The 72089-nt window shown below is 43.9% G+C and overlaps 2 protein-coding genes across 2 annotated transcripts; one reads left to right on the forward strand and one right to left on the reverse strand.

The window, feature by feature from the left end:
- Positions 1 to 6508: 6508 nt before the first annotated feature.
- Positions 6509 to 48991, reverse strand: CAB39 (calcium binding protein 39). Its single transcript, XM_054282380.1, has 9 exons — positions 48917 to 48991; positions 27411 to 27567; positions 19821 to 19985; positions 15965 to 16083; positions 13865 to 14033; positions 12617 to 12676; positions 10718 to 10783; positions 9739 to 9882; positions 6509 to 8957 (listed from the first exon to the last, which is right to left on the reverse strand). Exons 2-9 carry the CDS (start codon positions 27522 to 27524, stop codon positions 8769 to 8771), a joined length of 1026 nt encoding a protein of 341 aa, XP_054138355.1. The 5' UTR covers positions 27525 to 27567; positions 48917 to 48991; the 3' UTR covers positions 6509 to 8768.
- Positions 48992 to 64355: 15364 nt separating this feature from the next.
- On the forward strand, positions 64356 to 66631 carry LOC128940740 (transcription cofactor HES-6-like). Its single transcript, XM_054282384.1, has 4 exons — positions 64356 to 64434; positions 64855 to 64950; positions 65103 to 65178; positions 65605 to 66631. Exons 1-4 carry the CDS (start codon positions 64375 to 64377, stop codon positions 66024 to 66026), a joined length of 654 nt encoding a protein of 217 aa, XP_054138359.1. The 5' UTR covers positions 64356 to 64374; the 3' UTR covers positions 66027 to 66631.
- Positions 66632 to 72089: the final 5458 nt, after the last annotated feature.

Genomic DNA, 72089 nt, shown 5'->3' on the forward strand with positions numbered 1-72089 from the left:
TGTGCAGATAAACACCAAGGAAACAGATCCCAAACCTGAAACTGCAGTCACCATGGACAATCAGTGCATGACCCAGATCTGGTTCTGTGACTTTGCTGCTCTAGGGACAAAAAGAGATGGAAAATTGCCCCCTTTGGAGCCTTCTCTGAAGTGTGGAGAACCTCAGATCAGAGCTCCCAGTACTCTGTCTGGGTAGAGACCTTCTCACTTACCTTCTCCACAAGTGAAATGCCACACAGCAAGATGAGGACATTCAGATTAATATCTTCTGTCTGTCACTGGACTTTTGTTCCCTGGTCTATGAACTTCTTTCTTCACTCCCCTTCAAATAAAGCAGAACCTCCCTGCACCATGAATGTGACCCTGCAGAGCACACTTCTGCAGCAGTTCAGCAGCTACAGCAAGGACCTGAAGGAAGCAGAGCTTTTGGGCAGCATTTATTTCCAGCAGCCTTCCGCCAGCTCTGAGCTGTGCCAGAGGGAAAGGCTGAGAGGTGGCACATGCTGGCACAAAACCAGCTCCTAGCAAGCAGCAGGTGACAGTGGCACAGCTGTCACCCCCAGACCTCTCCAGGGAGGTGCAGGTCAGCCCTGGGCACAGCCCTTGTGGAGCCACAGTTTGGGGAACTCTTGGAGCTCCTTTGTCCTCTGCTGCAGCAACTCAAACTCTGCTGGATTTGCCTTGTCTGTCCCTGAGAGTGCTGATCAATCAGGCAGGCAGCACTGCAGGGCCTGGCTGATGCACTGGAGCTGCATGGGAGCTGCAAGGGTCAGTCTGACCAGGGCCATGGGGACAGAGGTCACTGCTGTGACACTGGCACTGCTGGTGGCAGCACGGGGCATCCAACAGCTGCAGCAGAAAGGGTTGGAACTGATGGACTGAAGGAAGAGTATCAGTGATGTGATCTCTGTCACAGGGTGGCACTGCCACTGTGTGACCCTGCCAGCTGGCCTGGCACCAGGGACACTGTCACAGCCACCCCCTACAGCCCAGAAAGGACAGAACAGGCTGCAATGTCACTGACAGAGCCCATCCCTGTCCCAGAAACCCAGGGCTGAGTGTTCATCCAAACAGGGCAGCAAGCAGAGTTCCTAAAGCACTAAAACACTGCTTTATCAATCTGTTATCAGCTGCAGGCACTGAGTGCCCCACACAGCTCTGTGGGGGTGTGGAGAGCACCAGCACTGCCTGGGCACCAGCCACACACCAAACCTCTCAAAGCAAAGGGTCCCTTGGTCAAACAGCTGCTCCCAGCCCTCTCCTCATCCCCAGGGCCAGACAGGGCTGAGCCCCACAGGGGCAGCACCTGGGATCTCCTCTCACTCTATTTTCTGATCACATACAAGCAGAATTTCCTATAGCACATCATGTTACCTGCAGCAATGATAATGGATGATAAACTCCTTACACCCAGAATAAAAATGGTCAGACAAATGACTGCACTTCTTACAGGCAATTACAGAACAGTTCCTCAAAAATACAAAGAGCCCCTTGAAAAATGAGCTGAAATGAGCTGGCAGAAATCAGAAGGGAAGGGCAAGAGTGAAAGATGTGATTTGCCAAGAGGATTGGGATTTTCTAAGTGCAGAATCAGACTCAGTAAGAGAGAGATTAACTATTAGAAAACAGAAGTGCAGAAAATATCCTTTACGGACTTGGAAGTTGAGAAGCAAGGAGTGGGAGCATCAAAAAAGCTAAAGGAGATTTAAACCATCCTACATCCCCAGAGCAGAAACAGCTGATGAGGATGAGCACACAAAGGAGTCAAGGACAGGTAACACAAAGCTGCTGCATCTTTCATCACCCTGTGCTTCAGTGCCCTGTCCTGCTCCAGGCTCTGTGTCCTGCACGTTTGAGCTGATCTGTGGCATGAGGCAGGAGCCATCAGGTCAGACTGCAGCTGGAGCTCAACCTCCTCCTCCTGGGAGCTGGCAGAGCCTCCAGAGCTGGTGGCAATGAGCAAACCCACAGCCAAACACAGCAATGGGGCACCTGGGCTCTCAAAACCAGACTTGAGTCTGCTGCTCATTGTGAAAAAACATCAGGCATTGCACTGATCAATGCAAGCATTATCAACTCCGTGGTTCTGCACACCTTTATTAGTAAAACAAGACTTTGTTTTTGAAACTGGGATGTCTAAAATTGACAATAACTCACTGTAGCCATGAATTTTCCCATATAAACCTTAGACCAGAGCACCCCACAAACATGACACCAAATGTGCACAGTTATGTGTTACTATTTTACTAATTACCAACCTGCCATGCACAGTCAAGGGAAATTTCATTTACACCAGTCAAGGCTGACAGAAAAAGCATTGCTCAGAAGAAATATTCAGCTAAAAGAAATAACTCATAACTTAATGCTCTCTTAAATGCTCTTTTTCTGCAAAAATTTAAATTATCCCAATGTTAGCTTTCAGGTTACTCTTGTATCAAACACATAAATGGAAAAAACCTTTTAAAATTGCAAAGCAAGAGTAAGGAATGACTTGTGTAGTATTTTAACATTTTCATTTTTGTCACCATGTCTCTCCCCTTCCACCTGCAGGTTTCACCCAGACTTGGTGAACACACAAGCCAAAGACTGGCATTAGAAATGTGCAAGCTGGGTTCCTGATTCCCAAGTAACACCAAGAATAAAGAACACTTTCAGCATCTGCCCATCTCAGCTTTTTCACACTTTGGTCCTTGTCAAGTACCTGGGTTTTTAAATTAGATAAACTGAAGCCAAAATTCCAAGCCTGCCTGTACAGTGCGCAGCATATGCCACATATTGCACTCTGATGGCCTTGAAACTAGGATTGCAACAAAAATCACTTTTTAAATTTAAATCTATTAAATAATAGATATTTTTAAGCTATTGACAAGCTCCAGTGAACTCATCTTACACTTTTCCATAGGTCTGTAACTATCCCTGCTATGTTTGCTTTATCTGTGCTTTTTGTCCTTCTAGAACATCCTTCTGGGATGATTTACAGCCAAGACCAGCTCTCACCTGCAGCTCTGCGTGTTGTAAGGGCTCCACAAACCTGCAGCCTGTTCAGCCCAAAGGATTTCCCCCCTGCAGAAACAGGAAAATCCTGCCCTGCCCATACTGGGTTTGTGGGACTGCTCTCCCAATTCAAGACACAATTGCTAGGGAAAAGTATGTTTTAGAAAAGGAGAATTACTGTAAATCCTTAAATGCTGTTTCCACAAAATTTGGGTATTAGCTGGCACAACCCAGCACTCTGTAATTCCAGAGATGGAAGGTGAGGAAATTCAGCAGCTGCAATCTCAAGTTTTACAGCCAGGTGAACCTCTGCACCTTGTACTCTCTCCAGACTGTATTTCTCAATCTGTTGGATGCCCACAAACCTCAATTACAGTCTGATTTCTCAAACTGTCACTTTTTCTTTTAATTCCATGCAATCTGGAGATGCTGTTAAAGACCTGAGGCCAAGAGCTTGGCTGGCTCACATCTCAGTTGTTTAAACTGTTCAACACTGCATGCCTTATTTAAATGCCCTGAATTATAGTTACAAATGCTTATTTATTAATGTTGCAATATACAACATTCTTAAAACAGATCTAAAAACCTATACAGCTTTTATTCTTGGTTTATACTCAAATAAATGCAAACCTAGTCTCTGAATAACACTGAGCATATTAAATTCAGTTCAACCTCTTTGAATTGTAGAACCTTGTTAAGCAACACTTACATTTTTATCACCCTGAGTTTGGGTAGCCTTGGTGGGATGTGAGGCACATTCCCAAAGAGGAAAAAAGAACTCTTAACGGGATCCTCCATGTCAGCTCAGCACAAGGAATTTGCAAGGGAAGAAGTAGAAAACCACCTACTGATGATTTAATTTCAGGCAAGGAGAACAGACAACTGCAATCATTTATTTTCTTTTTTTCTAAACATATGCCACTAAAACATATTTAAATTGTATCCTTCTATTACTGCACACTGTTTTTATGTTCCCTCATTCCAGACATGCCCTCCTGGTAAATTCTGCAGTGCTGGCAGCATTAGGAACACCTGAGGCCAGTGGCACCCAGTGCTGTCACCTCCAGCCATGGGACACCCTCCTTTTCCTGCACTCTGGAATTACACATCCCACCACAGCACAGCTGCAAAACTCTCCTGCAAAGGAAAACCTTTAGCCTTAAGGGTCCCTTTATGGAAAATGAGGGTGTCAGCTCTGGGCAGGGCATTTCTGAGCAAGGAAACAAAATATCCTTCCATGTGTAAATCAGAATCTCCAACAAGAGCCCTCTAAAAAAGAGCTTGCCTTTATTTTTTGTTGTGAATACAATACACTCACCAAAACTCTAAGCTGGCTGTATAACTTGGGCTTTTGTGGTGGCGTTTTTTTAAAGAGAGGTGCATCAACAGGAACAGGGAGCAGAACACAGGCCCGTAGAATGGTCTGGGTTGGAAGAGACTTTAAAATCATCTCCCTCCAGCCCCCCACATGGGCAGGGACTCCTTGCATTAGCCCACGTTGCTCAGGGCTCCATCCAGGCATGGGGCATCCACAACTTCTCTGGGCAATGTGTACCACTGCCTCACCACCCTTACAATAAAAAAAATTCCTCCTATCTAATCCAAACCTGCCCCCTTTTAGTTTAAAGCTATTCCCCTTTGTCCTGTCTCTCCATGCTCCTGCAGGTAGTGTCCCTCTCCATCATTCTCTCCTGAAACAGCCAATTTCCTTCAAAGAATGCAATACATTGATGCACACCACTGCTCTCTCCTTTCAGCTTTTTTCCAGGTTGTGATTTTTGGGACGTTCTGACCTGCCTCTGTGGGATTTGAACTGGACCTGCCCTGGTACACTTGTAAATATAGATGATATATGCCAGAAACAACTTATAAATATACTTATAAATATATACTTATAAATGTAGATGATATATGCCAGAAACAACTCTTCACAAGTTCAGTGTGCTCAGATTAAGTTAGACAATGATTTAAGGAGGTAACATGCAACGTTTTCCTCATTATGATACTAACTATCACCCTCAATTGCAATGGGCTGGAAAGCTAAAATAAACAGCATTTAAAATTGCTTGACAAAAGCCAAAACCTTTGGGGAAAGGAATAAGATGAATCAGAGAAATAACCACAAAGGTGACAAAAAATAAAGGCACTGCACCCAAAGAGATGGTGCCAGTGAACAGCCATGGGGAGAAAAGCAGCACAGACAGGGAAATAATTCAACAGTAGCCAGCAAAGGGGGAAAAGGGGAAGAAGCAGAAGGAAAGCTGATCAAGTTGCCTGCAGGGAATGTGATTCAGAATAACAGAGGGAGACTCACTGACAGCAGCTTTGTCCCAGGGTGATCCCACAGCTCCTGCTCAGGGTCCGGGAGGTGCCAGCTCAGAGGGCAGGTCCTGCTCATCACCTCTGTGGGGAAAGCAAATTTGAACCAGTCAGGGAAACTCCTCCTTGCATTTCACATGCTTCCTCCCACCAGGGCTGTTTCAAACACCTCATCAAGTGCCTGACTTGTCCACTCAATTCAAATTTGCCATTTGTCTGATTACCTGTGCTAATTACCCCATCCCCCTGCAATCTGGGATCTTCCTGTCTGTGAGGAGAGAAATGCCAACATTTTCTACAGAGGCTCAAACAGGTGTGGTCTCTAGACAATCAATGAATTACTCTCAACCCTCCAACTATGATTTATCAACCTAGTTACAAACCAACTAATAATGCCCCTAAACAAAAAAGGACACAAATGAGCCCCAATTTTAACATCCCTCATAATTTGGTCTTTGGGGGCTACCAAAGACCAACTATTTCTGTCTGCAAAGTTAATTATGTTCCTGAAGGGCAATTTCTTGTTCAGGAATGTTGCTGAACAAAACCACCTGCAGAGGCTGCACCAAAAGCTCCTGAATGCTGTTTAAAACACAACACTCTCCTGATGTTTGCTACACTGCATTAGCTGGGGCAAACACATTACCTGTGACAGCAGCTCCAGAGGAGACCCCAGTGACCAATTACAGACTCAGCTCCTGAAAATCAGAGAGAAGGACCAAAAATTTATCAACCAACCTTATCAGGACCTGTCTCCAGCCAGGACACAGGAAACAGCCTCTCCTCTTTGCCCTTGCCAAAAAGAAATAGAATCAGCAATAATAACACAACGAGGCAAGGGAGGCTACCAACAATAAATCAAAATTGATTGCATCTTTAATATAGCACTTTGTCTTAATTCTTTAAAAATGTTTGTGCAAGCCAGAGTTTCTCATGACTTAAAATGATTTTGTATTTGAAAGGAAGAAAGCTGAGCCACTCTCAGGCAATAAGGGCAACCTGATACACATCCACAAGAAACTGATCCTCTTCAGTAATACAGTAAAGAAGACACATTTTTCTTCAAAATTTTATTTTAATTTAAATTATGGGGCCAGCCAGATTTTTTGGGTACGAAACATTTTCCTCAGGAGAAATGAAATGCTACCACTGAAATAGAATTACAATTGTATACATCTCTTATTATTATAAAAAAAAAAAAAAAGAAACCAAAACAAAACCAAAAAAAAGCTTGCATTTAAATATGTTTTAGTAATACCCTTAAGCCTTCAAGCAGATAAGAAACCACTTCCAGAACAAGTTTTTTAATATGAACAGCACATCAAAGGAGCTTTAATTTAAATACAACTTATTTTCGAAAGCCAACATTCAAATGTTTCCACATATTAAAAAAGTCACCATAGCCATTGATTCCAAGGCCCAATATAGAGAAACCTCTATCCCAGTCCAAATGTTTTCACTTCTTTACACATAGAAATCCTTAGCACATCTACATCTTTCTAAAGAGGAAGCCTTACATGTTATGGTGAGTAACTTGGCAAATAATGTTTCCTCCACTCAGCTATGATAAACCAAAATATAACAGACAGTTAGTACTGAGCTACAACACCACCTCCTGCCAGCTCTGCCTGGCATCTCTGGGAAGAGTCAGCTATTTTCTTTCCTGTAAGCAAAATGATTCTGTTTGCAAAGGACACGTTAAGAACCTTTAAAAGACCAATTTTAATGTTAAGAGCAGTTTTAACCAACCAAGTGAAAACACTCAATTTTCTGGAGCTCTGGGATTTTCCTTGTGAAGGCTTTCAAATCAGCTCAAACGTCACTGATTGTGAAATATTTCAAATGGGAAGAGGGCAGGAAGCAAGAAACATTTGCTGTAGCATTCACAATCATTCAGTCATGCAGAATTGGAACTTCCAGCCCCCAATCCACGAGTTTTTGCTTGGCTGTGATCTCAGCGTTACTATATGATGGATAGATACAATTTTAATAACATCATTTAGCTATATTTAGTAGATTCCTTTTGTATGGTCACAGTAACAAAAACATGGTGCAAAATCAGTTGGGTTTTTTTGTTTTTATAAATACTGATAGTTTGCAGCAACAAAGAACGAAATCAACAAAAAAGAGATCATTTTGTTATCCTAGGACACCTATGGAATTGCTTCTTGAGGTTGGAGGGAATGAAATCACTCACACAACTATTGTACTGAGTTATTTACTGTCAGAAATGACGCACTGCAGGCTCCCCAGAAGTCAGAGGAATCAATATTAATTTAGCATAATCCTTGCCATTTGCAGAGCTGGTGAGCACAATGCAAGTGTAATTAAATAAGGCCAATATTATCTGGTAAGAACAGAGCAGAAAGGGTTCCAGTTCTCTGGTTCAGCCTACCCTAATTGATGGCACCCCATTAGACATGTGAATACAAAGAATTTGTTTGGGTTTGGGTGTTTGTTTCCTTTTAAATGCTGCAGTACTTAAGATTGTTAAATCAGCATTTCCATGTGATCTGAAGTATTCAATTACATATGAGCATTCATTTTGCAAAACTCAATATTAGGTAATAGTTACAGACTAATACAATAACATTCCTCTGCTGTACAAATTAAATCATATTTTAAAGAAATGAGCAGCCTAGGAGTTATATACAAAAGAAACCAGCAAGCATTGTTGAAATGAAATGCAAAATGTCACTGCTAGGTCTACTGTCTGAAATACCTTTAAAGTAAAATTAACAAAACCCCTTAGAACATATTTCCAAGTTTACAAGTCAAGTCTCAGAAAAATCAAATCATGTCCAAAAAAAAATTCTATAAAGCAGTGAAAGGCATATATACATTTTCCTTATGAACCTTGAGATTTCACTCTTTTAAAAGTTGCTAAGTTTCAATATCAGTTTATTTGCAAGACAACTGTTTATCCCAATAAGGTCACATCTTAGATACATTTCCCCTTTGATTACAAATAAAGCACTGCACATTTTTTTTTCGTTTTAAATCAAGGCATATAATCTTATACTATGGTGCCAGGTATGCACAGGTCACGTTGTGCTCATTATCTCAAACAAGGTAAGTGCAAACATACAGATTTATTCAGATTTGCAAGCATGCAACCTGTTACTTAACTACATGAATACCTTCTCTCCTAGACCAAACTAGTATCTATATGTTTGCTTTCACGAACCTAGAATCTTTCTTTTCAGGACTCCTAAAACAAGCAGTGTCTTTGAATTCTGAAATGACACAAATATCAAGAAAGTCCACATTGTGCAAGAAAGCAGCAGCTATGTTTCTCAACTTGGACTAAAAATGAAAAGAGAAAAAACAAAAACCGTTCACTGAACAGCAGATTAGCAGTAATGTTCCTCATGAATCGATAAGAGTGCCTGATGCTGAATATCTAACAGCAAATGCTGAATTTGGGTTTAATATTTTAAAGGTTTATTGGAGTTTTAAGCTTCTTGCTGTGCTGGTCTCTTCAAATCCCTGATCTGTTTAACTAAATAGGTCTTCTCATCATTAAATTGTTCGTCCTCGGTCCTGTCATTCTGAAACTTGCTGAGGAACTCAATAAGTTTGGTCTGGTTCTTTAGAAGGATGTCTAATATAGGCTGTGTCTTGTTAGGATTGGCTACAAACACCTGCAAGAAAATAAAAAGGCATTGAGCACAACAGCGAGAAACAAAAGGTTAAGTTAAAAAAGAAATTATCTACCAAAATACTGATGATGATAAATTAAAATTATGTTTTAATTATTTCAGTATCCTACCAAAATACTTCAAGTTTCTTAATAAAATTAATTTTTTTTTGGCAGGGGATAAGGTGAACATCAGTACCAAAGTAAATCTAGTCTGTGGGAGGTGACCAGCTTCAACAGCCTCTGCAGAAACCACTGCAGACACTTTACGGTTAAATGCTATGGCAAATGCATGGTTTCATATCATGTGCAGCATCTGATGGGAATCTCACACTTCACTGCAAAGTTTTAGACCTCTAGTTATAACTCTTAGCAAAGTCAGAAGCCATCTGGCATAATGTTCAAATTACAATCCAGGTGACCTGACTGAAATACTGCTCTCTTTCAGACATCATGCAGTGTGATAAAACCACTTTGGAACTCCATGATTTTGTATGGAATCATGCATTCCTCCTTATCTCAATGCATTCAATTCCAGAAGTTTCTGAGAAATGTTACTCTGACAACCACATGGAAGTCCCTAAGTGGTTTCTAAATGGTTTTCAGAAGATATCCAAGATATCAATTTGTAAAGATGGATCATAATCAAGCAAACATCAGCATTTTTATTTAATCACTCAGCAGACATTAAGGTCAGCTCCATTTAAGCTCAGCTAAGCAGTTTACTCAATTAAACACCTTCTGGTCAGATTGCTTCTGTTTCCTGGTGGGCTTTTGTAACATACCTTGAACACATGGAAGGCCTCAAACTGAATGTTACGACTCTTGTCTCGTAGAAGGTTCATCATTAGTTTGAGATTTTCAGGTTTACTGATGTACTTTGTCATAATTGTGAAGTTGTGTCTGTCCAGTAACAATTCACCGAGAAGCTGAAGGCAGAAAAGAATGAAAAATGAAAAAATTACTAACAGAAGAATTAATTTGGATATATAAATGCTTTCAGAGCCCCTCAAGTGGTGTGGGGCTCTGGGAATGCAGCACCAGTGGTCAGGAGATAAAGCAGTAACACAACCAAGTGCCCTAAATTTCCATGTGCAGGTGCACAATTTCCCCTTATTTCAACCACACAGTTTCTCCTTTTCCTCAGAAAGTGAAAAATCACAGTTCCCCCTTGTTATGAACTGCAAAGAGACATCTTTCTTTTTTTTCCTCCATGACTTCATTATTTTTTTCCACTTTTACAGAAACTATTCAGCATAGAAAGAATGCCTTTTAAAAAAAACCCCAAACCCAATAAAACAGGTTAGTATATCAAATGAAATATTGACTGTTCTTTTGCTACCTAAAGGGTTTAAAAGGACTTTGCCCACAAGGATCACCTTTGCTGCAAGTTCTGCATTACATTTATATTCACTATTTCTCACCTACTTGAATGTAAGATCAGTATTGGTTTAGGCACATCATGTGAGTCTTTGTTAAATTATTTAAATGCAACCAGACTTGCTGAAGGAAAAAAATCGACAAAAATAAAGAAATTTGAGGAGCTATTTTTTCATAGGGAGAGAAATTACTTTGGTCTGTGCTGGACACTGAGATATTAACAACCGGACTAAAAAAATTAGCCGATCTCAAGAATTAAAATGTCTGAAGAGTTAAAATAAATACTGTTCAAGGCTGTTACAGAAGCCATTTCAAATAAAGCTAACTCACCTTGAAAATAAAGGGAATCTCTTTACATTTCAGAAGAAAATAAAACTGCCTTACCTTAAGTGACTGTCTCTTTGTCACGTAATTTTCTGAATGAAGTAACTTCTCATATTCACTGAAGAACTAAACACAGAACAAAGAGAAGGGTTAGCACTTCTTCAAGTGTCACAGGCATCTTCTTCCAAATTATTGCAACAAAGTGGAGAAGATGCAAATCCCTAACAAAACCAAACAGAATCTGAAATCTCAGTGGGTTCCTGGAAGTCACTACGCTGCTACTACTTAGACTTTTAAAACATATACAAAATTAAACATTGAATATGGTTTAAAGTTAAAATAGATAATATGTAGTTATTATATATCATATTAAAATATAATAATAATATAATTATTAATATACTATAATTATTAATATACTATAATATACTATAATATACTATACTATAATATAATAATCTGCAATATAATATAATATAATATAATATAATATAATATAATATAATATAATATAATATATTAATCTGCTGCTGTGGAATGTGGCAGGTGCATCTTTGATTGGTCTCATGTGGATTGTTTTTACTTGATGACCACTCATGGTCCAGCTGTGTCAAGGCTCTGAACAGTCACAAGTTTTTATGATTCATTCTTTTTTAGCCTTCTGATGTCTCCTTTCTTCTCTTTCTTTAGTGTAGGAATAGAATAGAATAGAATAGAATAGAATAGAATAGAATAGAATAGAATAGAATAGAATAGAATAATATGAAACATGGACTCAAGATTCTCACCTCTTCCCTCATCCTGGGGACCCTCAAACACCACCACACATGGCAGATTCAGTTTAGATGTAATGTAACACAGTGTAATGGAATACAGAACAATATAGTAAAATAACGTAATTAATTAGCCTCCTGCTATCAGTGGAGTCAGATGCATCATTCTCTCTCCCCTGGTCGGGGCTCCCTGTGAATTCCACAAGTTCCCAGTTCCCAGGGACTCCCTGGAAAGCACAGCACGGGCTCCCTCTGCAGGAGAAGCCAGGCTGGCTCCCACAGAACCACCTTCAGTGTAAGACTGATGCCTTGCACTCACCAGAGCAAATTGATTTTTCAATCTGTTTTTACAAATGCCCAAGGGACCAGCTGGAGTTGCAATTCAGTGTGTCAAAACCTGAGGACATCACTGAGCAGGGAGGACTGAGATAAACATTTACCTTGCACACTCTTTAGGTTTCTTTTAATATTGTCAAGTTTTACTATTCATGAGTAATCTAAAATACAGTTTCACTGTGACTTCTTTTAGAAATGCATTCATCAAAATCTCTTAAAGTTTCAGAAATGATTACACAGCAAGAAGAACTTTGCTTCCAAGTAGATGAAGAGGTGAGCTAAGTCTCAACTCTGCACATCTAATTTCTCAAAGCCTCTTAATTGGTTCCCAAACAGTGCCTGAAGCATTATTCAGTAGATATTTCAGGGCTAAAGCAACTAGTCAAAAAGGGAATAATAATTTTTATCTCCTGTTTAAAGCTGAGTCACTCAGAGGAGATTTTTGTGAATTAGTGAACATGCCTGGAGACAAAACTTTAAAAATCAATGTGATCCCAAGTTTGTTGGTCTTGCTTTTGTTTTTTGGGGTTTTTTTTTAAATTGCTTGTGAAGTCTGGGAGTTTTAATCAGAGTAAGATTTAAACACTTAAGTATCGTTGTGGAACTGGTTCTGAATAATCTGTTGAAAGGCAAAAGGATGGAAGTCATGTAGCTGAAAATGTCAGGATAAATTAAACTCTCCAACATTCCTTGTTTTGGCTTTGGGGGAGGGAAACTGAACCCCAAGTACAGCTGATTTAGTACTGTGTGAAAATCCCCAAAACCAGAACTAAACAAGGGAAAAAACCAATTTCTTCAAATAAGATACACAGAACTAGAGAGCTCTAAATATGAGAAGGTGTTTGCTCACCCTATCGTAATGTTGTTCCAAAAATTCTGCACTTAACAACTTGTGTCTTGTAAGCAAATCCTGTAAGAAAGCACAAACCCAGCACTGTCACTAAAAATATTTAAACAGTACAAAGACATTCTCACACACATAAGACATTCAATCCAAAATTCTGCTATTTCATTAAACATGCTGTATTAGGACATGAATGCAATTACCTGGACACTGCTCAGGATCTTGGCATCCCTTAGGAAAGATCTGTGATGAGTTACTTTAATTCACAGAGAAACAGCCTTTGAAATTATCACTGAAGGGTGCTATTTATGGATCAAGGCTACACTCTGTGCACAACTACACACAACTGAGGTTAAGACCCACCATTTAATACTCATTAATATTATGCTTATTGTCCCCATAACTGATTGTTTTAGGGACACAAAAATTGGGCCACAAAAAATTTCCCCAGACAAAGTAACAGCATCAAATAACCTCAGGAGGAGCTGAAGACACAGATTTAAAGAGCACACCTGCATTCAGGTAATTCACAATGCAGTTTACTCTCCAGAACAGGATTTTGGGGAGCAAATGTACTCTATGTATTTACTCTGCACACAACTACATACAACAGAGGTTAAGATCCACCATTTAATCTTGATTAATATTATGCTTATTGTCCCCATAACTGATTGTTTTAGGGACACAAAAATTGGGCCACAGAAAATTTCCCCAGACAAAGCAACAGCATCAGATACCCTCAGGAGGAGCTGAAAACACAGATTTAAAGAGCACACCTGCATTCAGGTAATGCATGATGCAGCTTACTCAGAACAGGATTCTGGGGAGCAAATGTACTGTGTGTATTCACACACCAGCATTCAGGTAATGCATGATGCAGCTCACTCTCCAGAACAGGATTTGGGGGAGCAAATGTACTGTGTGTATTCACACACCTGCATTCAGGTAATGCATGATGCAGCTTACTCAGAACAGGATTTTGAGGTGCAAACATAGTGTATGTATTCACACACCTGCATTCAGGTAATGCATGATACAGCTCACTCTCCAGAACAGGATTTTGGGGAGAAAATGTACTGTGTGTGTGGCTTGCATTCTGAGACATGAGGAAGAACAGTGTCCAGCTCACCCATCCCCATCACACCCATGTTCCTCCCCTCTGCCAAGGCTTGTTTTCCAAGAGCAGCAGCCACAGCAGAGGGTGCTCAGGGCAGAGAAGCAGAGAAGCAGCAGCTCCCAGGTTTGAGGAATTACCTTGAAGGTGGCGAAGGCGTCGGACGCGATGTCGAACGTGGACATCTCCACGTATCGGAAGAAGTCGTAGAACTGCTCTGACCACAAGATGATTTTGGCTAGTGGCTCATGCCTGATGCATTCTCTGAGCATTATCCCACAATTGAGAGCGATTTCTGGAGATTCGTACCTGTTCACAAAAGCCAAGAGATTCTTTATGAGTTTATGAACTTGCACAAGTTAGCACTGCAGCACCACACTGCTAATTACAGCCTTCAATACCATCAAGAAATAAACCCATGAAAATCAGAGGTTCTTATTTCTGCAATAAATTCCATTTTTAAATATTTCTACTAAATACTGATGAAATAGCTACCGGTTACAATTACAGTCAATTAAAAGGATTTTCACAAGACTAAACAGAAATACTTTCTTTGCTGTCTTGTTCCATACTGTGGGATTGCAGACATCTGGAAAAGCAGTAAATTATTTCCCTTGAAAGCTGCTTGCTTAAACACGACAGAAATTTACATAAAACCTTCCATATGAGCATGAGGGGTTAGCAATACTGGACATAAATTCAGATCTCCTCTTCCATTAAACCATTTTTCATCACATCATGGTGCTCCAGCTTCTGGAGCAGTCACAGCCTCTCACATGCGTTCCTGCCTCACACCTCCAGAATGCTCCCTCCTAAACCAGTGGGAGCTAATTGAAATTGTCCACAATTTCAGGAGAATTGTATCAGTGTGCATACTAAGCATTAACTTACCATTACTTACTTATTACTCTACCAAAAAAACCCCTGAAATAATTTTCATTAAATCCTGCAATACTCTCCATTCAACCTGTCATGGAGATTTGAAATCTACTGAGCTCTTTGCAATTCATGCCACAGTTTAAATTCACATAAATTTGTCTCAGTTGGATATCAGATGTAACATGTAAGCTGCTAAATGCCCATTTCAAACATCCTGACTCATCAATATGAGTTTCAATAACCCCTGGGAGGATAAAGCTCTCTGAAGTGTGACAACACAGACTAAAAGTGAGCACCGATGTGTTGCAGCCCCCATTCAACCACTTACCAATGAGAACATGCTGAAAAAGCAGTTTTCTCTCCTGCACCTCAAGTATCTTTGCCTTCTTTTGTAAATTAGTTTGAAGATGCGCTGAATCAATAATTTCTCTTGCATTATGCCACAACTAATATTTTCTTTAGTCCCTCTGACATTTAAATGACATTACAGGCAAGTAATGCTAGCAACAGGCATATCCCACTGAGATGAGTGGCCCTTTCATACTCCCTTGAGTTATCCCAGTAAGTGGAATAAGTACTCCTCAACTACAGCAAGCTTACCCAGAAGCTGCAGCCAGATTTATGAATAGCTGTATTTTTTTAATTGATTATTAATGTTTGATGAGCTCGTCTGTCCCAAAATAACACAGTGAAACTGCAATTTTCAGAACATTCTTAATTAATGTTACTAGAAATGCAAGCAATTATTTTCTGCTTTCATGTTTGGGAGCTGCAGCTCTACAAGTATTCAGTATGGCAGGACCCTCCAATATCCAGCACTGCAGATATTACAAGAAGAGAGGAAGAAACAATTGTCTGACACAATATACCACAAATCATTCTTTTTTGGTCAGGTTTGTGGTGGTATGTTTGTGTCAATACAGCAATATAAATCACTATGAATAAGAAGTCTAAGACAGGCCAGCAAACTGGAAATCATTGTGGTTAAAATGAAAAAGAACAGCCTTCAACTGCTGATGTGAAAGTTTACAAGATAAAAGGCTTAAATAGTAGTTTTAAGTTTAAAAAGGCTCAAATAGTATACTGAAAGGAAAATATCTTACTAGCCCAGTAAGAGTATTTCAGAGTTCTAACAGTTCTCAATTTTCAGTTCTTTTTCATGCAAAAGTAGATGGCTGGGGTTCTACTTCTTAACTTTTCCTTTACTTAGGGGAATTACAGACCCCAAAACCAAGGATAAAGAAAATAAAATGAAGCATATTCTAAGGAAGAGCAAACTTGTCAGAACTCACTGCTTCTCTGTGCATTTACAAAGCCCTCACTCCATGTAAAAGCATATTTATGGTTCACAGTGCACTTACCCTTTTAATAGCATGAATAAGATATTCTGTTGAGTGCAGATGTATTCAACTGTGGGAGTTCTTGTACCAATTTGTCTTCTGAGAATGTTGTTGAAAATTTGCGCAACATCTTTCTTGCCCTGTCAAAAACATCAGCAGTTAAACACAAACTATGGAAGTCCACAAGCAAGTGAACAATGAAATATTATCATCACCTCATGCAGCTGTACTAGGGGGTTCTGCAGTTCAGGCAGCCTCCATACTCTGATCTTGACCAGATTCTCTTTCTTTATGCCCATTTCAAATATGCCAAAGCACTCAAAACACAACACCACGTTGCAGGCAGATCATGGGGAATTTACATTCAGAGCTGATGTTTCAGCAGGTATTTCTATGGAGCATCAATCTCCTGGGCTTATCTGATATTTGATTTTGCTAACAGCAGAACAGTTTTTAACTGTGCTCTTGCCTGGAAGTGTATTTCTTCAATATTCCATTATCCTCTCCCCTTGTTTAGGGACATACAATGCCACCATTAAGGGTGTGCAGAACATTTCCAACTGCAGTGTTAACATCCAGCTTAGAACTGCAACTTATGAAAGTGGAATAAATAAATGAATGAATAATATACACAGAAATCATCCACTGACCTAAAATGCAAGTCTCACATTTTTCAGTGCACAAAAGCAGTATAAATAAGGCCAGGATGCTAGAATTCAGCACAAATGATACACACAAAAATTCACAAGCATAGCAGCAGACAGTGTAAAAGGAATTGGAAATGTTCTTTGTTGTATAAATACACATCTCCTGTTTATTTCTTATGTAGGACCACAGCTGAAGAGAGAAACTGGTAGACATCTAACAAAAAGGTGATTATAAACACAAACAGCTTCCACCGTCATTCAAATGCACCATTTAAAAGCCAGGTTTCTGCAGTTAACTGTTTATTCTGGACTGCACAAAGACACCTCCAGGATTATGTTATCAGACCTATTCCAGAAAAAGACCAGGCCAGCTTGTACTAAGCTTGGACCTGCAAATAAAGGCCTGTTAAGCAACTCCACCTACAGGTTCCCTGAATGTTCTACACCAAACCTAGATGTATTTAATGTTTCTTCAGAAGCTCTAGCTGTGCTGTAAATCTCCTGAGTAACACCAGGAAGCTTTTGAGTAAAATGCAGGGCTTATTTAGCTAGCAAGAATTTTAAAAACATCATCAATTATTTAAAATTCTTTCAGTTTTCTAATCAGTGTAAAAAAGACTGTAGGAAAAAAAATGAAATGTTTATGAAAACGTAGGAGGAGTGGAGCTTTACAAATGGCATGTTTGCAAATTACCACGGACAGTTTTGCTGGAGTGTTGTTTTCAGGATATAAGAGATTGTTTGTAAACCCTTGTTTTCTCAATTACAATTCCATTGAAAGGCAGCCCAAAGCAACACCAGAACTCTTTGTTCTGACATGAGTAGAGCAGTGTTTGCAGGAATTGCTTTACTCAAACTCCACATAATACAATCATCAACTCCCATTCAGCAGCGCTGCTCCGCTCGCAGCGTGTGCCTGCAGTCCCCAGCAAGAACAGCATTTCCTTCTCACCATCCCTGAGCTGCCTGTGCACACTGCAACCCCACAGCCAGGTTTTGTCACTTTCTTGTGCCTTGCCAAGTGACCTCATGGCCCAACAAGGCCAACAGTCACCACAGCCAGAGGTGAGAGGGACACTGTGCTTGTATTGTCTTCCCAGCAGAAGGATTCAGCTCCCCTGGGCAAAAGGCAGTTTTGTTTTGGGTGGGTTTTTTTAATTCTTCATTTAAAAAATCCCAAAACAACAGGACAAGAAGCCCAGTTTCACCAGGGATACCATCTCTCTCAGTGCAAACCAGCAAGGAGATAACTGGTGTTAGGATTGGTAAGGAGATGGTTCTGTTGACTGCTTTATTGGAAAGCAAGTTTCAAGGGAAGGGCAACGCTTTAAACAGGCCTGGGCACAAGGCAAGAGCTGCACAGTTACAGTTCTCTTCATTAAAACATCCAATCTTGTTATTTTTCTAGCTTTTACTTCTTACTTTTCTATGGGTTGTTCTCCCCATAGTGCATTTGAGACAGTTAAGAGTCACAATGAACAGTCCCTGTCTATTAATAAGCTGTTCTACAAGGAAACCTTCTTCAGAAGTGAGACTGAAAGGGAAAAAGAGTTTAGTTTGTCACTGAATAACGTGCTGCTGTGGTGGGAAACCAGAAAGAAAAAATCCCAGACCCACTCTTCAAGTTTAAAAACCATCAGAAAATCGAATATGTATTTTCATCAGTCATGGAAAAATTGCTTCAAATGCAGTAAACCCACAAAGACATTTGGGATATCAAAGGCAACATCTGGCTGGCTTTGTAACCGCTGGGAAGCTGGAGCACATCTGGAGCACAGGTGTGTTGACATGAATTCTAGGTACCAACAATAGCTGGACACTCTGCCAGCTGCCAGCCATAAAAAGCAGATGTGGTCCAGCCTAGAAAGCATCAATGACTCCTCCTGCCTCCAAGGGGAACCATCACATCCTCCTGAAACAGAGCAGCAGAACAGGCAGGAAACAACTCCCAACCCTTCCATGTCCCCTTAATGAAAAGCACAGCTCTCCTTAATGAGAGCAAGCCTGTGCAAATGGTTCTCATTCTTCATTAGCAGCAGATAATGAAGGTTTCCTTTGCTAATAACTGGGCTGAGTAAACACCAGGCTGATACCAATCTAGAGGTCAGCAGAATCCAGATGACGTTTCATGATTTCCTTTCTTCAGCAATTAAAGGCCAGCCCAGTTCAGCATTCCCTCTCAGCTTTCCCAGGTTTCCTTGCTTATTTAACAACATGAATGTTTTATGTATGGTATAAACATTTGTGTGGGTAGGGAAAAAATACCACTGTATTATAATTAAACACAAATCAGAGGGAGTTATGGGTGGGGTGGAGGGGAGAGAAGAAAGAACAGGGAAGAAAGCCATTGTTTTTGGAATGTCAAATGACAATAGGACTTTAAACTGTTCTGTTTGTATTGTGAGCTACTTGTTTATGAACAATCCCATTTTTAAGCAATCTGAAGTGGGATGATCTTTATGGTTGAGGCTGTGGGGTGAGATGCATGCATTTGGCTCCTTTCCTAGACAACCACATGCCTCTTGTGAGACCTCAGGGAAAAGAGAAAAATCCAATTGCACTGCAACATCTCATACCTAAATAGGATTTTTCTCCATGGTGCTAAATTACTCCATGTGATGTGGTGACAAAAGCCACAGAAGCTTGTGGAGAAATAACTTTAAATATAAGTAAGTATTGCTATTTTGAATTGATCAACAAAAGCTTGAGGTTTTTTTTAATAAACAGAAAAAAAGACAAGGAAACCAAAAAAGGTTGCATCACTTGTTTCTAAAAAGACAGAGAAATAATGGACTATTAATAAAACTAACAGCTTTAAATTATGTATTTAAACTTCTTATAAATGTTACAATAATTCTATTACTTTTCCTAGTAATGTGATGTAGCAAGATGAACATAGAGATACATCTTGCAATACTGTGGTTTGTGTTCACCACAGGGTTACTACTAAGAGATTAACCCTTCTGTGTACACAATAATTCAGAATTATTCCATGATTTTAACAGAACTGTACCACCAGATTAGAGGTTTATCTGCTTCAAATTTGTGTTTATATGTCTAAATTCACACATTTTACATTCCATACTTGCTCAGTCTCTTTCTAATGGATGTGTCATAACCACAAACTAAAAGCTGAAGACTGAAACATCTAAACCATTAAAGTGGTAGGAATTCAGATGTGTTTATTTTAACATACAGAATGTAAAAAATGTCAAACCCTCCTTTCTTACCTCAAAATCAATGAGCTGCAAGTCAGCTACTAGGGTACTAAGAAGACCACTGTTGTACAGCTCCTGAGCAAGCTGTGCCACAGCTTCTGTTTGGGGTTCCTTCTCATTTGTGCCATACAAGATTTCTTTCATGGCAACAAGGTTTTTTGAGACCTCCTCTGTCGCCTAAAGAAAATGGGAAAACAATACAGTTAGAGAACAATGCCATTTGTCTTTCTGACTGCACACTCCTTTATTCTTAACATCTGCAAACTTCCATTGGGGGGGAGGAATAATCAGGAAATGACAATCTGGTAAAAAAACAATAGATATTCTTTCTGCACATAAGACTGTTATGAGACTGGTATTTAAAAAAAAAACCCAAACAATACAGAGCAGAGGCAAGACATACACAATTTAGTTACCAAAGGTAAAAATCTCTTCCTTTTTACTGCCTTTTAACTTCCCATTCAAAAATCCCCTAGAGAACAGCAACAGGATGAAAAGAACCTGACAAAATTTCCATTCTGTAAAACAGTTGTGTAGGATCAGACTGGAAAACATGACCTGGAGCCTCCTGCCTGTGCCCAGGGAACTGCTCAGAGACACCAAACTGATTCCTCCTGTGGATTTTGCACACATCAGGTTTTGTCAAATACTAAGTTCCCATTCCAGTTACTGTGGGCGAAGTTTTCCAACAAACAAAACCTTAAGGAGAACCAACTTTAACTTTCAGGTTATCTCAGCACACAAGAACAACTTGGCCAACAGACCCAGAAAGAGATACACTCAAAAGGACACAATTAAAGGTCTACAACCCTTCCCTGCTTGGAGCCCACTTTACAGAAGCCAGACAGGTCTGACCTGTCACTTGTGAGGAATTCCTAAGCTGCCAGGATGAGCTGGAGCAGCATTTAGCAGTGGAAACACAGTTATCTCACAAGAAAAACTAAAAAAAAAAAAATATAAATCAACAAGAATACTTCTAAACACCCACTTCTGAATCTTAAAACACAGTTCTATTGCACCAAAAAAAGAACTACTCCTTTCAATATATATGTTTACTGAGCTTGAGGGCAAAATGCTGAAAATAATCATCATAAATAGCTGGTTTAATTATAATGGTTCTTCACATGCCTAAAAAGTCTGAATGGTTTGTAAGTGCACTGATTTTTAGTAATTAGATGAACCTGCCAACAAAGTATGCATACACTTAAATGTAAAGTATTCATGATTGATAGCTTACAGAAAATTAATAAAGTGAAAAAATTACCACTTCCTGGACACTGCCAGTCTCATAAAGAGTGTGTAAAAAGATTTCTCATTTGTGCTTTTTATCCAGAGAGGCTTAGGATCAGCATGACCCATGCACTATTCGAGCTAAAGCCATTCCAGCTTTGCTAGGTATGCAAGCAAGGATTCCATGACCTTTAAGGAGGCTCTGTATCATTTTTAGCTCCTCCACAACTTTCCACTCCCTGCTACTTCAGTTCCTAGTCCCAGTTGTCTCCTCCTCAGTCGAAATCCCAAGGGATTTTCTGTGCACTGCTGGTCAGACAGCAAGAAGCAGGTGCTCAGTAAGAGCACTTTGATTCACAGCAGCTCCTCAAGAGGTGAAATGGGAACACCAGCTCCCCATGCTGGAGCAGGGTTGCACCACACAATTGTTCTCTGGAATTCAGAGGAAACAGCTCTTTTGTAGAAGAACAGGAACATCTGTCAGACATGAAGATATGAAGAGATATCTTTGATGGATGGCTACCAAGGGAAGAGGAAGCAAAGGCTGTCCCTGCACACTAATGTAGAAAGCAAATGAAAGAGGAAGAAAGGCAGCTCAAGGAACTCCTATTTCAGCTGAAACCATGGCAGTATCGAGGGCATGCCTGTCATTAAGGAGAATGGAGAATTTGTCCCACCAAAACCCCAAGGAAGAGGACAAGCATCCCAACCCTAAATTTCAGTAACTGCTCTTGAGGGCTCTCCCTCAGCACCAGCCCAAGACAGACACCAGCAATGGAAATGCTAGCAAACCAGGCAGAAAATAATGCAGTGTGTCCAAACACTGAGGGTTTATAACACCAAAAAGCCTCTAGCCCAACATGAACACGCAGTTTGGGAACTTCAGGAGGACTCCAGTGCTCCTCATAGCTGTCAGGACCACCTGCACATGCTTCACTGGAAGTGGCATGGCACAGAGCTTTAGTGGGAAGCAGCACTTAGAGACACAAACCACTGAGTCACTGAGGCTGGGAAAGACCCTAAAGCTCAAGGCTGCCAAACCACATCCCTCAGAAGCAGCACAGCTCAGCCTGGCAGGTACTGCTTTACACTACTGAAATTATTCACCCAGTACAGGTTCAGAGCTAGATCTGATTAGCATCTTCCTAACCTTCATAAACATAGAGAAGTAAATTCTTTCTTTCTTTTCCTTGCTTTACATTTCACTTTTATAGTGTGGCTTCTCCTCAGATGGTACTGATTTTCTGGCACCAATAAATTTCAAATATGACTTGCCATGAAATTTTTCTCTAAAATTCAGGTTGTTCCTAATCCATGTTGAGAGCATATAAATACAGATGTTAATACTTAAAAAATAAAAATTTTAACATATAAAATATATACTGTTTTATATATACATATATAGAATATATACTTATACTCTCTATAAAATGTATAGAGAGTGTGGGTATTCTGTATATATAAAATAACCCTGGTCATATATTGTACTGGGTATATTTTATACATTTGTAGATTTGTTGTCTGATTGTTAGTTCCACTTTTGATCACGGGTTTTTGGATGAACCTCATTGTGTATTTTGATCTTTCTGTCTAGAGATTTTTTCCCCTCTTAAAAGAGATCAGTGCATTAGGCAATTTAGATCTCAGTATCTTAGAAAATCTTGCAAGTAATGCTAGCCAAGCTTCTCTTCTCTTTCTTGATTTTGTTTGTTTTTAGTGGTTTTTTACTTGGTTCTTCACACCAATATTTAATGTAGCATTATATTTTTCAGTGTAACTATCTAAATTCCATTCTTCATCTGAAATGGCAAAAATAGGTCTGCACATCTTGTATTTGGAATATATCTGAGAGTTCATGGAATGTACAAGAGTAAGGAGGTTCTAGAAGTTTGTCTGAGTTTATTTCTAGTCCTTTTGATGTTGAATTTTGGAGTAGAGGAACTACAAGGATGTTATATTTTATGAAGTGCAGTGCATTGATAGACATTGGTCACTGCTATAATACTTCCAGAAAACCTCAGTTTCCAGAAGATTCCCAGAAATGAAGCTGGAGTGATGCTTGGCAGGACTGAGGTGGCCCTGCCTCCACCACCCTGATGGCCTCCTGAGGTACCATCTGAGGAGAAGCCACACTATAAAAGTGAAATGTAAAGCAAGGAAAATAAAGAAAGTATTTACTTCTCTATGTTTATGAAGGACAGGAAGATACTATTTAAAAATAAAAGCAGACACCATGAAGTCACATATGACTGTAACACCAGAATAGCTGCATGTCTTTATAGCTATGGTTTACTGCAGTCTCTGGAAAGATCAGTGAAATACCCTAAAATTGAGTATTTCTTAAATGGTAAGCAGTGCAAACCCCAAATACTCTATCTAGAGTTTTACAGCTGGATTATTTGGTGTTTGTGAACAGTAGAAAAAGATAAAGAACACATGGCCAGTCCTGAAATATTTCCAGAGAGCTTGGCAGTCTCCAGACCCATGGAACCTCAGTGCCTGGGGGTTCTCTACCTACCCATGGATAATGCAGTTACAGAAACTGCACTATTAATGAAAACATCCATAAAAAGATAAATCAGATATAGCTCTGAACCTGTACTGGGTGAATAATTTTAGTAGTGTAAAGCAGTATCTATCACAACTAAAAAGCATCATTTTAATAATTACTTAATTTGCCTGGATTCAAAATGCTTACAGTTCCATAAATGTATTAGTAACTACATCAGTGCAGTAGCACAATTAAATGCCAAAAATTACTATATGATTTCTCAGTGAACATTTAGCATGGAGACAGCACAGAAAAGCTCAATTAGAAGAGAAGCACGTTGTCTCACCTGCCTAAAGCAGGCTCAGCTTTACCCCCTGAGTCCCAGCCCCACACTGGAGGCCAGGCACATGACTTCACCTTTAGCCTTCTTTCAAGCACAGATTAATTGTACACACATGCGTAACAAATCCAGGATTTTCCTGCTTTGTGAATGACAGCATCAACTCCCTGAATGAAATCTGACCTCTGGCAGCATGGCACAGCATCACCCTGGCACAGCTGAGCCAGGCAGCTCGTGGTGCTGCCACCACACAGCTGTGACATCCAGGAGAGAGAACACCACAGCAGATCACAGCAGGGCTCCAACAAAGGGAGCTGTGGGCCAGGGCAAGCCAAGGTCACAGGGTAGTGAAGAACAGCCTGATTGCATGAGTAAATATTTACCTGCAGCACAGTAAATGTGTGCCACACACCAAGGGAAGTGGAGTATGAGAAAAATGCTGCCATCAGCCAAAGAGGAGGAAGAGATGTGAATAAAGACTAATGGAGTAGATCAAGGGTAGGTCCTGCTTACGGGAAAGGAGGTTTCCCTTCCCTCTAGGCCCCTTTCTAAGAGAGCACAGGCAGTGGAGAACAAAGAGCATAAATGATGAACACTTTTCAGTTCTAAAGCACTTGACATCTCATTCCCCTTCCCAAATACTGACAGACAGCAAGGCACAAGCTCTGTGCTAAGCACAGCAGTGCAGCAGCAAGACCAGAGCTGTGGCACAGAGGGAGCTGGGACAAGTGAGCCACAGCCCAGCTCCTAAATGAGCACCACATGATTAAAAGACATTTCAAATGGCCTGGAGAACTACCTGGTTAATTTTTCTCCAGTCTTCACTAAGCTCAAAAGCTAGATTAACATGTAACTAGGATACACTTGAATTTCAGATTTTTGATTATAAAACAAATTTTCCAGTGTTACAAGGCAAAATGTTTCATAATTGAACAAGACATTACTATTGTTTTATCTCTTTTACTTTGAAGAATATCTTCTATTTTGATTATAAAGAATGGACAGGAACACACACTGCCCCAGATTTAAACATCTTTATTACCTCCTTTGATTTTTTTTGTTTCCACTCAAAAAACATTAATGGTTTAAAATTTCAGCCTAAGCACTGAAAAAAAATGAGGAATTCTGTTCAAGCATAATTACACTTACAACTTCCAGGGAAAATTATTTGTCTAATTTTCTTATAAATCTGTATTTCCAATTGTGCAACAAAATTGTCAAAAAGCATTCTCCATGTAGTAGCAAACTCTGTATTATAAGAAATGAAAGTGTGTAAGAAAAGAAGTTAATCCTTTAACCCAAATGGGTATTTTTATAACCAATACTAGGTATTTAGCATGCTGACCCAGCACTGAAATTGCACCAATGATATGTGACAGGTTGCAGAAGCACACCCCTGGATCAAACAGCAACAATGCCAAAATTACTGAGACACACTGTATTTTATACATATCCCATCACTAAAAAAGTGAAGTCATAAAAACAAGAACAACTTTTGCATCCCTCTCCCCTTTTAGTACCAGGCAGCAATTTTTGTGCTTCATGTAGAGTGAGTTTTTCTATTTCTGTTCCACTGCTAGGCCCAGAACCCACCCTGCCACCAGCACAGAATTCTTCTCCAAAGGAGGCCAAAAAGTTACATGGCAGAAAGGATCATCATAATAAAAGGGATAATGAAAAAGATGCCTAAATACTGAGCTATGGCCATAAAGAAATGTTTGTTCTTTTCCAATAAAAGCCACTGTCCTTTAACTCCAAATTCACTCCAGTCATTTCTACAGACTGGACAGGAAGAGGGCACGAATTCAGGGTGTCTGCTCACAGAGCTGTGCCCTCAAACATCTGATGCCTGGTCCATAACACATTGCAGAACTTTCTCCTTCAAACCAGCAAACCTCCTAAGTTTTGCTGGTTTGATGGAGAAAGAGTCACAACCAGAGTCACCTTGCTGAAGTCTTGGCTTGCCAAGGAACAAACACTTCCTGATGACTCTCTGCATGGAGATGTGGACACTGGGTGCTGGGGTTCACCAGCTCCTTTGTGAACAGCAGTGCTGATGGGGAACAGCAGCACCATGCCCAGGCTCATTGCCCTGGGTGTCAGGATTTAACCCTCCTCACACTTAACCCAGTGAATGTGGGCTGCCCTTTGCTCTCCTGCAGGCACAACGTGTTACCTTCTGTCTGACACAGGAAAAACCATTTCACAGGCTTTATTACTATTGTCAGAGCAGCAGCCTCACAGAAATGAGCTCTTTCAAAAAGATGGAGGTGTGGGACCAAAGGCCAGCAAGAAGAAAAGGTAACAGCAACCTCCAGCAGCAGCATCAGGAACACAGGCATGTGCTGCAGGACACATACCGTGGGATGAGCTGATCTGCTCCCCATCAGGGGTCCCAGCAAAAAGAGAACACAGAATAACACAGATTTTAAGACCAGGCCACATCTCCAGGAACTAATAATGAGGCCAAGATAAAGGAGGCAGTGCCAAGCCTCATCAGAATGCATCTATCCCTCCTCTCCTGACAGAAGGCTCTTTCAGAGACAGAAGAAGAGCAGCAGCTGATGAAAACCTTCCAGCCTTCACACAAGCCTGCAGAACAGAATGTAACATTTTTCTCTACAATAGGAGAGAAAAAGCATCAGAGCAAGCTACTGTGGTACACTGCAAGACACCTGGAACACACCACATGGTGGCAAAGGGGTAGAAGATGCTAATTATTTAAGAATAACAGAAATAAATGGCAATTTAATCAAGACCCTTAGAAGTAACAGTGCCAAATCTAGGTGAAACTGAATGTAGAAGAGCTGGCCACACTCTGCTTAAAAATATAGGTGAACATGAAAAGATTGTGACTAGCTCCTATATGGGACTCAGGGGATGCCAAGAATGGCACACAACAGTTAAATAATGCTGGGAGAGGCTCCAAGGAGGGTGCTCATCTCAATCTCAGCCACACAACTCACCAGGTGGGATGAAGCTGCACACAGGCTGAACTCTGAGGTCAGTTCCTGTAAAGCTGAAAAGCCAGAGTGCCAGTTGAGAAGGAAATGACTGGGGACAGGTACAAGACACCCATGTAAAGGAAACTGCACTAGCACAGAACTTCTCACATCTTACTGTGGGCTGAAGAGGCAGGAAAGCCAAAATAGATTCTCTATCCATGAAGACACAAAGTTCTTCAGCTTCAGTAAGAGACACTCTGCTCTGTGAAGATTTGCATGGACAAGCAGAGACAGAACTACTTGTGCAGCAGTGAAGGCACTGTGGTGGTCACAAGAGCAGAACACTGTACAGCTGTGAGCTGTTCATTAAAAGAATGCAATGTCCTACAGTGCCAAATCGTTTGAAATGTCATTATCAGCTGCCAGTGGCGTAAGCCAACCAGCCAACAGCACACACACCTGTTCAAAGGTACATAAATTACCCTTTATCACAGTATAAACCACCCAAATAATTCCTAATTGTTTCAGTTTCAACAGCTGTAAATTCCCCCTTTCCCCCACTGGAACATGTAGCAAGTGGAACCTCACAACTGTACCTTTTCTGCCTTTTTGTCAGAGATGTCTTGTTTTTCTAGAACTGCCATGCTCTCCTTCAGGTTTTTCACTATGTCTGCAGGAGACTTGTGTGACTTGCCAAAGGGGAATGGCATGATTGCAAACCACAAGGTCTTCCTTCTGTGGCTCCTGCTTCACCTGGAAAAGGAGAAGAAAGAAAGTACATGAAAAATAGAAACTTGAGCTCTGCATAACACACACAAAGAGAGGGCAGCAAAGGTATTCAATACATGGAACAAATGATCCTGGACAGGTGAACCACAGTTTGCCATGACAAACTTAAATTCTTGTATTTCTATTTCTTTTGAAATACAAGATACATACCAAAGAGCTCACATTAAGATAACCATCTTATGCTTCAGGAGCAAATTAAAGAGTACATGAATTATATCCAAAGCCACAGAGTGCACACATGCCCCATATGGGCAAGACTTACAAGGATCAATTATTCCAATTAGTGCTGTTAAGCCAAATGCCTTCTCCCATGAGGTGTTTGCCACACAGCTCCCGGTGTCCCAGGGCCTGCAGGGACTGCCCAGGTACATGCTTTTACCCAGATTCACTCCAGAATCAATTTGCAAATGCACAGCAGACCCCAAGGTGTGCACCTTAGTGCAGGACCCACAAACATGAGCAGGCAGGGCTACAGACAGCAGCCTGAAATGCAATCTCAACCTCACACATTTTATGGGAAATAAAATTTGACACCTGGCAGTGATACATAAAGCAGTGAAAACATTAAAATCAACACCTTGTGTATCTTTCTCAAAAAGATAAAACATGTCTTACAGGAGAAGGTTTCCTTCCCTAAAAATATCTGGCTCTTAAATCCAAATACAATTTATTCTTCTGTATATTGACACATATTTACTTTCACACACACACATATACATACTCTCTTCAAAATAGAAAAGTACTACAGGAATAAATGAGTGTACTGAAGCTTTTGTCACTAAACACATACACCCACATTTAAACAACAATAAAACCTTCTTACAAGTGAATTACATGAAGTATACTTCTACAACTCTCATCTAGCCAGAAGAGAACAGGAAATCCTCCATTAAAAATGCTGACAGTGCTACTTGTGCTAGACACAAAAGACAGCTGAGGCTGGCAGGGCAGAGCAGAGCCTGCACTGTCATTCCAAAGAAGGGGGATTACCCTGAAAATTGAATTTCCATCTCCCTGCAGTGTCTGTGTAGTGAGTAACAAACCAGCTCTAATCCCTACATGTTAAGGGATCTTATCTGACACAATGCACTTTGCTCCTTGATTAAAACACCAGCTCACCCACCAGGAACTCCAAAACTTTATTCCTCATCTTACTCAACAGTTTTGATCAGGGATGAAAAATCCCCGTGCAATGCTATTTTTGAGTTATTTCTATTATTTAAACAAATAAATTTGGCTGGGCCATGGGCAAAACTTTAAAGCTCCAGAAGAACTTGGACCTTCAGCCAAGTAAATTTCCATAAACAGAAATTTCAGGTAAGCATTACAGAGATCGTACATCCACAATTCCATGCCTACAAATGACTTAAAGCATAAAGTAGGTAGTTTTTAATTAGATTGCTTCCAGATAGAAGTATCAGCAGGAAGACTGAAACAAGACCTTCCACCAGCCATTTCCATTCTTTAACACATCACAAGGACTTCTGTTGCATTTATTTTCTAGTATGTGTCATTATAGTAACCTCTCATTCACAATCTGCATAAAGAAGGATCTGTAACACTGAAATTACAAAAGCAAGAGATAAAAAGAGATCAAAAAGTGCCCACAGGTCTTTCTTTTGACAAGAGAATTTTATGCCTCAAACTTCATCACATCTAGCAGAACAGAAACCTACAGCTAAGAAAAGCACCACTACTGACTGTTATTTAATACAATGAAAATACAGTGGCATTTAAAACAATATTTAAGGAAAATTGTGGTATTTTCACACAGGATTTTTTTTTATTTCCTAGAAAGAGACAGTGTGAAAATAAACACAAATTCCCCACAACATAGATGACACACCTCAAGCATCACAGCAACATTTTAAATGTTCTCTTTATTTCTCCCTTTGCCAAATGAAAATGAGCCCTGAAAACAAAACTGGATTCTTTCATGTTTGTAATCAGCACTGATAGTAACAGTATTTAACAACTACTCTGCCTGTTCATTCTGGATGATGGCTATACCCATGTAACAGAGAAGGACTGGCTCATCCAAAAACCCATGATCAAAAGTGGAACTAACAATCAGACAACATATGTACAAATATATAAAATATTTCCCAGTACAAAGAGAAATTGCCAGTCTTAATTCCTTGGATTAGGCATTAAAACAGAAGCAGATCCACTAGGAATCAAAACAGCTGAGAGAACAAAAATATATGGAACCATAAAATCTGGTATGACAGCAATATACAAATAAAATAAATCAAACCAAAGAAAACAGCCCTGCACACTCAATTTCTGGATCAGAACAAGGCTACTCCCAAAGTCTAAAAGACCACATGGATAACACAAAACCTATGGAAATACAGAATATTGATATTAAACAACTTTCCTCATGTGTGCCAAAGGTCTAGGTTTGCAAAACTTGATTTGCCTCTAGACAGTACCTGTTTTTTTCTTTAAATTAACAATAGTCTGAAGCTTTGATTTATTCCTAAAGCCTTCCAGGTTCTGTGTAAATCAGATATACATATATGCATACTCAAGTCATAACAAGTTTCACTCTATATACCAACATATCTAGTAGAAAATAATCAATAACAGCTCACTAGCATAAATTCTTATTAAATATTTTCTCCCAATCCAGGTAAGTTCCTGTATGAACCTCTCATAAGCAATTTAGAAAAATCAGGAAACACTGTCAGCACCACTAAGAAGGAAAATCTACATTCTTGATTACTGACGATGACATTTTGCTTCAAGGTATTTCCTTTATTATATAAAATGGAGTAAATACACTGTTTATGCCATTTCAGTTTTATTACAGGAAGGAATGCAATGGCACTGATGGAAACATCATCTGGGGCCCCAAGACTGAAGATCCCACACGCCCTGAAGCAAAATTCTGTTACTGAAAAACCTGGGCCATATCCTGCCAAAGAAAAAAAGAAAAACAGCAAAAAAGAAAAAAAAAGAAAAAAAAAACCCTGAAAACAAAAAGGAAAAAAAGGGGAAAAAAAAGGGGGGAAAAATGGGGGAAAAAAGGGGGGAAAAAGGGGGGGGGAAAAAAGGGGGGGGGGGAAAGGGGGGGGGAAAAGGGGAGGGAAAAAAGGGGCGGAAAAAAGGGGGGGGAAAAAAGGGGAGGGAAAAAAAGGGGGGGAAAAAAGGGGGGGGAAAAAAGGGGGGGAAAAAAGGGGGGGGAAAAAAGGGGGGGAAAAAAGGGGGGGAAAAAAGGGGGGGAAAAAAGGAAGAAAAAGGAAAAAAAGGGGAAAAAAAGGAAAAAAAAAGGAATTTAAAAAAGGAAAAAAAAGGAAAAAAAAAAGGAAAAAAAGGAGGAGCAGTGCTTTGTCTCAAAGCTGTACTTCATGCAGGAGAACACAGACAGGCTGTTCCTTTTTCAGCCCAGTAAAAGCACCCCCAGCAGCACCCTGGGCACAATAGACAATGGCAACATCTGTGAGGGATCGGAAAGAGCTGCCCCCAGCACATCTGCAGCACAACACAAAAAGGGAACAACATCAAATGACATTTGCTGTAAATAAGAACAGGCCTTACATCATGTCAAATGATAACTGATTCACAATACTAGCACCTGGTTGCCTTGCAAATTCAGGATAAAACATTGATTGTGGCTAAACAAAGATGACAGGATTCCTGAAGGGTTAAAGTGCCACAAGTCCATGGACTGCTCTGTGCTCTGCTGGGCTGCTTTGCTTTATCTTCCCTTCCCAGAAACCTCACCTCCATAATTTGTTAAAAGAGACCACGGACAGTATTACACAAACCTCAGGTTTCTCAGGCATGTCTTTATTTCACCAGTATTCAAATAGGTTAAAGTGACAAAATTTAAGGTCCTCAAAGCATTGGGGTCACAGCCACAAACAGAAATGTGATGTTGATTTATCAGTGCCAATGGACCATCAAACAACAACATGGCACATGGCCAAACATGCAGAGATTGAAGTTGCAGTGACACACTCGGGCACTCTGGGACATTGGGGCTTTTGTGATACCCAGAGATAGAAGCCCCACTGTTGCAGATAGTATATAACTTCCAGCTCTGTCAATGCACCAGGAATCCATGCAGTTTGTTTTATCTAGAAGGCTTTGTGATTTTTGATTCACTGAATTGACCACACAATCAATAATGTCTGATTTAAATCTGTACGATTTTAAAGCGTCTGCTGTGAGGACAACCCTCCAGCAGAAGAAAATGCCACAGGGACAAATACAGAAGCATGAAAAACAAATTCCTTTTCTTTAATTTAAATTCTCTAAAGAATAGATACACTAGTCTGGACTATGGTCTGCCATGTAGCTGAGCTTTTTTTGTTTGAAGTGTCAGAAAATATGCTACCTCTATATCAGAAGTGTGCACCACCATTTAAACCCTGATTACTTACTAGAATAAATGGGTTTTTTCTGTTGTAGGAAGTATATTTTTGTTACTGTGAGATGCCTGCATTACTATTTTCAGAACAATATAGGTACAAGAAATGGTACAATGACACTCCTGACTGCACTAACGTGTGTAGTTTTCCACAGATAAATGAATTTGTGGCACCAGAGTCTCACCAGCACAGACTTTGAAACGCAAAGGGATTCAATTGAATGGAAAACCATACCAGCACCATAAGGACACAAACTCAAGCCTTTTAAATTTAGACATACCAGGAATTTACCACGAAATAGTTTAAACTTTTTTTTTCTCTGCACAGAAGTATAATCCATAAATAAAGCATTATTTAAATATCCACATATATTCCAACTCCAGAGAGCAAACCACCACCTATCCTCATGCAAAATGCTCCTTAACTCATGTACAAAAGCCCCACGTTTCCAATTCTGTGAAACAAACAGGTACAATAAACTCAATCCTTATTCTATCGTGGCCCTCACCATTTAATTGCACTATATTAACTCCTCACTGCATCCTTCTGCCCTATTTATATACACCAAGAGTTTAAGTTGACTGCTTTTGCAAGCTCCTGATGAGGAAAAGAGGAGGAAAAAACCCTTCAGCTATTTCCTGAGGGGAAATGAAAATGCAAGCCTAGTGAGAGCACCCATGGAACATCCACTTAATGCGCACATAAGAAGAAAACTGCTGCAGACCAAACAAAACCAACATAATTTCAGTAAGGCAAAATAATTACCAGTAAGGTTGCCCAGGGCAGGTGAGACAAGCCCAGAGCTGATGGGGAGATCCCATTTTCCCCCAGCTCCCCATCCCCTGTTTATGGCCAGCTGACCCATCCAGGGGCTGAGGCACTCTTCAAGCTACCAGAAAACTGACATGTAAAAGGAAAATAAACAATGAGGAGTGTAGGCAATGTAGGAAAATCATCCCTTTGAGCAGCAAGTAGCTGTCAATCAGCTCCCTCAGCTCCTGATCTCTCCAGAAGAACACTTCATGGTGAGGCTGGAGCCAAACCAACAGCAGGGTTGGAGGGGCAAGGTCACTTTCCATCAGTTATTTTGAGAAGCCTGATATTTGTCCCAGTGCCCAGAGTGCTGACTGAACCGACCAAAATGGCAGAAGACAAAGCCAACAGAAATGAGGGACAATAAATAAAAATTCTGAAAGGTTTTTAAGACAAAGCAGCACAAGGCACCGGAGCTGTGAGCCACAGCCAGCCCGAGGAGGGGATGAGGAGGGGGATGAGGCAGCCAGGAGGGAAGGGCACAGCAGCTCCTCCTCCTCCAGGTAGAGGGGAGCTGCCAACTCCTATCCTGAAGTCGTATCATGTGCCAATTACCTTCCACAGAGCTGGTAACACAGAGGAGAATGGCTTAAGCAAATACACTTCAATAAACTAATCAGTCTACAAAGGCAAAATACCAAGTTCCACAATAAACAGTTGGGGTTGCACTGTATGTGGAGTTTTAATTGACAATTTATCAGCCTGTTACTGACACAGCATGTTGCATCTTGCTAAAAAGGGGCACACTGCTATTAAAAAATATAATGCAGCAAGCCCATGTTTGTCTTGATAGACCTGATGTCCCTCACAACTCACTCTTTTGCTGAATGCCTCTTGATTAACAGGGATCATTAAGCCAGTATTGAAAACAATAACATAAATCAGTTTTCTTGAGGTGCAATTGCTACAAGGGGCTGTTAGCTCAGCTAGAATTCACCACTGTGAAGTCTGGTTGGAATGATAAAACCAGGAAGAGATCGAGAAATTATGCATTTTTAAAAGCACTGTCTCCCTCAGACATGCCCAGCATCCCAGAGGAAGACCGACAGCCATGCCTTTGATCCAAGAACCATTATTTATGTAAGCTACCATGCTCCTTGGGAAAAAAAAATATGAGTACTTCAAAGCCAGAAGTGACACCTTATTAGCTATTCACCCTCTTGTACAAGATGATGAAATGTCACAGCTACCAGCATTTAGGCAGCTGAAGCTCCTGCCTGTGCTTTGTCCCAGACACGTGCAGGACAGCAGGCAGGTGCCACTGGGAAGCAGCTGGAATATTGCAGCCAGCTCATCACTGCAAATTCCTGCCTAGAGCACAATTCCTGAAAGGCCTCAGCACTTCTGAGTGCATAAATGCAGTGACTGAGGGCAGCAGCCATCATTTCCTTCACTGGGTTATTTGAGTACTCACATTCCTCATTAAACATTCTTGCACATTTTTCATGTGCTGGGTTCTACATCTTTCAGTATCCTCATTCTGGATATTTGGTTTCCCACTAAATTAAAAGATTTTCCAGAGCTTCAGTATTGCAGCAAAGCAGTTCTTTTCTTTTGGATATGTTAAATGAATTGAAACTCAACAGCCTCTCATCCAAAACATGTGTCTAGCAGAGTTTATTAATACAAGCTCACCTGTAAAACTTTCCTATCCCAAAGGAAATGAGACTGATAAAGAGCAGGAGGCACACCACAATGAACTGCTCAGTGTAGCCATGGCAGAGCAGGGCTCTGCTTGTAAATGATAATTACTGATAATTAAAAAAAATTAATAATTGCTATCCTCTAAATACTTCCACACACATTTTCAGTGTTTCTTTCAATATAACTTTACAATGTGGATAAAAGAATTACACCAATGATCTGTTTGGATCTGCTGTGATATTGATAATTTGGTGAGGAATATAATTCATACATGCAAGTTTTCTTGAAGGACAGGCATGTTCATCTCATACTTGGCATGTCCCATAGCATCTTTCTTAAAATTCACTATTAACATATTCTATCAAGTCTGCAGCACACAAAAGCTTTAATGTGATTCAAAAGCAGTTTCACAACTCTGCATCACAGAATTATTTGTAGTGTGACCCACTTAAACATTAAAACGGAAAAAAAAATCCCCTCTTTAAAAATAGCAAAATTAAAATCATGAAGAAAAAACTTCCCCTTGTAACACAGAAGAACAGTGAAGTGAACAAAAAAAATTAATTCAATGGATTAAAAAAAGGGTAACATTGGAAAATAAATTTCTACATAAACATGAAATTAATAATGTCACATAGCTTCTTACTTTCTGAATATTTCCAAACAATTAAAACCCTGGTAGTTCATAGCCCTGCTTGTTTCTTTAGCACCAAATGCCACCTGATTCCTTTCATTAAGCAGGCTTCCCTCTTCCCATTCAATTAATTTACTGATCATTCTGCCTGTCCAAGAGTCTCCTTCTCCAGCAGGCACCTGCACCATGCAGGAAAAAGGAAAGGGCAGCCACTGCAGCCCCTAAAGCCACATTACACTCTGTGACTGGGAGATTGTTACAGAAATTGCAGTTTAACACACAGCTACAGAAACATTAATTATAAACTGATTTTAAATAGCACTGCTGCTTGTAAGGGGCTTCTGCCTAAGCAGAAAAGCCTGTTAATGCTAAAGCTCAGAATGTGAGATCCCAGCCTGTCTCCATGCAGAAGGAAATCCTATGACTCAGCTTCTTTCCCTGGTGTGCTGTTTAGAGTTACCCCACCCATCCATTCCCTCACAAACCTCACTGCTATATTGCAATATGGTATACAGACAGGCATGTGAATGCCTCACCCATTCCTTGGGAAGTATATTTAAAAACTAATAAAAACAATAATAATCCTATACTTCATCACAAAAAACAACTACTATCTCCAGCGAACTGGGCACAAAAAACCCAAGAACTTACCTGGAGCTTCAGGAAAGCTGTCAGACAATATGTCCACTTCTGCCCAGGCAGGAGCTGAAACAATTTTCTCCTAACCTGGTATCCAGTCAATCCCCTGTTGGCTCAGTTGCCCAAACTGCATCATCACAAACCCCAGAATATTTGTTACATGGCAAAAAATGCTGCAATTCTGTATGTGCCATTCTACCCACCCTTGGAAGCAAAAATGCAAAGCAAGAATCTCCTTTGTAACTATTTCTAGTCCTTTGCTTTATTATTCCCATTCCTTTCCAGAGGTTCTCTTTGTACCAGATTGCCTGATATACATCTAAGGGTCAATTCTGAGACTGAAGCAGGGGCAAAAGTGGAGGCAGAAGGACACTGCAGTTTCATTTCTGATTGATTTCAGATTGTGAAATACGGCCTGGAGTTCACACGTTCCAAGAACTCAACTGAGCTGAATGTGAGAAAGCCCCCAGGTGAAGGACAGGAAACCAGCACCGCACACAACATCACCATTGGTGTAACAGGCTGGGGGAAAACATCACTTTAAGCACGAGTTGGTGACACAGGGTAGGAGGGTGAGAATCCCAAGTACCAGCACAAGGGAGGTGCTCATGCACTTCAGCGCCTTCTGAACAGAAATTGAGAACAATGAAACTGCAAGGTCTGGGGATGCTCCAGCCACAATCCTCTAAGGCACAATTTTCTTTAGAGGATATTCTCTCAAACTAAAACCTACACTCAGTAAAGCCGTTCTCTACCAGCACAAATTCACTGGGTTGGAAGAGACCTTAAAGATCATTGAGTCCAACCCAGCCCCAACACCTCACCTAAACCCTGGCACCCAGTGCCACATCCAGGCTTTGTTAAACACACCCAGGGATGGGGACTCCACCACCTCCCAGGCAGCCATTCCAGAACTTTATCACTCTTTCCATGAACACCTTTTTGCTAATACCCAACCTGTATTTCCCCTGACACAGCTTCAGACTGTGTCCTCTGGTTCTGTCAGTGCTGCCTGGAGAGAGAGACCAACCCCACCTGACTACAGCCACCTATCAGAAAGTTGTAGAAATAACAAATCTAGGGAGAAAAAATCATAATTAATAAAGTATTTACCCAAATACAATTTCAATAAGACATGCATCACTTTTAAAACTAAGTTTAAAGAAATTCCACAATATTTTTCCCATGGTTTCTTTACCTTCTTTGGAGAACATATTCTTTGTGGCCTGCTAGTAACTTCTAATGCTCAATCCAAGTTTTTTAAACTTTAACACAACATAGCTCTTCATCTAATGTACTTTAAGATGAACACATTTTTAACAAACATAAGCTACAAAACAGGATCATTTAAAGAACAACAATATTAAAGCACTAACATTTTGAACAGTAAAGCAGTGACTGTGACACAGGTGAGGAACATCCTAGAAACACTGACTTGGGAAGACACACCAAGGAGCATCCCTCTTCCCACAGTGATTACTACTGGCCCCTGCCACAGGCAGCATGGAATGAACTCCAGCTTTACCAAACTCTGTGTGAGAAGGTTTCCCTTCCAAAAGAATCCATTTGGGAGCTCACAATGAAAGAATCTTTATGTTATACAACTGTGGAGCTCACCTCAGCTCCACAAGAACAAACCAGCCAGGCAATCAAACAGAGCTTATCTACCTGGGCTCACTGCTGTGCTTCAGCTGGGCAGAGGCAGGGCTGAAACTGAAACCCAAGCACAGCAAGCTGCTCTGCAAAGAGCTGCTCACAGTCCACAGGGCTGGCTGAGACCACAACTGACTCCTCAGCTCTGCCACTGTCACCTCAACTGGGAGGTCTCAGTAGAGTGACACAAAGATTAAAATGTAAATCACTGGGAGATCAATTCTCATGAATCTGAGCTGATTCTCACTACACAAAACCAAGACAATTTGGTGCATGATCCAGTGATCCATATCTTCTCTACAAATGGGAGTTCCTGACAAATAACCTATGGGAGTTATGTACTGACACAGAGAAAGCAGGAGAGGGCAATCAATAAACAACTGAGAATCATGACACCACCATTACTGGCAATCTTTTCCCTCTAGTTCACCACATCCTCACTCAGTAAAGGAAAAGAGTTGTCCAGGGCTTTTTCCCCTCAATTATCTCTCACCTAGTACTGGGAGCTGAAGCACAGGCAGTATCTGTGCTGATCCACACATCATTATCCATCTGACAAATCTGCTTTCTGCCACACTATTTTTTTTTTTGCCATGGTCCCTGGCACTTAAAAGACAGTTTTGATGACAGTACAAAGGGTTTACTGACACAGCTCTGCTAGCAAATCCTACCAGTGCAGATACAGCTTAGATTAGTAAAAACCACAGCCTCTGACCATGATAACTGCAACTGTGCCAGGGCTTTACTGGTTAAGTACTTTTATAAAGAGTGCTCCTTCCTTCACACTGCCAGCCAGAATCAGTATACCATCAATCAAGTGTCCAATTTTCCCAAGTTAGCTGTGTGGAGGTGCCTTTCAGTACAGAACTCATCCTCAGACAGAATTCCTGCTTCCTCTCAGCTGTGCTGCACCAAGGACAATGTGGCAAAGGGGAGCACATCACAAAGAGCAGCACAATTAGAGGATAACCAGGAGATATTTTTCCCCTAATTACTCAAAAATTAATTTCATGAGCATCACTTGAAAGACAAAAGAAAAAAAAAATCAATGCAATACAGGCCACAACACATCTGTGATATCCAGGCACACATCTGTTTCATTGCTACCAAGACATCAGAGTGAGAAATGAACTCATGAGAAGCAGCTGGCCAAAATGCAGCCTGATATCCAGGGCTCAGGAGAGAGACAACACTTTGATAATGTATTACACCCCACAAGGAGTGGTGTTCCCCAGGGGTCACAGCTGGACTGGCACTGTTCAGATGCGTGGGGCTGAGCAAGGGTGGTGGTCACAGCAGGCTGCAGGGCAGGACACCATCCACAGGGTGACATGTGGGCTCATGCAGTCCTTGTGAAGCTCAATGAGCACAGCAAGTGCAGGGCCTGCCTGTGGGACAGGGAATCCGGAGCACAAACACAGTGTGGGCACAGAATGGACTGAGAGCACCCCTGCCCAGAAGGACTCAGGTGTGGTGACTGGTGAGAAGCTTAAGGTGACATGGCAGTGACATGGCAGTGACACGGCAGTGACATGGCAGCCCAGAAAGCCACCCATGTCCTGGGCTGCACCATGAGCAGCATGGCCAGCAGGGCAAGGGAAGGGATTCTGCCCTCTGCTCCACCCTGCAGAGACCCAGCTGCAGGGCTGCACCCAGCCCTGCGCCCCCAGCACATGAGGGACATGGTGAGTGAGCCAGAGGAGGTGAAATGGTCATCAGAGGGGCTGCAGCACCTCTGCAATGGACACAGGCGGAGAGAGATGGGGTTGTCCAGCCTGGAGAAGAGAAGGCTCTGGGGAGACCTCAAAGGGGCTTCTGACAAGGGGGAATGGCTTCAAACTGAGAGCAGTCAGGGCTGGATTAGATATCAGGAATTAATTCTTCCCTGTGAGGGTGGAGAGGCCCTGGCACAGGCTGCCCAGAGAAACTGTGGATGCCCCATCCCTGAAGTGTCCAAGGCTGGGATGGACGGGGTTCTGAGCAACCTGGTCTGGGGGAAGCTGTCCCTGCTCATGCTGGACAGTCTTTAAGGTCCTTTCCTAATCCAAATAATTCAATGATTCTATCATAAAATTATCTCCGTTTAAAACTAAACAACAAACCATTACTGAATAAGTGACCAGATTTTGTGCCAAGCAAAAAAACTAGACCTTAAAGTAGAATTCACTTTGCTCTCCTAAGAAAAGAAGCAGCCATTACAACACAGAAATTTCACATAAATAATTTCAACATCACAATATACCTTAAGAGGCTGTAGGAAAGTGTACTTTGCACAGTTCCCCTAAATGACCTCTCTTTCTTCTGCCAGTTTAAATGTTTGGTCTAAATCTTCAAAGTCACTAATGGAATTCATTTCTGATACATGAACCACACCACATCTCAAGTGCCAAGATAGGTGTGCTCCTTTGGGGCAACACAGAGCACAGAAAGACATGTTTAATGGCAGAGGTGATGCATCCCAGGATTAAGAGAGTTATCAGAGTCACAAACCTTCAGGAGAGATGAGGTGAGAGTCACAACATTCAACACCATGCCATTGTATTTCACTTTTATAGATTTTGAGGCAGAGGGAGAAGAGTTTCAGCTAACCCATGAAATCCATGTTATGAAATGCTCTGCAGCACAGGAATCAAAAAGGGGGAATGATCTAGATTGCTCCCAAAATGTGCTCAAGCTCCTGCCATGGCAACCTAATTAAGAGTCCTTCTGATGACTCACAAGACACCAGTCCAAAGATCTGTGTTACAGCAGGATACTTCAGTCAGCCATTCCTGAAAAACCCAGGTCAAAATCCTTTTCTCTCCTGACACCACCTGAGAGTGTCAGCTACTCAAAGTTATTACATATCAATGAAAACACAAGATATAAAATGTGTCAGAGGTCTGTGCTGATACACACTACTTTTCATCGGTCTGTCTCTTTTTGGGGACACTTGAGTTCTCTTTCCATGTAGACCACATCACGCTAAGCAAACCTCCGCTTCCATGAGAGTAATAACTACAAGAAAATGGTTAAAAGTCTTTCTAAAAAGTTTAACAAAATTCACAAGGTAGTACCTTACAGTTCCTGCTTGCTGTCGACCAAAAGTTTCAAAAAGGATTTAAAGACAAAGGAGCCTGGAAGGAATCACACAGCAGAAAGGAAAGATACCCTTCGAAGAGAAAGACTTCCCAACTGGTTGGACTTCAAACAATTCACAAGAGCTGCTGCAGACAGGGGTCTCCAAGGCAGAGGAGCCCTGAGGGCTCACAGGTGTGACAAACAGACACTGTTGGTCTGTCCATACAGCAATCAGCACTCCCCTGACACACGGACAGGGCCACAGGTGGAAAACTGGCTGAGAGCTACCTGGCTGCAGACAGCACTGAAAAACAAGGTTTGCTGCAAGATGGGACTAATGGGACTAAAATTAGATCAGCTAACATGGTGGGAAGCACCTCTGAGGGACAGTTCCCTTAATTTATCTGCTTAGAAGAGCTAGACTGGAAAAGGGAACTACCAAATTGTTTCACAATACTAAAACAAGAACTCCTAATTTTCCTCTAATGCAATTACTGTGCAATGCTACCAAGAGAAACTTGAACGCTACATAAAAAGTTTTCATCTCTGCAAGTATACCCAAGGAATGATCAAACATAGTACCTGAAATGACTGAAAAAAACCCATTCTGCAGGACAGTAATTCTCCTAAAGGGCTGACACCAAGCTTGGGTGGAACAACTTGCATTTTAGCTGATACCTATACTCCTAACACTGTGCAATTTTACTTATTCCAGCTATGTCAGTATCCTTAGGGTATGTGGAAAAACAAAACAAAAACCCCCAACCCCTGAAATTATTAATTGGTGCACCAGCTTAACATAATTTTATTTAATTTGGGATGACAAAAATTACTTGAATAGGAGTGCAACAGTACAATATCATCACTTTCTATATCACTAAGAGGCTTCAATCAAACAAGAGCTCTTAAATTAAATGATGAAATGGACAAGAAATCAAAATTCCCTCCCTCACCCTGCTGCCCTCACTGCTTGTGATGCAGCCCATAAACTGTAATGCAACCTTTACATTCCGCAAAAATTACAAAAATAAAAGGCATGCAGTGACAATTTTGGAATCTGACCAACCATCCATTAGAAACAGAAGTAAATAAGAAGATTTCACAGAATTCAGATGTACTGAAATCTATTAAAATAACTCTTTGCTACTAAGTCAAAGAAGATTTAAATAAACAATGTGAGAGACACTGTAACTTATGGATTTTCAAACTATCCCTTTTAGCTCCTAAAATACAGATTTTCATTTTCCCTTCACAGTCATTTTGAAATTAGTTTAGCTTGGTTATCTAATTTAGGGACTTGCTCAAAGTCTGGATTTTCTGAGTTTTGGTCTAAATCTCAGAGGCATCAATCCACAGCACTGAAAGTCAGAGTACCATAATGAATACAAGACAAGGGTTAGAAACTTCTGTTGTGCTTACTAACATTTTTCAATGCTTGCTAGTAATTCTGAAAGTTAAAAACAGCCTATTTCAAGAGAAAAGTTTTTGTATTGCTGGCCAACAATCATTCTCCTTGTTCACTAAAGAGCTCAAGAACAGCTACTTCTGAAACACAGATCTCACATTTCTTCCTAGATTTCATAGTGTTAAATCCTCAACCTGCATCAACATGAGGAGAGACTGCCAGTGCTAAAGGGAGAGCAGAATTATTCAGACTCCAACAACTCTGAGACCCTACCCAGTACAATTCCTAAGGGAGGCAAAGAGCCCTGCATGGTCAGCCTCAAAGCAAAAATCTAATCAATCTTTGTTGGATGTAAACTATAAATCCAGCTCCAAATGCCTACTAACATTTTTTTTTTATTTTTACGTGTCTACACACACACATAAGTCCCCAAGCAAGAAGGAAAACTCACTAAACAGAGTTTATTTCTCTTTGTGACAGAAAAAAAATTCTCTATAAGCAGGCAGGAAGTAATAACTACAGCACAAATTAAGAAGCTGGGGACTTGAAGTTTGTTTGGTTTTTCCTGGTTACAAGAATGAAGAAAACTGGCAGAATTTAAAACTTAAATTCTAGTTTTAAGTTTTACTTTACATTCATAAGTTTGTCAGCACACACAAATGCCCTGAAGTTTTTGTGACTTTTTGGGGAAATATTCCATCACCCTGTAATGAAGAGGCTCTTTTGGATCTAATGATGTCAAACCCATCACCATAGCAGGAGTTAAGGGTAACAGCAGCCAGAGAGCACAGCTATACCAGGACTCTGCCCAAAATGCTCCATGAATGGAGGCAGCTCCTCAGAGAAAAACTGTTTACTCCAACTCCACCCTATTACAGAGGCAGCAGAGTTTGGATATTGCTCAATGTCAATTACAGACATAAAACGGAACTATGTTAGTCAATTCTGATGAGTCAATCTACTGCTTTTCTTAGAGATTACAAATCTAAATAATCACCTCCAGAACAGCACTTGTTTAGCCAACAGATTCTGCTCTCAGGAAGCTGTCTTTGCTGTCAATCATTACCTCTGTGATGCATGGAAAAAGACTATTTACCCTGGTGACTGCAGCTTGTGTTTGCTTTCAGACATATTTTAGGACAAGCTGAACTTCTCAGGTTCATATTCGAACCCTGAAATCCAACAGCCAACACTTGATTTAAGGTTTTCCAATTCTCTTGATTATTGAAACCTTCACTCATTCCACTGATTAACTATACTAGACTATAAAATTTAAATTTCCATAGGAACTTTTCCTTTTTTAAAGCTGGAAAGGAGGTAACAAGGCAGAGGGCAGCAAAACCAGGTCTCTTGGACAAGACTCAGGCAGCAGAATTTGATCCCAAATCTTCCTTTCTCCTGAGGCAACACAGAACCCAGGTGCCTATAACATGGTCACAGCCTGAGTGTTCATCCTCTTCTGGATGAGATTCCAAGGCTAACAGCCAATATCAAGCACAGTTCAGGTGCCTGATGGACCAACATCACTGTGAAAGCTCCCAAACAGCACAGCTGGGTCTCCAACTGCCCTTTGAGAAAAATCACAAACCTCTAGGGCAGGTGCTTTGGAATACCTAAAATATTTCCAGATATCTATGTTTAGGCAACTTTACCCATCACAAATGGGTGTCACTAGAAAAAAAAGTAAGTGTGTGTTCCTCAAGTACTCCAGCAGACAACATGCACAACAAACATCACACACCCAAAGAGAGGAGGGAATTCTCTGTGCTTAAGCATTATTCCCTGCAAAAAGGGGGGAAAAGCATCATGCTGCTGAAGGACACTGTGAAATGTACTGTCATGAGTGTCTGTGACCCAAAGACAAACCCCCAAGGATCTGGAACCTCCCGTCTTCAGTTGCAGTGTATTTGGTGTGTTCACTAAACACGTACATTCAAAGGATATTGTGTGCAGTGAGCTGAAAAAACCTGGAAACAACCACAGAAGGATTTTGTACCACATCAGTGTAAGCAAAGCAAGGTTTGGGATATTTGCTGATTTTTCAGAGATTGACTTTGCTTTCTTAACATTTCTCTAATATAGTACCAAGCACACACAAAGTCTTTATCAGGAATTGTGCCTCAAGTGACCTCCTCCAAGGTTATCTCTTTAAATTCTCCTGAGAAGAGAGAATTTTCTCCATCACTACCAAACTCCAGTCAGAAGAAACTTGGGACTTGAAGAGCAGGTGTGACAGGTTAGAAGAGCCAGGCATTCATAAACCATGTGGGAGAGACTTCTCAGGCATCCCTGTGTTACACTCAGTGCATGTCTGCATCCCTAAGGCCTCTTTTACAATAAAGCCCCCCACACATTTTCTTTGCTAAAATTTTGTGCCTCTGTGAACAGACTTTACTTGTGCTTATTCTTTGTCTGTACAATAAAGTCATAATGTTATGTGGCTGTTAATATAGTGGGTAATTTTATAAATTACAGCAATACATAAAAAAAATTAAAATGAGATCATCTGCCAGAGCAGTAACTTCACATGTAACAGTCAAAAATAAAATATAATGACCAATAACTTTTACATCATTTTTATAAGTGCAGCAAAACCTGCTGAAACTGCTTAGGCAGGGGAAGAGCTCAGAGCTCCAGTGCAGCAGGATGCTCTGCATGGGTGTGATCAGCACACAAATCCACCACTCCATACTGGGTGTCACTCAGAACTCTGTGTCTACAGACTTTTTCTCACAGCAAGCTCTTCAGCAGATGAGCTGAGAAGCTGCTGTGGCTCTGAACGAATATTTGGAAAAATAAATCCATCCATGAGGAGCTTCCCAGGTGCACCTGGCCAGGAAAGTAAAGAGAAAATGACAGAAAGTTGCACAGTCAAAGCAACACTGGTGCAAGAGCCAGCTGGGGTGTGAGAGGGACCTTCCCCAACTCTGTGCAGCTGCCTCTCCCTCACTCCAAAATCAGTAAATAAAACAATGAAAACTTCTCAGAAAGGTGTTTCTTCAGATGTCAAGCTGTTTGTCTGGGCAGCTTTAGCAGCCAGAGAAAGATCACACATTCACATTGCACATTTCTGGAAATGCTTCTCCATTTTTTCATTCTGTGTTTTAACACAGATAAACTTCAAAGGAGATAAAGCATTTCACACATGAGTGACTGAACATAAGTACTGTTCTCACAGTCACATACATTCAACTCCCTGAAAAGCTGACAAATTAATTCTCTTTAATTTATAGCCAAGTTCTATCTTCGCTATTTTTAAGTCTCGTGTTTCAAATCTTGCAGGGTTTGCAGTTAAAACAATTTGTTACTTTCTCTTAGTAAGAAAAAACAATTTGTTATCAATAAAGACTGACTAAAAAAACACACAACAGGGCAAGGATCAAAAGCAGCACAGAGTAATTTTTCACTGATGCAGTCATTTCCCACACTTGGCAGTATACCTGAATGTTTTAAAATATCCAGTGTTTTAAACATCTATGTAGTAACTCCTAAATATCTTCATCCAAAGATGTTTGTGAACTTAGAAAAACATCTTACACTAATACTACACTCCTCTACTAATTATAACTCGCCAGTTTTTGAACTGTCTTGCTATATTTAACTTTCTGGTGAAGAATTCTCTGAGTGTTTGAAGGGGAGGGAAGGATTACAGAGGAAATGGATCTTTAGAAAGAACTTGAAATTTAACTACAAGTAGCAGAATTTCAATAAACAGAAAGATTAGCTACAACATTCAGTAATATCCCCCAGAATTTTATGTCCTTGTGGATAGGCTTAATATTTGCTTCTTTTTAGCAAATTTGAAGTCAACAGTCAGGAACTTTTTGTAGTGTCTTTTGATTATATCAAGCATAGCTAGAATGCTCAGACCAAGGGAGTTAGAAAGCAAATTGCAGTTGTTTATTTAAACCTAAGCCATTTACTTCCTAAATTAACACTGTCTGAAAAAAGGAGGCCACGAAGGCTGTTGAGGAACAACCACAGTTATTCCTGTAAACACACACAATTTTGGCTGCTTCCAGTTTGGATCAATCCTGAATTCAAGCCTTTATGAGGAGTATTTAAACAGGGGCAAATGAATGTGTTATTTTATCACAAGGTGCAATAAGGAAAGCACATAACTCTGCTCAGGCTAAAGAAAGCCCAAACTCACATGACACCAGTGGAAGCCTTAGGTACTCCTGATCATGCATTTAACAGCCCAGCTCAAGTCCTTTAAAATAATTCAAGACAGCCTCATCTTCTAATTTAACCTTTGTGTTTGCACTTGGGGGTGGGGAGGGATTTCAGCATAAAGTTTCACCTTCTCACTGCAGACATTCAGCTTCCCTTTGGCTCACACCTCTGCACCTCGTGGTGCCAGAAGCATGGTATGGACAGAAAACATGGCCAGAGAGAGAATTAAACATAGAAAATATCAACTGTACAATGCAGAAATGGGAATATTGGAAAAATATTCAACTCACATTTTTGCCTGGCACACTATTTACATAAATAGCTGCAGGGTGTTGTGGAACTATTAATTTTGAAGGAGCAGATGAGTCAAATCTTATTTTTGATAGGTAACTGCAAGATGCCTCCAATTAGACTAAGATAATCATACTTTAATAGCTGCTCTTGTAATTAAACCATATTACACTGTGTCACAAGTACAGAAAAGCAGGGCCAGAAGGGAATTCAAAAGGCCAACAGGCTTCTTCCTGCCCCCTGCTTCAAAACAGCACCAGCTTTCTGAAACTCAAAAAAAATCATTATTTTAGCAAGTGTCTAAAGCCTCTAAAGCACATACAGAGATTATCAGCTCTCAGAAATATTTTACACCAAAAAAAAAAAAAAAAAACAGGCTGCAAATAATTCATGTAAAAAAATCTGCAAAAAGTGAACAAAGAAATGATTCAGAAGGGAAGACATTGGCCAGTAATTCTCATATTCACCAAAATGCCATAAAAAAACCCTTGGGAAGTGCAGCACATACAGGGCAACAGTCAAGTCTCATTTAACTATCAGCCATTAATTAATAAGAGCTACATGACAGAATACAAAATAGACACCATTCCCTCCTGAATAAGCCAATCAAGGAATTCCAAGAGGTGCAGTTTTAATATTATCACACCCCACTGGGAATATACATTTGTCTGGGCTTGATAATACCCAAAGAGTGTAATTATCTCTCAAAGACATACTGTCACAAAGTATTACTCAACTGCTGCTTTTATTGGTAAACACATGTATTTTTACAAATATAATTTCTGTTTTACACAGCTGTGCATTCAATGCACACAGAACACATCAAAATTTCACAACTTTATGTCAACATAAAGAAGAGAATGTCATTAAACTTAAGAGAAAAAGAAAAATCAATGCTGTCAGCATTCAGAAAAGCTCAGCAGCATAGCTCATATGCACAAACTCACATTCTAACACTGTCCTGCTTGTTCCCAACACCACCAGGCACAACCTCTCCTGTCCCAAGGTGCCTCTGCCTGACCAAGGAAAGCCCCAACAACAGCAATGTTACACTACTAATGAGATCCACATCAAATATAAATAAATTTAAGCCAAAAGCATCCTAGCTGGCTGGCCCAATAGTTTCCCACACCACATGAAAACCATGAAGCTAAAACTGTGAAATACAATATTCTTACAGCAGGCAGAAACCTATCAGGGCACCATCATGCCACATACAGGTCACCTTAGCTGCCAATTTCTACAGGACAACTAAAACCAACAAAAAAAAAAATAATAATAATAAAAAAAAACAACAACTAACTCCTGAGCCCAGAATAGGTACCATGCTTATCCTACTTCACAAAATATTTTGTGGCCTTTTTTTCCTTCTGCAGTTAAAGGCATGTGCCACATCAACAGGTATTAAGTAATAGCTATTAACTAAAGGTACACAGTGTTTTAAATAGTAAAAATCTATTATTTAAAAGCTGTGATACCAAGGTGCGAGCTCAGGATGTTAAATTTCCTCAGCCTGCACGAGCTCTAGGTGTTAAAAAGGAAGGCACACTTCCTGATAAACCACACCGCTGAGGATCTTAATTTAAGAGTTTTTGACAGGTAAGTTTTAAAAATAACCCACACGCAGACAAAACTTTACAACATTTCGATGTTAATCAAATTTCATTTCTGATCTACACTGAAACTGTTCTTCCACGCATTATTTGCCTCACTGAAACTGAAGAGCCTAGGTCATGTAATTTAATCTTTGACTCATCATGCAAATTAAATCACACCATTCCCACAAGACAGCATATAGGTTTTAAATAAATCCTGGGCACCTACATGATCCCTCACCAGAAATTAAAAATTTTAAAAAAATTTAAATACCAAAACCGGATACATCCTAGTTTCAGTACCGGTAGCACACCAGGGATTTGCAGGGAAAATAACAATGGCAAAACTTTTCTTATGGCACGGAGCAGCGATGCGGCCGCGCTGGGTGTCCGTGGGTCAGTCCGCGGAGAGAGCAGGCTGTGAGCAGCCCTCCCGCACAGCCACGGCCGCGGAGGCCTAGCGGGGCCACCCCAGCAACAACAATTGTAGGAAGAGGCCTCGGGGCCGGACCCCGAGAGGCCGCGCAAGGCAGTGCCGGCCCCGCACCTCCGGCCGCCCCGAGCGTGTTCCCGGGGCCGAACAAAGAGCGGTGGTCGCGGGCAGCGCCCCCGGCCCGGCGCCGCTGGGACGGGACAGCCGCTGCCCCTCCGCCCTGCTCGGGAGCGGCGCGGGCGCTGCGGTTCGCTCCGGGCCGGGCCGTGCGCGGCTTTACGTTGATCGTTCCCCGGCTCGACGTTGGAGCGGCTCGGGGACCGGGGCGCTGCCGCACGGGAAGCGCAGCCCCGGCCGTGCCCTTTGGCTCCGCGCGGCACCCCCGGAGTAGCGGCTGCTGTCCCCGGAGCTGCCCTCCGCCCAGCACGGCGGGGCTCGGCCGGTCCCTCCCAGCGCCCAGCGGACAAACGGGCCCGGAGCGTGGCGGGCACCGGCCGGGCCGCGCTACCCGCGGCCCGCAGGGCACGGCCCGGCCCCGCGCCGGACAATGCCCACGGCCCTCGCCCCCCGCAGCCCCGGCGGCCCCAGTACCTGTGCGTCCGGCGGGCCCCGCCCGCCCGCTGGCGGCTCTCGGCTCCGGCGCTGCGGCTGCGGCAGAGGCGGCGCGGCCCCGGCTCGCCCGGCCCGTCCCCCCCGCCCCGCGCTCACGGCGTCGCACCGGCCCGGCCCTCCCGCCCGCGCTTCCGCCCGCGCCGCGGCGCCACAGCGCCCCCTGCCGCCGCGGAGGACCCAGGGCGCTGCCGAGCCCGCCGCGCCTCTCGCTATTTCCTCGTTTTATTGTTCACCGTGCTTTTGTCATTATTGGAGTCACAGAGCCACCAGGGCTGGAAGAGAGCTTTCAGATCACTCGGTCCAACCATGGTACACTGCCACTGTACCCCTAAGCCACTAAACCACATCACCCAGATGTAGGTGTCTGTTGAGCACCTCCAGGGTGGGGACTCCACCACCTCTCTGGCAACTTGTTCTGATGCCTGATCCTCTGAACAGGGAAAAATATCTTATAATATTTAATTTGATTCTCCTGCCTCAACTTAAAGCCATTTCCTCTGGCCCTCTCAGTGCAGACATGGCAGAAGAGACCGGCCCCATGTCACTACAGCCTCCTGCCAGGGGGTTGTACAGAGCAAGGAGGTCCCTGCTGAGCCCCTGGAGAATGAACAGCCCCGGCTCCCTCAGCCACTCCTCATGACACAAGTGTTCTAAACCTTGGTGCCCTTCTCTGGACACGCTCCAGCACCTCAATGTCCTTTTTAAAGAGAGGGACTCAAAACAGCATGCAGAACTCAAGGTGCAGCCTATTCCTTTATTCTTTATTAATGGTTAACAGTCTTTGTAATTACTATTTAAATTTTATTTGTTGGTATTTATTCATTTGTTATTTGTATTTACTCTTTTTTCACCATTTTTACCGCCCTCTGCCCTGTCCTTTTGCAGACCCTCTGTAGTGTCACAAAACTTCTTTTCCATGCCGTGACCCTCAGGGCCTCAGGGTGGGGTTGGAACTCGTGCCTCGGACGTGCTCTGATTGTCCTGATGCATCAGGTGCTGCTGATTTACAGCCTGCAGGTTTTCTGCACTCCCCAGCATGGCATGGAAGGCCTCCAGATGGTTTCCTGTCCCTGTGTGTAATACTCATCTATTACTGGCACTGTGACAAATGCAAATTAGCCTGGATGGAGAAAAGCCCACACCTCTCTCAGCACAGATCAAGTTAATATTGCCCATTATAATACATTTAAAGCAGAAGATACATTTTTAATGGAACAAGTCATGAATTTCTTACAAACCTTGCCCCAGGAGGTCTGATGCAGCACCGGCATGCAGCCATGAGGGACCTGCTTCCCAAAATGTCCATAACAGCTTCTATCTTCAGCTTCTTCTTGATTACCTGGCTGCACATCCCTCTGCTGCCCTTCTGCTGGGGAGGTTTGGGTTGGGCTCCACACATCACAGTTCCCTGGCTGCTGAACCTCAGATGTTGGTGGGCACAGCTGCCTCTGGCCTCTTGGGGGGTCTCCATCAGCTCTGTGCTACAGCTCAGACATGGAAAAATGCATCTGAGCACACCTGCAGCCACCCCAGCATCGACAGCAGGGGAGCAGAGGGGCTGGCACTGGGCAGTGGGACAGGGTGGGTCACAGGACACTTCTCTGGACAGGTACCAGGGGCTCCAGGTCCAGCCTGGCACCAAGCTGGAGCCACGGGGGGCTGCCCCAGCCAATCCTGCCACACTCAGCACCCCAGGGAACAGGACATCGGGGTAAAAACAAATGTGCATGCATAACATTTGTTTACATCTAGCATGTATTTATATCTACCTCCTAATGTTTATTATATTTATTTATTAATATTTATTCTATTTATTCCTAATTTTATTACATGTATCCCTACTATATATTATATTATATTATATTATATTATATTATATTATATTATATTATATTATATATTAAATATACTATATATATTTACCTCCTAATATTATTTATATCTACCTCAAATATTTACTTGCTGTTGCAGGAAGATGGAAGAGATGCCGCAGCACTAGACCTGAAGCAGGAGGGGTTGTGGTGCCTGGGTGAGGTGATGGGACCTCAACTCACAACGTGTGGGCAGCAAAATTTTGGCAGTTCATATATCCCACTTGTGAGCTGGGAATGGTTGATCTCAAAACCACCATGGAAAGGGTGTGAAAAATTGTGAGCCCATATTTAGGCTAAAACCATTGGAGTTTAAACATAATAATCAGAGTACTGAGGAGAGAGGAGGAGGAGTTAAAGGCAAGCACTGTTAAAGGGATTCAATATCAGCTCCTGGAGGATAGACACTACTGCTCTACAAATGACCATTGGAAAAGAGACCAGGCCAGAAAGGGGTTCAGTGCAATCACCAGCCCTGCACACTGCAGAGAAATCCCTGAGCAGAGAGAGCATGATTTTCCTAAGCTCTTAGAAACAGGGATTAAATACAGCATGTGAGAGGGCTCTTGGCACACTAATGATTCACTAATTCACAGCCATGACTGAGAGAGCCATTGTGAATTAATTAATCCTTGCAAATTAGGAAGTGAGTAAACATTAAAAAAATCCAAGCTACTTCACTGGGGAAAAGAAAAGGTATTTAGAAAGGCAAGCATGCAGGTGCTTTGCTTAGGAAGGACAGAGCTGAATGGGATCCTGGGGCTTTCTGCTGGGGGTGGGAGGCTCAGGGAACCCTACAGCTCAGCTCTAGCTCCTCCCATCACCATCCTGCATTGAAAAATAGCAAAACTGGGGAAAAACAATGTGAAATTACCTCTCCTTCAAGCAGCTCCATTTTGCTGCCCTCTTTTCTCCCTTCAGCCCTTATCTCATGCAGAGCAGCCATTCCCTCCTGGGGTGCCATGGCAGCTCTGCAAGGCCAGCTGCTCCTGGCTCTCCACAATGCCCTGTAGCCATTTCCTGCTATGTCTTCTCTTTTCCATGGCACACATGTGCCCTTTCCCCTTGTGGGTTCCCCTCCTGTCCCCACTGTCCTGCTGGCAGCAGGCCCTGAGTACTCCTCACGTCCTGCGCAGGCCCTGAATGCCCCTCATGTCCCACACAGGTCCCAAGTGCCCCTCGTGTCCCTCACAGGCCCTGAGTGCCCCTCATGTCACACACAGGCCCTGGGTGCCCCTCACATCCCCACACAGGTCCCAAGTGCCCCTCGTGTGCCTCACAGGCCCTGGGTGCCCCTCACATCCCACACAGGCCCCAAGTGGCCCTCACGTCCCCTGCAAGCCCCAGGTTCCCCTCATGGCCCCTGCAGGTCCTAAGTGCTCCTCGCAGACCCCAAGTGCTCCTCACATCCCACACAGGCCCCGAGTACCCCTCACGTCCCACACAGGCCCCGAGTACCCCTCACATCCCCTGCAGGCCCCAACTGCCCCTCACATCCCACACAGGCCCCAAGTGGCCCTCACGTCCCCTGCAAGCCCCAAGTGGCCCTCATGTCCCACACAGGCCCCAAGTGCCCCTCATGTCCCACACAGGCCCGGGTGCCCCTCGTGTCCCTCACGGCGTGCCCCCAGCCCTTGCTGCCAGCCATGCACTTTGGGGTGTCACTGTCCACAGTTTTACTGGCAGAGTGACAGCTGGAGCTGTGTCAGACAGGTGTCACAAGTGTCCAGCTGTGCTGGGAGCAGGGCAGGGAGCCCTGAGGTAACTCCTGTGCTGTGGATGTGTCACCCACGCCATGAGATGGAGGGGCTCAGGACCTCCATGGCCTCCTGACACAGATCATCTCAAAATATACTCTGGGGCCTCTTGCCAGCTGTCTGGAGGGGCACACGAGGAGGGGAGAGCAGAACCAACCCCCAGGTGATGTTTAACTGGGCATGGAGTGCTGTGATTCCCAGAGCACAGCCCGTGTTGCTGGCTCCTGACAAGGAGTTGCAGTTATGCTGAATTTCTTCTGTTTAAAGTTTGGCAGAAGAAGAATCCTGAGTCTTTCCATGGACTTTGAACCAAGCTGCAGTGGCTGAATATAATCACCAGCTTTCACAAGTGCCTGTGACAGTTCCTGAAACTGCATTTCACCCGTTACTGCCTGGAGACATTCACTGCAGACTCCTAAAGCTTTTCTCAAAGAAACGTCTGGGTATTTTTTTAACCTTTCAGTTCATTCAATTAATACATAATGAGCAGACTCACACCCCCAAAATCCTATTTATGGCAGAAAACACAATTAAATGTAATTGTCTTTCATATCAGTTAGGAGGTTCTTTCCTCGTGGACATTCCATGATTTATCTTTAATTCAAGGTTCCATTTCAGAATTAGAACACATTTAAAAAACATTATAGCAAACCACAAGAACTAAGGGTTAGCATGTAAACATTGTCAGAAAAAAAAAATTACCTGAACAATCTAGCATGCAAATATTGTCAGAAAAAAACCCCAAACAATTACCTGAACAATCATAGAAAAAAAAAATCTGTTGCAAATCCCTTTACCTGGACAGCAAGTCATTTTAATAAACTTTTTATTACTGTGGAACAATTCAAAGTTACCTGTAAAGCACAGCATCCATTCCACGGAGGATCTACTACTAAAGCCAAAACCAGGTTTCCATCAGCATTGTAAACATGAAAGGAAGTAAAAGTCACCCCAAGAAACAGCACTAGTGAAAAATGTATTTCCTGAGCTAGAAACAGCACTAGTGTAAAATGTATTTCCTGAGCTAGAGCCAAAACACCATACACAAAAAAACCAGTGAAATACAGCCATTAATTCAATTGAACTGGAATCAAATACAGTAAGAATCCCAAATCAAGCAGAAAGACAAAAGGCTGAGAACACTGCTAAAAATTACTGTTGGGTTATTCTTTTTAGATGCTTTCCCTCTTCTTTTACATTTTAAAGAAATTACAAGGTGACTAACTTGGTTCATATTTAAGCAGCGCCTGTTAAACTCTGAAGCTCACAGCCTCTGGATAACACTGCTGTGCACTTGCTTACCCCTTTACCCCCTCAAAGGGCTTTGCAGAAATGAATTAATTAGCTCTTACAGCAGAAACCTGTGAGGGGCACGGGCTTAGTGCTGCCCTTCAGCTGGCACAGGAACCCTGGCCACATCACTTGACAACACCAGCAAATACACACACACAACCTGTCCTGAGACTCTCTAAAGCTTTTCTGCAGCTCTCCTCCTGCTCCTGATGGGACCCCTGGCTCCCAGTGAGGAGAGAACTCCAGAGCTCTGCTGTCCCAACCTTCCAAGGCAGGCACTGCTTTGGAAAAAGGCTACAAAATTGTATCATCTGAAAATTGTCTGTGTGCAGGTGTGAGAGGGCATCACTGTCTGCACGTGTGTGTACAGACACACCTGGAATGGGGAGAGGGGGTGAAACACCATCTTTGAAACACAACAGGAGGGGGTGAAACATCATCTTTGAAACACAACAAGAGGGGGTGAATAATCATCTTTGAAACACAACAAGACACCCAGCTGATCGCAGGTATTCTTCTGGAAAACCCCTTAGGGAACTCATGTGTCTCGTGGCCTCTTTTGCTTTTTGACAGAGCAAACCCAGGGCACAGCTCCTAATGCTAAAAATCAACAAGCAAGAAAAAAAGGGTTGTGGCAGGGGGGGTTTTATTATTATTTTAATTAATGGCTTCATTATGGAGAAGCCAAAACAAGTGCAAACTATGCTTTTCTTCTTCCCAGACCAGCCCATGCAGCAGCACCCACCTTCTCACAGCTCCTGCTTGCCCTTCATCTTCTCAGGGCCATGGTTTTCCTACCCCAAGGTGACTGTGCCCCAAGAACTGGCAGGACTTCCTACACCTTTTGGTTCCTCCACAGCAATGAGAAATGCTCATCCCTGTAATAAAGGAGTGTCTCCTAGAGACACCTGAAGAGGGGTTGGAAAAGTGAAGAAATTGAACCGGAGAGTTGGTTTAAAGCAGACAGTGTTCACAAACAAAACCAAAATAGTATAAAACCTTTTGCTTTAATTGGTAAAAAAGTAGTTACAAACATAGAGATGAAAAAAGAAATCTTAGAGAACATCACGAGACTTTATACACCATGCAGGATGGAACTTAGCTCACACAGACCAGCGACCCTGCAGCTCATGCCTTCCCCTCCTCCCATTTTCCACTGTCCCAGCAGCAGCCAGCCTGTGCCAAGGCAGGACCACAAAGTGCCAAACACCCAGGTGAGCATTTCCCACTTGCTGGGGTGCTGCAAGCCCAGCCCTGCAGCAACAGAAGCGGGCAGCAGGTTGGGAATTCTGCTATAAGGGCAATGCCCCTCTGGCAGCCCCAGAGCTGGGCCAGGACAGCACACAGGTCACCCTGCTGCAGAGCACAGCCTGGGGCTGCCCCATTCCTGCTGACAAGGTGTCCTGTGCCAGGCCTCAGGATGTGGTGACAGCACACGTAGACACACAGACTATAAAAAGCAGGCGTTGGCGTGTGGCCAGGCTGGCACAAAAGCCACATTTACTCACAGAAGAGATATTTTTCTCACAAAGATGAATCTTAACCCACATCCCTCTGCAGCCTCCATAACTGAGAAGCTAAGAGGAAACAGGCAGTGTGGGAAGTGCAGAGGCTGCAGTGTGGGGTGTGCAGGGTGCTGAGCCCAGGGGGAGTCAGGCATCCATGCTGCTGTCAGAGCAAAGCTTGCTGAATAAACCAAGCACTTGGTTTATTCCATTACAGATTAGGCTTGTCATCAGGTGACATCTGGTAACATCTCACACACAGAGTGTGAGAACACCCAGCACTGCTCTCCTGAATGAAATAACGCACCCAGAGTGTGAGAACACCCAGCACTGCTCTCCTGAATGAAATAATGCACCCAGAGTGTGAGAACACCCAGCACTGCTCTCCTGAATGAAATAACGCACCCAGAGTGTGAGAACACCCAGCACTGCTCTCCTGAATGAAATAAATCAAGGCATGCTGCATAAAGAGAGTTCAAGTGTTCTCCTTGAATGGTCCCTCAAAGTCCCCTGTGCTCTCCTCATGAAGCTTGTCTCTTTTCCCTTGTACCACCTCTGCAGCCTGGTCTCTGCTCTGTGTGAGCCAAGTCCATCCTGCGTGGTATATAAAACCTTGTGATATCTTCTAAGAATTTTTAAATCTCTATGTTTTTAACTAATTTTTTACCAATTAAAGCAAAAGGTTTTCTACTATTTTGTTTTTGTTATGAATTGTTTTCTTTCTAAAACCAACTCTCCTGTTCAATTTCTTCACTTTTTCCCCCTCTTCAGGTGTACCTAGGAGATTACAGGGATGAGCATTTCTCATTGCTGTGGAGGAACCAAAAGGTATAGGAAGTCCTGCTAGTTCTTGGTCACCTTGGGGTAGGAGAACCATGGCCCTGAGAAGATGAAGAGCAAGCAGGAGCTGTGGGAAGGTGGGTGCTGCTGCATGGGCTGGTCTGGGAAGAAGAAAAGCAGAGTTTGCACTTGTTTTGTCTTCTCTATGTAAAATTCAGCACAGGCAAGGGGCTAACCCTTACAGCCTGCCACCACCCACGCAGCTTATCAGATTTTCTGCTTCCTATAAGGTGCTTTTGGCCCAGGAGCTGTGTTTCAAGCACTCTGGCTGAGAAGCAGCAGATAAGATTTCCTGTGGGGCCTGGAGCGTTGCTAACCTGCCAGGCCGGAGACAGCTTGAGCAATGGCAAGAGCATCAGCTGATCCTTAACACCAAGGCTGCATGGGGGTGTGTGAAAGAAAAGCTGAGAATTACTCAGCTGGTACCAGCCTTGTAATTATTTCCTGTCCCAGGAGTTCACTCCCAAAGATGGCAGAGGCAGCTGGTATCCAGGAGGCTGAGCTGGGGCCAGAGGGGTTTGGTGCACTTGGTAAAGGAGATGGATTTAGAGATGGATGTAGAGATGTCAACAGAATTTCCAGATGTTCAGTGCTAGTTCTGGAGCTGGGCTTTCTCTATGATGAAAATACTTCATGTGGCACTGTCCAATGCCATGTATGACCTCTCTCTTCAGCTGTCGCAGGAGGAGCAGGTGAGCTCCCTGCCCACACCATGGTGAACTCACAGGCTTTGATAGGCCACCACAGACACCAACCTCATCTGCCAGATGGCCTGTGCCTCTTCCCCAGCCACCACACAAGGCTCACCTAGCCACCAAGCCCATCACCTCCCAGCCCTCTGCCAGAAACCATGACCTGGCACACACAGTGTCACTCCGTCCCCAAGGATCTCAACACAGAGGTGTCTGGAGCAGCCTTCCCAGCACAGCCATGGCTTCCCTCTGCCAGCTCTGATGGTGATCTTGGGCCCACATCCCATTGGGTGTGGTGTCTGCTCATGGAGACTGTGCTCTCAACGCAGCAAATGCCCTTCCCCACATCCCAAGAAATCATCCTTTGCTTTTCTGACCAACCAATGCTGTTCTCTGCATCTGCTCATTGGGACTGTGCTCTCCCAATGCCCTTCCCCACATCCCAAGAACAGATAAATCATCCTTTGCTTTCCTGACCAACCCATTTCCAGCACCATCCTGTCCTGGATGGGCTGCAGGACACGTGTTCCTCCTGCAAACGGGGCTGAGATGGGCCATGGCAGGTCCAACATGCAGAACTGAGGCCAGTCAGGAGAGGCAGCCCTGGTGCCCCTGGGCCATCCAGCAGTGAGTAATCTCCAGCTGGGTGCCTGAGTGCCCAGAGCCAGCCCGCCTGCCCCGGCTCCGCCTGCACCCCAGTCACTGCACTGGCACGTCCTGCTGCTCCTCACATTCCTCCCGACCGAATACCTCAGCAGCACAACAGCCCTGGTGAAGTAGGGCTTCAGCACAGCCTGCCTGGGAGTTGTGGCTGCTGGGAAACATCCAGGTTTAAACGTTTTAAAGGAGAGCTTTACTCCTTTTAAAACCTCAGCTGGACAAACCCCTCTTTATTGAGAGTGAGTAAAGCCCCTGTAAAGCAGCCTCTCCTTGGGGAGTGTTTGTTCATGGCAGGGCAGGGCTGGAGCTTGGGTTGAAGGAGGGGGCACAGGCTGCAGAGGGTGCCCCATGGCTGCACATCAGGGCCAACCCACAGCCTGTGCTGGCAGCAGCCGCTGTCCCCTGTCGCAGACGACTTTTCATGAAAAATCCTTTCCTTAGGATTTTTCCTCCTGGGAAGCCGAAAGGCCTCAGGAACAAAATGTAAACAATGGTTATCTGCTGCTGTGGAATGCAACAGGTGCATCTGTGATTGTTGGTTTGTTTGTAATTAATGGCCAATCACAATCAGCCGGCTCAGACTCTCAGACAGAAGCTTTGTTATAATTTTTTCGGATTCTAGTCTTAGCTTAGCCAGCCTTCTGATGAAACCTTTTCTTCTATTCTTATGCTATAGTTTTAATGTAATATATATCATAAAACAATAAATCAAACCTTCTGAAACATGGAGTCAGATCCTCATCTCTTCCCTCATCCTCAGACCCCTGTGAACACTGTCACAGTCCCCACCTCACCCTGCCCACTGCCAGCCCTGCACTCTGCTCTTCACTGCCCAGAGCCCACACCACATGGTGAAAGCAGAGCTGCTGTCAGAAACCAGCCCCAGCAAACCCACAGACACCTGGGAGGGATGGACTGGAGGACCCTGGAGCAGAACCCCTTTTCCTGTCTCTGACAGCCTCCCTGGCACTGCTGGGGCCAGGCACCCCAGCCCCACACCCAGCCAGCAGACACACAGACAAACCCAGTCTGGATGATCTCCAGACTGGAAAAAAGAGGGATCAAACAGTCCTTCTGTGACCCACACTGCAGACTGAGCAGTGCTCAGGAACCTGCCCAGCTGTCCTCCCACTCTCCCACAGCAAACCCATCCCTGCCAAAGGCTGAGCTGCCTTAACAAGGCCATTCATTAACCAGCCAGGGTTGAGGTTGGGCTTGGGCTTGCCTCACTACAGCACAAGCCTCCTTGTGAGCCCTGTCAGGGTCTGAGTTGGTGCCCACAGTGTCACCCCAAGCTGCAAGAGGCAGGGGCACCTGCCTGGGCTCTGTGCAGCATCCTTCCTGCAGCATGGAGCTCCTCACCCAGCTGAAATGCCTCCTGCTTCCCAGCCGCCGTGCAGAAAGGGCTCTGCTGGCAGGAGGAACACAGCTGACATCCCCAGCAGGATTTGGGCTCCTTGCCCCCATCCTTGGCCTCCAAAGCAGCAACACAGCTCAACTCACCTGGCTGTGCCCTCCGGCCCTGAGCAGGGAAGAGGAAGAGCTGTCCTGGCACATGGGCAGGAGCAACTCTGCCCTGCCCAGAACCCAGAGAAAATGGACTGGGGTGGAGATGGAGCAGGCTGAAAATTGCAGGAATTAGAGGAACAATCACAGAGCTCCTCAGCCTTAACATCAAGCTGGAATTAATTACTCTCTTATGTGAATTCTCTTGGCTCGGCTTCTTTTTCTCTGGGCTTCTCACTTGTTTCCTACAAAGTGTTTCAACAGAAATATTACCATCTTTCATGGAAAAATACCTTATTTGAAATTATTTTATCAGTCAGAAAGAAGGGGAATGAAAAGTTCTCTCCAAATTTTTGCTTTCATTAAAATAAACTTTTTTTTCCCTACCAAAGTCAGTTTTACAAGGATGTTTCAACTAGATGTAATCAATAGGATTGGAGGCTTATTATTATTATTAACAACAATTTATTATTATTATTTTATTATTTTTATTATTATTATTGATGTTGTTATTATATTGGTAGAAGCTGTTAAAATAATTTTTTTTTCCTTATCAAAGTCAGTTTTACAAAGGTGTTTCAGCTAGATGTAATCAATAGGATTGGAGGCTTATTATTATTAACAAGACTATATTCATATTCATATTCATATTCATATTCTTTTCTTTTTTTTTTTTGGTAGAAGCTCTTTCTTAAAAGCTTAATCAAAGATGACCCTGCTGTACTATTATTATTATTATTTATATTATTACTATTATTTTATTGGTAGAAGCTCTTTCTTAAAAGCCTAATCGAAGATGTCCCTGCTGTCCCACAGTCCCTCCTCTGGTGCTGCCTTGTCCCGAGTCTGGGACAGCCCTGGCCAGCCCAGAGGTGCCTGCCCTCCATCCAGAAGGTTCCATCCTGCCTGGAGGTGCCTGCCCTGATTCCAGAAGGTTCCATCCAGCCCAGAGGTGTCTGCCCTCCATCCCAAGGGTTCCATCCAGCCCAGAGGTGTCTGCCCTCCATCCCAAGGGTTCCATCCAGCCCAGAGGTGCCTGCCCTCCATCCCAAGGGTTCCATCCATCCCAGAGGTGCCTGCCCTCAATCCAGAGAGTTCCATCCAGCCCAGAGGTGTCTGCCCTCCATCCCAAGGGTTCCATCCATCCCAGAGGTGCCTGCCCTCAATCCAGAGAGTTCCATCCAGCCCAGAGGTGTCTGCCCTCCATCCCAAGGGTTCCATCCATCCCAGAGGTGCCTGCCCTCAATCCAGAGAGTTCTGTCCAGCCCAGAGGTGTCTGCCCTCCATCCCAAGGGTTCCATCCATCCCAGAGGTGCCTGCCCTCAATCCAGAGAGTTCTGTCCAGCCCAGAGGTGTCTGCCCTCCATCCCAAGGGTTCCATCCAGCCCAGAGGTGCCTGCCCTCAATCCAGAGAGTTCCATCCAGCCCAGAAGTGCCTGCCCTCCATCCAAAGGTTCCATCCATCCCAGAGGTGCCTGCCCTGCATCCCGAAGGTTCCATCCATCCCAGAGGTGCCTGCCCTCCATCCCGAGGGTTCCATCCAGCCCAGAGGTGCCTGCCCTCCATCCCGAAGGTTCCATCCATCCCAGAGGTGCCTGCCCTCTATCCCGAGGGTTCCATCCAGCCCAGAGGTGCCTGCCCTCCATCCCGAGGGTTCCATCCAGCCCAGAGGTGCCTGCCCTCCATCCCGAGGGGTCCATCCAGCCCTCCATCCCTGTGCTGCTGTGTGGGACAGCCGGGCTGCGGAGCACCTCAGCAAGGATCGATCCCTGGCCACATCTCCGTGCTTGATGCCCAGAGGGAGCACAGAGGGCAAGGAAGGGACACTGCTCTTGCAGCCCGGTCAAATTCCCTCGTCCCGTGGCCACCGGCTGCCCCCGCGCCCTCGCTGGGGGCTGCTGCCCATTTCTCTGCTGGTGATTAGATTGTTCACGGCTCCGGGGTTTGTTTGAATGGGCGCCTTTGTTCGGCGGCGCTTTCCCACGTCCCCCGCCCGGCCGGCAGTCGCGTGTCCCGAGGCTCAGCGCGGCCCCGGCCGCCGCTCCCCGAGCAAAGCCCCGCTCCGAGCGGGACATCTGCGCCCGGGGGAACCTGCCAACATCTGCCACGCTTTCCCCCTTTTCAGCAGCCTTTCTTTCCCTCTTAAATACTGCAGGAACAGATGTTAAAAGTTGTTCTCTTTCTCCGGAGTGTGAAGTGTAGACAAATAGCAAAAAAAAAAAAAAGGAGAAAACTCTAAGCAGCGTTCACCCCTCTCCCCTCTTTTTTTTTTTTTTTTTTTTTTTTTTTTTTGGAAAGCCCAGGAAAAAAGGGAGGCTTTGTTTACAAAGGAGAATCCCCTTTTCAGTGAAACCTGGCAGTGGCACCGCCAAAGGAAAGCGGGAATTCGCAGAAAGCTCCCGTAATGCTCATTAGCATGGGGCTGTTGGGTGCCTGCAATCCCCGGCACAGATGTCAGCCTTGCCCAAAGCCAGGGCAGCTCTCCCGCCCGCACCCCCGCCTCCCAAATAAAGGCTTTTGCCGTGACTGAGAGGTGTAAAATAACAGTTTACAGCCAAAGATGCTCTGCTTTTGCACCGCGCCGCTGTCTTACAAATGAACCTTGAAATGAGCTCGCCCGCAGCAGATGCCCGTGGGCAAGGCAAGGGGCTGCGGTGCCAGGCCGGGCTGGGCACGGGCTGGCACCCGGGGCCACCCTGCTGCCCGTGCCCGGTGTCCCCTGGCCGCCAACTCACCTGGGCTCCCAGGGAACAGCCCTGGAGCTGGGGCAGCTCGCAGGACACTCAGGGCCACCCCACTGCCCATGGCCTGTCCTGCCAGCCCGGTGTCCCCTCTCCTCCCAGCCTGCTGTCCCCTGGCCACCAACTCGCCTGGGAGGGAGAGGAACAGCCCAGGGAACAGCCCCGGAGCTGGAGCAGCTCGCAGCACAAAGGGAGCAGGAGGGAGGGCGAGGCAGGGCCAAGGAAGGCAGAGAGGCTGAGGAAGGAGGTGCTGCCATCACAGACACTGAGAGCTGTCCTGGTGGCACTGTCCTGACCAGCCTCCGGGCCAGCAACATGGGGCACATGCTGCATCCTGCAGGCTTGGGACACACTTTTCAGAGCTTTGGGTAATTGTGGATTTGCTGACGCCCCTGCTGTGCTCAGCTGGGCCAGGTCACCTCTGCTCCTCCCTATTGCTCTCTGCACAAGGTGGAGGGAGATGGGCAGGATGGGCACAAAACACAGAGTGAGCTCTGTGCCCCCTGCCCCAGCCCAGCCCTGCCTCCTCCAGGCTGAGCTGCTGCAATCATGTGGCCTCAGCTACACCTTTTACAAATAGCAGCAACAATCCATTTCCTTGGACTGGAAAAAGCTTGGAAAACCAAAGGAGCCTTCACAGGTGAGGAGCCTGGACTGGCTGATGTGGGGCCTCCTGCACGGGGTGGTGGGATCTCCTTTTGCTGTCTCTGAAGACAACGCCCCAGAGATAAGAATCCCACCCCTTTACCTGGCACAAAGGATCGGTTGTGAACCTTCCCCTCCCAACCCTCCTCTCCCAGCACAACCACCACCCCAGCTCGTCCCAGGCCATTCCAAAGTAGGGCGCTTATAAAAGCAAGGAACTGCAACCCAGCTCTGCATGTGACTGCCAAACAGCCTCTGCCTGCCAGCTCCCATGGCTGGGGACGTGTTTTGGTGCTGAGGCCAGGCAGCAGGGCGTGCAGACGTGCTGCAGGTATGTTTGCATTGACACTCTCACACCCACACGGAGCTTGAGCAAGGAGCAGCGTGATGTCCTCGCTGCTGTCACTGGGGAATGTCCCCACCCAGGGCTGGAGGGACACAGGGCTCTGCAGCCACGCACCATCTACCTCACAGACATGTTTCTGTAAAACCCTTGTGGAGTGCTCTGTTCCTGTGGCTGTACTAAACACCTGGGTACTTCCAGCCAAAGTAAACCTATGTGTAGCCTGCATTGTAGAATGCTGCTCTTATTTTTTATTTATTTGAATAAAATATTTCTTTTTCCCAGGAGCTGGGAAATCCCCCCAGTGCATTAGGAGGCCTTGCAGTGCTTCTGAACTGCTGCAGCTGCTTCCTTTCCACTTCAATAAGGTGACACATTCAACACCAATCCAGAGGGCTTCACCTGTGGGACCCAACAGGACACTGCCAAACCCTGCTCATCAGCAAAGCAGCTTCAGAAAGCAAATGCAACGTCATGGAAACGCCTTCATACTCTCCCCCAAGCCAGGCAGAAGTGAGGAAGTATAAAAGTGCATTCTCACCCCACACCAGGCCTCCTCAAAAGGCCCCTCATGCCCTGCCCCAGCATTCCAGAGCAGCAAACAGACAAACCCCCTTCCTCACAAAGCCACCCAAGCCTCGCAAATGGGGGTAAAACCCAAAGAAGTGAAGCTTCCACAGGACTAACTAGCTCTAGGTTTGTTAGTTTCTAAAGCTTCCATAGGACTAACTCAACTCTAGGTTTGTTAGTACCTTCAATACCCTGTACATTTAATATTAAATTCTGCAGAGCAGCCAAAAACTAGAAGAGTTACATATTACCTACATCCACCCAGGTGCAACAGATAATTCAGGTTCCCAGGAGGTAAATAAAGTTCCCATGTTTTCCCTAGAGGATTTCTGTGATGGAAACAACCTTCCTTCGGGTGTCTGCTGTCAACAGTTTTTAATCGATCATCATTTCCTTGTAACAATAATCCCTGGGAGCAGCAACTCCTAGCTGAAGCACTCTATTCTTAAATTAAGAGCCTGTAACAATGACGTGAAACGACTGGGGTCAGCTTAGCAGGTAAAAACAGGCATGGCTTCAAGGAGATAGAGGAGAAAACGATGAGTGGAAGGCATTTTCCCAGGTGTAATTCAAGCGCTTCCCGGCCATTGTGTCCCTGCCTGGGAATCTGTGCGAATTGAACGAGGAGCCGTGCAAGCTGCTCCGAGCGCGCCCATTTTCCTGCCCTTCTTCCCGAACAAAGGATCCCTCCAAAGCCCAGCGTCGGAGGCCGGACATCTGTCGCCGTTTGGGGGGGCCGCCGTGGTCATTGAAAAGAAGCAGTGACCTGTCAGCTTTGATTGATGGCCACAAACCTCCGGGCTCGACCCCTCGTGTGGGAAAAGAAGTCCCGCCAAGGAAAGTTGCCTTTCAGATGCTAATTTGGGGTTATAAATACAGCCGAGGAGCAGCGGAGTAGCAAAGAGCCCAGCTGGAAGGGGAGCCAGCCACTGCCCCAGCGCCTCCTTCCCTTCCCATCCCATTCCATCCCTTCCTTCCCATCCCATCCTGTCCTGCCGAGCTCCCTGCCCCAGGATGACAGCCACGGCCACCACGGGCACGCCCAAGGTGGCCAGCACCAAGGAGGAGAGGAAGGTGAGCGTCCCCCGAGCTGGGCATGTCAATGAGGGGTGCCAGTCACTCAGGAAGCGCTTTAGATTTAGAGCGATGCTTTAGCTTTTACTGATAACAGCTTTTACTCTCACAAATGCTTTTTCTCCTCTTGGAAAGATGTTTTTTCTTTTATTTTAACTCATGTGGGTGTTTTTCTGCTTCCTTTCTATACTTCCTCTCTGTTTTTGAGTTTCTGTGTTCGGAACGATTGGAAGTGGGAGAAGGGAGAGGTGATGCCACCTCAGGGATGGGCACAGACTCCATGCACACCTTGTCCCTGCTGAGCAGTGTCACCCTGCTCTGGATTCACACAGGGAAGGGATCTCTGGCCTTGCTGGGCTGCAGCAGGGAGAGGAAATGAAAATATCAACTGAGATCTTTCCTGCTCCTTTTCTTTGCCAGTTAAGGAAACCCCTCATTGAGCGGAAGCGAAGGGAAAGGATTAATAACTGCCTGGACCAGCTGAAGGAGACTGTTGTGGGTGCATTTCACCTGGATGTAAGTGCTCATTTTATGCTGCTTTTTGTCCTTCTGCTGGTGGGAAACTGGGTTGTGGGGGAAGGAAGGGGAAATGCATCATCTTTAGAGAAACTGGGCACGGTGCAAACCCTTCTCTGCCTCTAACTGCTGCGTTCTTTCCCTATCAGCAGTCTAAACTGGAAAAAGCAGACATCCTGGAAATGACAGTGAAGCACCTCCAGAACATCCAGAGCAGCAAGATGCTGGGTGAGTGCTGGGTCCCTTGCCCTGTGCCCGATGCCAGCGGGTCTGATGCTCTTTCAGACCGCCCAGGCCCAGCCTGCTGCCGGGCTTTGCCTTTCTCCACTAGATGGGGAGATGGAGCCGGGCATTGCTGAACCCACGGGAGGCGGTTTTCCTTCCCTTTCTGAGCCGATTTCTGCTTTTTGGTGCAGTTTTGCCTCGGCGCGGGGCAGCAAGGCACAGGGCTCACCTTTTCCCCGCACACAAAGCATCTCTAAAGCGCAGGGATGCTCGGGCAGGTCTCCAGGTGACCCTGCCCCGCTCACCTGCAGGGCACAGGGCACAGGGCTCACGTTTTGCCCGCCCACAAAGCATCTCTAAAGCGCAGGGATGCTTCAGACACCACCTGGTGACCCTGCCCCGCTCACCCTCTGTGTCTGTCCCGCACAGCCGACTCCAAGGTGGGGCTGGAGGCGCAGCAGAGGTACAGCACCGGCTACATCCAGTGCATGCACGAGGTGCACAACCTGCTGCTCACCTGCGAGTGGATGGACAAGAGCCTGGGGGCGCGGCTGCTGAACCACCTGCTCAAATCGCTGCCCCGCTCGGGGGATGAGCCCGGCAAGGCAGCGCTCCGCTCCGGCAGCCCGGCTCTGCAGCCTCTCCCGACACAGAAAAATGCCCCGAGCCCCAAGGGCCGAGGCACAAACCCGGCGGAGAACAAGCAGGCTGCCAAAAATCCCCTCCAGCTGCCCTCGCTGCCGCTCTGCAACCAGGCTGATGCTGCGCCTCCTCCCAGACAGGTTCTGCAGCCAAATTTTTCCCATAACAATCCCAGGATGGGGTCATTAGATATGTGGAGACCGTGGTAAAGTGTGCTTTCCATTTTTGTCCTAACCTTAGACACTCTTATGTATGTATCTTATAGATATGTTGCTTAAAAACACTTGTGGAGCAAATCTGTTCCTGTAGGTGTACTAAAGACCTGGGTACTTCAAACCGAAGTAAACCTATGTGTAGCCTGCATTGTAGAAGGCTGCTATTATTTCTTATTTATTTAATACATCTAAATTATTGTCTAGAATCCTCTCATGCTCTTTAGTGTATAATAATGATATAGTTTTCTTGTCTTACATTCTAAAATAATTAACTTTCTATTAGTAAAAATACAAGACAATAAGCAACAAACCTCTCTGGAATCAAATTTACCTTCAGATTTCACATAAGTCATTGAGATCCCTTTGTTGGATAAAAGGGTAAGCAACTGGTGTCTTCTGCTTTGTATTTTTAATATCATCCCTGTGCCATGTAGGATATTCCAGTGTTGAGTCCTGTAAAAATGCTGCAATTATTAGGAGGAAAAAACAAAAAAAGAGAAAAAGGGAGAGACTTGGTCTGGACTTTTTAGAAATGCTCTGTGGGTTGCTCACTCAGGCTTTGCTGTTCCCAGCCTGCTCTAGAGCTTGTGAGTACATGTGTGTATATATATTTACATATGTTATATATATATATATGTTACATATAGTTATATTTAGGGATTTTTTTTTTTGTTTCCATAACTAAAAGTTCTAAATAAACCTATTGAAGTTAACAACTGACATTTCTCCCAGCCTTGTCCTGTGTGCTCTGAATAAAGAGTGTTTGAGGAGCATCTGCTTTGATTTGCTTCTTTCACAAACAGTTTTTCCTGGATGCAGTTGGAGGGGCTGGACTGGGGGCTGCCCCCGACACTTTGTAGGAAAGCAGCGTTCACCACACACACAGACAGCCCTGCCTGCATCACAGGGACACTTTAGAAGTTATGAAGGAAATAAGGAATTGGGTTTATCAGGCTGGATTAATGCTTTAGCTTTACTGATAACTGAGTCACAAAGATCATTTAGAGAGCAGCAGGTGAAAATCCCTGCAAACTGGACAGAGGAGATTGGGACAAATCTACTCACTTTTTGGCAACATTTGGTGCCCGTTTTTCATCTCAGAGGCAGTTAGAAGCTGCTCACAGCAGAAATAAAAGAGCAGGGAGCTCTTAAACAAACACGGAGCATACTAATGAACGGCCCGCAGTTCAGGGGCTCATTATGCAGGAGATCTATTGGATGAGGTGCTGAAGGAGTGAAACCGGCACCTCCGGGTTTAGCATCTTTTCCTGGGAAGCTTTCCCTTTTATCCAGCCATTAGGAGCAGTGGCAGGAGGGTGGCAGCAGAAACAACTGGCCCACACCTGGCTGGAGGGAGGTAAGGCAGGTCAGACATCAGGTGAAGACACAGAATTGCACAGATCCAGAATTGCACAAACATCAACCTCAGTTTCCACCCTCTGCCTGAAAATGAAGATTCCCCCTTTCCTGATGGGGCCTTTTGGGGTGATCATTAATGTGAAAAATGCAAATCATCATCATCATCATCCTCATCCTGATCCACTGCAAAGTCCAGGGGAGAGTGGGAGGTGGGGCCAGCCCAAGCACACAGAATACTCATGGCTAGAGAAACTAACCAGGCAAAGAAAACTGCAGAATGCTGGCAGAGAAAAGGCATTAAAGATCTTCCCAGCTTACTGTCACATATAAAGGGAGGTTCAGATAAAAACCCATGCCATGAGAGCCTGTCACAGACATCTTTTCATGAAAAATTCCTTTCCTTAGGATTTTTCCTCCTGAGAAGCTGAGAGCCCTCAGGAACAAAATGTAAACAATGGTTATCTGCTGCTGTGGAATGCAACAGGTGCATCTGGGATTGGTCTCATGTGGTTGTTTCTAATTAATGGCCAATCACAGTCAGCTGGCTCAGACAGAGTCCAAGACAGCTGCCTTTATTATCATTCTTTCTTTTCTTAGCTCAGCCAGCCTTCTAATGAAACCTTTTCTTCTATTCTTTTAGTATAGTTTTAATGTAATATATATCATAAAATAATAAATCAAGCCTTCTGAAACATGGAGTCAACATTCTCATCTCTTCCCTTGTCCAAGAACCCCTGTGAACACGGTCACACTCCTGTACTTCTAGAAGGTGTCACCAATGCATCTCATGGCACTCCTGGCCACCTTCTTGCTATGCTGGGACAGACTCTGATGAAAATATTTTACTTCAGTTTGACAGCATCATCTTAAAAACATACATTCTTCTAAAAGCTGTAAATCCCCAGGGACTGTAATTATTAGTTATGGTTACTGTGCTGAAAGGAGATCAGCAGGAAATATCTATTTCCCACTATCTCTGCTTGTTTATTTTGTGTCTTTGGAAATACTTTGTGGTTAGTGAGTGTCATTGTTTCCTGTTTCTAATCAGTAAGGGCTTTTTTCTGTTGTGGGTGTGGAGGGAAGGGTCACATCACAGCTGGTGAGAGAGTTTTAAAAATAGGAAAGTGAGACTGCAATACTTGGCCAACAATCTCCAGCAACACTTTTAGTACAAGGCACTCATTTTTCATTGCCTTCATTTGAAATCAAGGGTGACTTTTTATATGACCTCCTTGTCCTCTATCCAACCAGTACTGCAGGAATCCATTGTAGTCACCAGTGAAAAAAAAAATTAAAAAAAAAAAAAGTTTCTTCATAAAGAAAGCAGAGGATTACTCACAGCACTTCAAACACATGAATTTCAGCTTCCAATTACATTGGACAAAGGAACTCCATACTTACTTCGAACCCATCTGGTTTCACCAAAGCCAGGACTGTACAAGAGCAATAACACTTTGCTCTTCATTATGAGCACCTCTCCACTGACAACCCAAAAATGCATTTCCAGCTGCTCCCACCTTGTCCCCAGGGGAAGGAAGGGAGCAGCTCCTGCTGCCAGCTGGGCAGTGCAGAGTGGAGAGCCCCAAAGGGCTGGGAACACAAACCCTGAGAGGAGCCCCTGAGGGAGCTGGGGGTGCCCAGCCTGCAGAAAAGGAGACTCAGGGCTGCCCCCATCACTCTGCACAGCTCCTGAAAGGGGCCTGTGCTCAGCTGGGGCTGGGCTCTGTCTGCAGCAGCACTGACACAGCCAGAGCACACAGCCTCGAGCTGTGCCAAGGGAAATACAGGTTGGATAGCAGGGAAAAGGTTTTCACGGAAAGAGTGATAAAGTTCTGGAATGGCTGCCCAGGGAGGTGGTGCAGTCCCCATCCCTGGGTGTGTTTGACAAAGCCTGGATGTGGCACTGGGTGCCAGGGGTGAGTTGAGCTGTTGTGTGACAGTGTTCAGAGGGGTTTTCAGATTGGGGAATAGATGAGGATCTGACTCCATGTTTCAGAAGGCTTGATTTATTATTTTATTATATATATTACATTTAAACTATACTGAAAGAATAGAAGAAAGGATTTCATCAGAAGGCTGGCTAAGAATAGAAAAAGAAGGAATGATAACAAAGGTTTGGGTCTGGGACAGAGAGTCCGAGCCAGCTGACTGTGATTGGCCATTAATTAGAAACAACCACATGAGACCAATCCCAGATGCACCTGTTGCATTCCACAGCAGCAGATAACCATTGTTTACATTTCGTTCCTGAGGTCTCTCAGCTTCTCAGGAGGAAAAATCCTAAGGAAAGGATTTTCCATAAAACATGTCTGCGACAGTGCTGAGGTTGGGTTGGACTCGATGACCTTGAAGGTCTCTTCCAACCCAGTGACTCTGTGAATTCTCTGAATTCTGTCCTTGGCAGCTGCTGGTGGAAGCTGCCCCTCACTCCACAGGCTCTGCACACAGCAGCAGAGCCCAGGCAGATGCTGCTTTCACATCTGCAGCAGTGGCTGTGACCCTGCCCTGCCAGAGCACAGCCCAGAATGGATTCCCAGCACCTTCCAGGCTGCACCCCATTCCCAGCTGGGACTTGTCACAGGCATCTTTCATGAAAAATCCTTTCCTTAGGATTTTTCCTCCTGAGAAGCTGGGAGGCCTCAGGAACAAAATGTAAACAATGATTATCTGCTGCTGTGGAATGCAACAGGTGCATCTGGGATTGGTCTCATGTGGTTGTTTCTAATTAATGGCCAATCACACCCAGCTGGCTCGGATTCTGTCTGAGACACAAACCTTTGTTATCATTCCTTCTTTTTCTATTCTTAGCCAGCCTTCTGATGAAACCATTTCTTCTATTCTTTTAGTATAGTTTTAATATAATATAATATATATCATAAAACAATAAATCAAGCCTTCTGAAACATGGAGTCAGATCCTCATCTCTTCCCTCATCCTCAGACCCCTGTGAACACCATCACAGGCACTGCATTCCCAGGGCACAGACAGGGTTTGGAGGCACAGACACCTCATGTGCAGGCTGAAAACAGCCAGCACCATCTTCCAGACAAGATTCCTGGGCTCAGGCATGGCCAGACAGACCTGTTTGGATGCAGCACATCTCCCCAGCACAGGCAGGGCTGGGACAGCAGCAGAGCTGGGCTTTGTCCCCTGCCTAAGTGCTGTTCCAGGCATGTGTTTGTGAATGGAGAATTAAAAAGAAGAGATCAGTTGCTGCATAAGGGATGTGGGGAAGGCTGGACAGGAGCCTCAGGACCCTCACATGCCTTCAGCACAAAGCAATTACTGATTTTTATAGCAACATAAGCCCAGGTGTGTGGTGGTGCTCACAGGGGTCTTATGTTGAGGGAAGAGATGAGGATCTGACTCCATGTTTCAAAAGGCTTGATTTATTATTTTATGATATATATTACATTAAAACTATACTAAAAGAATACAAGAAAGGATTTCATCAGAAGGCTGGCTAAGAATAGAATAGGAAAGAATAATGACAAAGGTTTGTGTCTTGGACTCTCTGTCCGGGCCAGCTGATTGTGATTGGCCATTAATTAGAAACAACCACATGAGACCAATCCCAGATGCACCTGTTGCATTCCACAGCAGCAGATAACCATTGTTTACATTTTGTTCCTGAGGCCTCCCAGCTTCTCAGGAGGAAAAATCCTAAGGAAAGGAATTTTCATAAAAAGATGTCTGCAACACAGGTGGACAGAACACCCACATGCACAACAGTCCCCTTCATGGAAACTTCCCTCCCAGACCTGCTCTCGTGCAAACCAAGAGGAAAACTCTCACTTATTTCTCAGAAACAGGAGCAAACCCTTTCCCACTGGGAAAGTGCAGAGCTCCATCAGTATATAAGAGAAACTCAGCCCCTGCCATGCTGCCTTCTCTGGGACACACACAACCCCTGGGGCCCCCGAGCATCCCTGCCTTCTCCCTGGCTCCTCCTCCCAGCCTGAGGTCCCACAGCCACCCTCAGTGACAAGGCCACAATGCTTTAGAGATGTAGGAGTGGTGCTGAGCCCCTGCACACCACTGCCTGAGCAGGCTGAGCACAGGGCAGGAAAAGGGAACATGAGCTGTATCCTCACTTATCTCTTTGCTGAGTGCTCACTTGGGCAAAAAGGAGCCTGTGCTGCCAGTGTGGCCCCTCCAGAGGGCCTGCAGGGGCTCCTGATCCCCTGCACCCCCAACAAAACCTGCAAAACCCTGTGCAAAAGCAATTTGAATGTTTTCAAACTGCACTGAGCCATGCTGCCATGGCTGGCAGTGCTTGCAGGTGACTGGCAGAAGGGATTCCTTAGGAGGAAAGTGCAAACAAACAGCAAAGACTTCACCTTCCCTTTATTTACACCATTATCCCACAGCTCCCAGCCTGTGCACTCCTGTCTTACAGGGACGTGCTCACGTTTCATCTCATGAGAACCAATGCTGTGTTGAGGACCTAACCCAAAGTCTAATACATTCTTCAGAGCTTTCCCATACTCATGAGTGATGCAGCAGAAGCAGAAGCCAGCCCTGGATCTGTTCTGCACTGCTGAGATATTTAACCTCTAAGTCCAAGTCCTGGTGAGAACATGGCTGGAGGCATCACCACAGCCCTACCAGAGCCTGGGGACACTTTGCTCTGAGGCTCTCCTATGGCTCCTGCATTCGGCAGCATAAATTGCATAAATCCTACCACACATTTGGAAT

Source organism: Melozone crissalis, unplaced genomic scaffold (genome assembly GCF_028551555.1).
Source record: "Melozone crissalis strain CALT ecotype California unplaced genomic scaffold, PUWL_Pcris_2 ptg000034l_1, whole genome shotgun sequence".
In the NCBI taxonomy this organism is placed as follows: Eukaryota; Metazoa; Chordata; class Aves; order Passeriformes; family Passerellidae; genus Melozone; species Melozone crissalis.

Bases quoted from the DNA above. Each gene is read 5' to 3' on its own strand.
- CAB39 (XM_054282380.1), bottom strand. From the start codon at position 27,524: ATGCCATTCCCCTTTGGCAAGTCACACAAGTCTCCTGCAGACATAGTG. The intron at 16,084-19,820 runs GTAAGAAAGGAG...TGTTTTTGACAG, and splicing joins TGCAGCTCATTGATTTTGAG to GGCAAGAAAGATGTTGCGCA. The intron at 10,784-12,616 runs GTGAGCAAACAC...TTCTGTGTTTAG, and splicing joins TGGAACAACATTACGATAGG to TTCTTCAGTGAATATGAGAA.
- LOC128940740 (XM_054282384.1), top strand. From the start codon at position 64,375: ATGACAGCCACGGCCACCACGGGCACGCCCAAGGTGGCCAGCACCAAG. The intron at 64,435-64,854 runs GTGAGCGTCCCC...TTTCTTTGCCAG, and splicing joins GCACCAAGGAGGAGAGGAAG to TTAAGGAAACCCCTCATTGA. The intron at 64,951-65,102 runs GTAAGTGCTCAT...CCCTATCAGCAG, and splicing joins TGGGTGCATTTCACCTGGAT to TCTAAACTGGAAAAAGCAGA.